The sequence below is a fragment of the Eucyclogobius newberryi genome, unplaced genomic scaffold, assembly GCF_026437365.1.
Source record: "Eucyclogobius newberryi isolate DKJ021-1_F unplaced genomic scaffold, fEucNew1.0.hap1 SCAF_125, whole genome shotgun sequence".
NCBI lineage: Eukaryota > Metazoa > Chordata > Actinopteri > Gobiiformes > Gobiidae > Eucyclogobius > Eucyclogobius newberryi.
The window spans coordinates 516-71,777 of NW_027315752.1; the positions used below are offsets into that span (position 1 = coordinate 516).

At 43.9% G+C, this 71,262-nt stretch overlaps 2 protein-coding genes across 2 annotated transcripts; both read left to right on the forward strand.

Moving 5' to 3' along the window:
- The first annotated feature begins 8,986 nt into the window (after nucleotides 1–8,986).
- Nucleotides 8,987–42,210, forward strand: LOC140357113 (SPARC-like). The gene is made up of 10 exons (XM_072442030.1): nucleotides 8,987–9,013; nucleotides 27,233–27,298; nucleotides 27,535–27,606; nucleotides 31,623–31,719; nucleotides 33,986–34,107; nucleotides 35,693–35,813; nucleotides 38,205–38,338; nucleotides 39,015–39,163; nucleotides 40,355–40,503; nucleotides 41,839–42,210. Exons 2-10 carry the CDS (start codon nucleotides 27,242–27,244, stop codon nucleotides 41,865–41,867), a joined length of 930 nt encoding a protein of 309 aa, XP_072298131.1. The 5' UTR covers nucleotides 8,987–9,013; nucleotides 27,233–27,241; the 3' UTR covers nucleotides 41,868–42,210.
- Nucleotides 42,211–48,724: 6,514 nt separating this feature from the next.
- LOC140357114 (ras GTPase-activating protein-binding protein 1-like) lies at nucleotides 48,725–65,351 on the forward strand. The gene is made up of 12 exons (XM_072442032.1): nucleotides 48,725–48,859; nucleotides 53,132–53,248; nucleotides 54,819–54,900; nucleotides 56,939–57,112; nucleotides 58,215–58,305; nucleotides 59,152–59,248; nucleotides 60,228–60,459; nucleotides 61,109–61,213; nucleotides 61,311–61,425; nucleotides 62,829–62,954; nucleotides 63,026–63,135; nucleotides 63,443–65,351. Exons 2-12 carry the CDS (start codon nucleotides 53,154–53,156, stop codon nucleotides 63,680–63,682), a joined length of 1,467 nt encoding a protein of 488 aa, XP_072298133.1. The 5' UTR covers nucleotides 48,725–48,859; nucleotides 53,132–53,153; the 3' UTR covers nucleotides 63,683–65,351.
- The last annotated feature ends 5,911 nt before the right edge of the window (nucleotides 65,352–71,262 follow it).

Genomic DNA, 71,262 nt, shown 5'->3' on the forward strand with positions numbered 1-71,262 from the left:
ACTGGCTGCAGGAGGAACTTACACCATTTCAAACTAAACGTCTCGAGCAAACCTGCCGACTTCCTGATGAATTATGATTTATGGAGTTAAAAACGGCACAGGAGAAAACTAAACAACGATTACAAAAGGTATAAAACTGTAAAATAAAATGCAATTAAAAGCTTAGATGTATTGAAAGGATAATTTTACTTTGAAAGACTTTTACAGGTATTTTACACATGACGGGTTTATCAAGGCTTATAAATCCCTTTCAAGAGGATTATGTATTTTATATAAATGTATTCATAATTTGGACAGCCACTTTACTAACTACGTTCAAAATAAATGGGAAAAGGAAAGTGATTTTATTTTGACGGACGAAGCGTAGGAAAAAGACCACGAAATCACATGTTTAGGAGTTTTGTGGGAGAATGGGTCACGTTTCTTCATAACATCAGGTCAAAGTTCACAAACTGTTGGAGGAACAGCGCCACCAGGAGGCAAACCACTGTCATCACATGTTCTGAGACTCTAATATTGGACTGAAATCAACAATATACTATGGACTATAGAGCTTTAGAAGTGTGTATTTGGATACTTTTGGAATTTACTTTCGGAACGTACTTTTGGAAATGTACTTTTGAAATGTACTTTTGGAATCTACTTTCGGAACGTACTTTTGAAATGTACTTTTGAAATGTACTTTTGGAATGTACTTTTGGAATGTACTTTTGAAATGTACTTTTGAAATGTACTTTTGGAATGTACTTTTGAAATGTACTTTTGGAACATACTTTTGGAATGTACTTTTGAAATGTACTTTTGAAATGTACTTTTGGAACATACTTTTGGAATGTACTTTTGAAATGTACTTTTGAAATGTACTTTTGAAATGTACTTTTGGAACATACTTTTGAAATGTACTTTTGAAATGTACTTTTGGAACATACTTTTGGAATGTACTTTTGAAATGTACTTTTGAAATGTACTTTTGAAATGTACTTTTGGAATGTACTTTTGGAATGTACTTTTGGAATGTACTTTTGAAATGTACTTTTGAAATGTACTTTTAGAACGTACTTTTGAAATGTACTTTTGGAACATACTTTTGGAACGTACTTTTGGAACGTTCTGTTGGCGACGGGAGAAAAGGACGTCACAAACATCACCGATCACGGACTGGACTGGACTGAGATAAGGACAGACATCAGGCAATTGGAAAAAATGACATTCACATTTATTTTGGAAATTGGCAAATTTGACCGACTTTGGACCGTTTCTTTTGTTGGTTGATTTCTATTTGTAATTTTATTTGTTATTCTTAATTTTGCTTTCTGATCCTGTTCTGGGTCTGTGATGGAAAACTTTGGAAAAATAATAATACAATAAAATAAATAAAATAAATAAAATAAATAAAATAAATAAAATAAATAAAATAAATAAAATAAATAAAATAAATAAAATAAATAAAATAAATAAAATAAAATACAATTGAATAAATAAATTGAAACAAAAAAATAAACAAATATAACAATAAAATATGTGTTACTCCAGTAAATGTAACAAAGTCCTTGGGCTTTTCATCATTAAATGTATTTGTAATAAAGAATAAACCTGTCGTTATCAGTAAAAGCTTTTATTTCATTTGTTTACCTCGCATCTGGGACACAATTTAAAGTGTTAAATGTTAAATGTCATTGGGCAGGACACTCCTCTACAGTCTGCCTCTCCTCACTCGTCCACGTTACATCATCGTTTAATTTGGCCGCGAAACATGGAAAGCGATGCCACGTTTGCACCGAGCGAAAAGAGAGAAAAGAGAGAAAAGAGAGAAAAGAGAGACGTCTGGAGTGAGAGAAGTGACCCCTCCTCTTCTTCCTGACCCCTCCTCTTCTTCCTGACCCCTCCTCTTCTTCCTGACCCCTCCTCTTCTTCCTGACCCCTCCTCTTCTTCCTGACCCCTCCTCTTCTTCCTGACCCCTCCTCTTCTTCCTGACCCCTCCTCTTGTTCCTGCGCTGGAAATAATGCCACGTTTGCACCGCTCCCTCCTCTCTTTCTCTCTGTTCTCTCCTCTCTTTCTCTCCTCTCTTTCTCTCTGTTCTCTCCTCTCTTTCTCTCCTCTCTTTCTCCCTGTTCTTTCCTCTCTTTCTCTCCTCTCTTTCTCCCTGTTCTCTCCTCTCTTTCTCTCTGTTCTCTCCTCTCTTTCTCTCCTCTCTTTCTCTCTGTTCTCTCCTCTCTTTCTCCCTGTTCTCTCCTCTCTTTCTCTCTGTTCTCTCCTCTCTTTCTCCCTGTTCTCTCCTCTCTTTCTCTCTGTTCTCTCCTCTCTTTCTCCCTGTTCCCTCCTCTCTTTCTCTCTGTTCTCTCCTCTCTTTCTCTCCTCTCTTTCTCTCCTCTCTTTCTCCCTGTTCTTTCCTCTCTTTCTCTCCTCTCTTTCTCCCTGTTCTCTCCTCTCTTTCTCCCTGTTCTCTCCTCTCTTTCTCTCTGTTCTCTCCTCTCTTTCTCTCTGTTCTCTCCTCTCTTTCTCTCCTCTCTTTCTCCCTGTTCTCTCCTCTCTTTCTCTCTGTTCTCTCCTCTCTTTCTCCCTGTTCTCTCCTCTCTTTCTCTCTGTTCTCTCCTCTCTTTCTCCCTGTTCCCTCCTCTCTTTCTCTCTGTTCTCTCCTCTCTTTCTCTCCTCTCTTTCTCTCTGTTCTCTCCTCTCTTTCTCTCCTCTCTTTCTCTCTGTTCTCTCCTCTCTTTCTCTCCTCTCTTTCTCTCTGTTCTCTCCTCTCTTTCTCTCCTCTCTTTCTCTCTGTTCTCTCCTCTCTTTCTCTCCTCTCTTTCTCTCTGTTCTCTCCTCTCTTTCTCTCCTCTCTTTCTCTCTGTTCTCTCCTCTCTTTCTCTCCGGGAATCCAGTGCAAAGACGCAAGAATTTAACCAATGAACTCTTTAAAAAAATCATGCTTTTCCCATTTGTTTGTCTGGCGCTCTCAAAGGAACATTAATTACGCAGTGAGATCCTAAATTAACCCCTTAAGAGGTCGAGACGCTGCAGCTGAGCAAGAAAAAACCTTAAATTTAAAGATATCAAAGAATAAGTATCACAGGTTTTTCACCCTGTTGTGTTTTCGGATGGAAATAATGTGTTTTGTGTCTGAAAATGGCCCAAATCGCACACATTTGGAACATTTAAATCTGAAAAATGGACAGAGCCAAGTTTAAATGTATTGGTTCATTTTGTTGACATATTAAGAGGGGATTTTGGATTTCTTATTCAGTTTTTGAGTAAACTAAAAATGAACTGAAAATTTGCCTCAAATTTCAGATTTCGTCTCATTTTTTAGACTTAAATCTTGAATAAATCAGTCTTTGAATTAGATCTGAACAAATCCTTCTGCACGTTCTGTCAGGCTCTTGTTCTGTCACAGATTGTACAGTTTGGTGTGTGTCGGAGCTGCTTTAAGCCTGATCTTTTATGTCTTTGTGGGAGGAAAATGCAGTTTAAGAACAGTTTTTCAAGTTACAATGTCCCAGAGAAATCTATAGTTTAAGTGGATTAAAAAATAAATAAAAATATAGTGGAAGATTGGACAAGTTTGGCCTGAAGCGTCTCGCCTTGAATAAAATAAAATAAATGTTGCTTTTAAACTTTCTGGAAGCTGCAGGGAAATATGATTTTTCATGAGATCATCAACATCCGGATCATTTGTGTCGTTTTATCTCCCAGAGGAATGACGTTCTGTTTTCTTATTTCCATCTGACTTAAAGCGCCCCCTACAGGTCGGACGACTCATTGAACTAAAACGCAGTTAAGATAAATATATTTAGAATTGTGCTAAAAAATATAACAAATGTTATCACAGAATGGCACATTTTTTAGCTTTATAATTTCTATTCCTGTTTGTAATTGATGACATCACAGTAGGAAATTACCCAGCAAACACTGGGACAAAACTCATCTAATGTCACAATTTTTTCCCATTTGACAAATAAAAATATATGAGAGCGACTTTATTTTGTTGAATTAATGTTTAGAGTCAAAAAAGTTCTTTCTTTGTGTAAATTCTGCATAAACTTTGACTGGTATGAGTGTCCCTGGTGTGATGTCACTTCCTGTATGAGTGTCCCTGGTGTGATGTCACTTCCTGTATGAGTGTCCCTGGTGTGATGTCACTTCCTGTATGAGTGTCCCTGGTGTGATGTCACTTCCTGTATGAGTGTCCCTGGTGTGATGTCACTTCCTGTATGAGTGTCCCTGGTGTGATGTCACTTCCTGTATGAGTGTCCCTGGTGTGATGTCACTTCCTGTATGAGTGTCCCTGGTGTGATGTCACTTCCTGTATGAGTGTCCCTGCTGTGATGTCACTTCCTGTATGAGTGTCCCTGGTGTGATGTCACTTCCTGTATGAGTGTCCCTGGTGTGATGTCACTTCCTGTATGAGTGTCCCTGGTGTGATGTCACTTCCTGTATGAGTGTCCCTGGTGTGATGTCACTTCCTGTATGAGTGTCCCTGGTGTGATGTCACTTCCTGTATGAGTGTCCCTGGTGTGATGTCACTTCCTGTATGAGTGTCCCTGGTGTGATGTCACTTCCTGTATGAGTGTCCCTGGTGTGATGTCACTTCCTGTATGAGTGTCCCTGGTGTGATGTCACTTCCTGTATGAGTGTCCCTGGTGTGATGTCACTTCCTGTATGAGTGTCCCTGGTGTGACGTCACTTCCTGTATGAGTGTCCCTGGTGTGACGTCACTTCCTGTATGAGTGTCCCTGGTGTGACGTCACTTCCTGTATGAGTGTCCCTGGTGTGACGTCACTTCCTGTATGAGTGTCCCTGGTGTGACGTCACTTCCTGTGTGAGTGTCCCTGGTGTGATGTCACTTCCTGTATGAGTGTCCCTGGTGTGATGTCACTTCCTGTATGAGTGTCCCTGGTGTGATGTCACTTCCTGTATGAGTGTCCCTGGTGTGATGTCACTTCCTGTATGAGTGTCCCTGGTGTGATGTCACTTCCTGTATGAGTGTCCCAGGTGTGATGTCACTTCCTGTATGAGTGTCCCTGGTGTGATGTCACTTCCTGTATGAGTGTCCCTGGTGTGATGTCACTTCCTGTATGAGTGTCCCTGGTGTGATGTCACTTCCTGTATGAGTGTCCCTGGTGTGATGTCACTTCCTGTCATTTTTAACAGACTTTTCAACGTTTTCTCCACAAATACCTGCTCGATCGGTGTAAAACTATCATTTATATGTACGACAGGTATAAATAAATACACCAAATAAAGTCAACATTAGAACATCATAAAACCTGTCATGGCCCTTTAAGTTCTGTGACTCTCTGTGTTTTGGTAAAGAAGTTAATGCATGTTCTGCCCGTGATGTTTCTCAGAGCTCCACTTCCGCTGCAGCTGTTCGACCGCTGCAGGTGTTTGGACTTCATCGCTGAAATGTTCCAGACGTTTCCACGGCGATTCTCCAGAGACTCGGGGTAAATACTGCTCCAACTCACAAAAAACCTCCAAACCTCAGATCCAAACCTCAGATCAGAACAGACGCGTCCTTTATCGAGCCGTCGCTGAAGGAAAACACCTTTAGTCATAACTTATAGCTCTGAACTGATTTAAAGTCAAGGTTTTAGTTCAATTTCTGCCTTGAAAAGATGATTTAACCCCAGGAGTCCCAAAAATATGTGTAATTCATAATAAGTTATCATAAGAAGGCGATGAGTTCTGAACACAAAGTCGTTAGTTAGTGATTTAGTTGATGTTGAAACGACTCAAACGCAGATCATCAAATGAGAAGTGGAAATAACTCACATTTATGATTTATTTTGACATATTTCAGTGTGTTTTAAATGATAATGTCACTTTTGGAAACATCAAAGACTCTGTAGAACACAGAAGACTTATTTATTATATTATTTACCTTCATAAAACAGTGATTTCAAATGGTTCATAAATGATATCGTTTTATTTCGTTTTATTACAGAAAACAGAACAGAACATATGAATCCTTTATTCTATCATTTATCCTGTTTAAGTAAAATCTTGTGAGATTTTAAGACCTCGTCAATTATAAAGTGCTTCAAATAATGTTTAAAGCCAAATGTAATTCTTTCTAATATTATTTATGAGATTAAAGTGACGTATGACAGGTTTTTATTATGTTCTATGTTTGACTTTATTTAGTGTATTTATACCTGTCGTACATATAAATGATAGTTTTACACTGATCGAGCAGGTATTTGTGGAGAAAACGATGAAAAATCTGTAGAAAATGACAGGAAGTGACGTCACACCAGGGACAGGAAGTGACATCACACCAGGGACAGGAAGTGACGTCACACCAGTGACAGGAAGTGACGTCACACCAGGGACTGGAAGTGACATCACACCAGGGACTGGAAGTGACATCACACCAGGGACACTCATTCAGTTAAAGTTTATGAAGAATTTACACAACGAACAACTTTTTTGACTCTAAACATTAATTCAACAAAATAAAGTCGCTCTCATATATTTTTATTTGTCAAATTAAAAGAATGGTGACGTTAGATGAATTTTGGCCCAGTGTTTGCTGGGTAATTTCCTGGTGTGATGTCATCAATTTCAAACAGGAAGTGACTACAGTGATTATAAAACCTAAAAATGTGCTTTTCTTTGAAGACATTTTTATAATTTTTATTAGCAAAATTCAAAATATATTTATCTTATCTTGACTGTGTTTTAGTTCACCGAGTTGTCAGACCTGTAGGGGGCGCTTTGACGTCAATTTAAGGGTTAGACAGGCTTCAGTTATGGAATAATGTAGAGACTAAAGCGTATTTAACTTGTACTTAAAAAGAAACTGTGATTAAATGTGTTATTAATGCCAATAAAACATGTATAAAACATAAATGCATGTGTAAATAAACTTTATTCTTCAGCCTGTTTGTGGTCACACTTTTGGTCATCTCTGTGTCATGTGACCGACACTAAATTAACTGACCTTTTGTTGCGTTCATTGACTTTTTGCGTTTCTAGAAAGTGAAAGAACAAACAGAAGGAGCTAAAAAACGAGCCGCTCCACGACAAGATTGTGTTTGTAGGAAAAAGCGGGCGGAGTCCCAGTGGAGCAGTGACTAAAGAAGAAAATATCACAAAGGCAGGAAACAGCAAACATGAAGTCACGTTTTAAACACACTCTGGGACCTGTGCTGAGCTCGTTGTGATGCACCCGCTGCGTTGTGTTTCTTTTGTGGTTTTAAAGGCGCAGTATCTGTTTTTTACTGTTTTTAAACTCTTTACAGCTCCATGTGTCGCTCACTTTCTCAAATCATTCTGAGCATCCTAAATGTTCACCACAATGAGGTTTATGAGCACTTTTCACGAGTCTCTGAGCCCAGAATGAGTAACGCTAACAAACATTAGCATGCTAACAGTGCACTTCCTGCTTCTCTGAGATTAATACGTTTTATTTCTAGACGAAGAGAAATCGCATTTTCACCAAAATCAATGTTTTTCCATAAAATCTGTGCCGGGCAAAACTGATTTTATAACATAGAGAAAGTACATGCCCTTTAACTTGAATAACAAAATAATTTCATTTAAAATCTGGGTGTGAAAACTCTACATTTGGGGATTTTTTAAGATGTGTTTTTTCAACATCATTTTATAGCAAAATATCCGGACTAAATGAGACTTTTATTTTACACTTCGTTTGCCTTAACTTTTCTCTGGATGCTTTATTATTATTAAATCATATTTTAAATTCATCCATTTTGTTTTTTGTTTTTGTTGTGAAAAAAAGAAGAAAAACAAGAGCATTCACTTTGAAATATCAAACTTAAGATTTAAGCAATAAAGTGCATAAATTACAAACAGATACTCACGTTTTGTAATTGTACTTTTCTTTTCTTTTTTCTTTCAAACTTGCACTTAATTGAGTTTGGCATGTAATTGTAATTAGTTACTTTTTTTTTTTTTGTACATCCAGTTTTTATCCAGACATTGGACCAATTATCATGAAAAGAAAATACATCACATTGATTATGGACATTTCTGGTTCGGTCAAATAATCAAATCAATTTCATATTCCGTCCCATCGATTGTAACGCCATAAATTGTTTTTGATTGTCTAATAAATTGAGCCAATGGTTTCAATACAAAGCGAACAAAAGGGGGGACCAAGCACAGCCCTGTCTTGGGCCATCGCAAAGAGCCTCAATATTTGTATTATTATTAAATCATATATTTAAAATTGATTTCGCATTTTCAAGTCCAGCCACAGAATCTAAAGCTTCTCCGCGTCTAGACTTATTATTCCATCTCTGTTTAGTTGAGTCTGTATTTGTCTCATTCTGTGTTAAGATGGTCTTATGTCGTCTTGTGTCGTTTGGTAATAAATCCTGTCTGATCTTTATGGATTATTTGGAGGATTTGTTCCATTCTTTTGGACATAATTGCGGTGTTTAAACGATAGTCCACATTCAGAACAGAAATAGTCTCTATGAGGCACAGTCCAGTCGCTCCTTCCCGTCTGAGCTTCCACCACTGTTATTTCATTAAACAAAAACTGTCAATTTGTGAACATATTAAGCCTATTTTTTATTTGTATTCTTATTTTTTATCCCATTGTAGATCTAATTTGTTTCTCTTTTGACTTATTCATCGTTCATTGTTTTATGTTGCACTGAATCATCAAGACAAGTTCCTAAGTTTGTGAATTCGGTTCATTGACAATAAACCTTTATGATTCTGATTCTGAAAAAAAAGAATATCTCAAATCAAATAATCCAGGTCTAAAGAGTAAATATTAGCTTTTTAATTCATGGTAAATTAAACTATTGAATTGAGTTAGTTTTACCATAGATACTGCTCTTTCCAGCGTGTTTTTGCCGCTCCCACAGAGGCTTTGTTCTGCAGGGGGAGGAGACAAAGGAGGAGTGGGAGGAGCAAGTGTCAGATTCCAGTTTGGGACGTCCCGCCGTGGATGTCCTGTGGCTGAAGGAGGCGAGCCTGGCGTCAGACCGAGCTCGACAGCGGCACAGCGCTCTTCCTCTGCTCTCCCGCGCCGACACAAACAGGTACGGGACAAAACACTCGCGCATTGGGCAGACAAACAGCATTCACGCTCACGGCTACGAGAAACGTTTCATCTGTGTTTCAAAGACGAGCTTCTGCGTTGACACTTTCCGACTCAAACTGGGACTGGAACTGGACCGAACCCGAGTCCGGGGCAAGACTCGACCCACATCTGACCAGAGCGAGTCCGAGAAAAGCTCCGGGATTAAACTTTTGACTAAAATAAGAGTGACTTTTGAACAAGTTGTGGGTTTTGTTTGGCATTTTCCATTTTATTTTGCAAAGCGACAGTGAAATACATGTATTTTTTGCAAACTTTCAACCACAAATGTCTTAAAAAGTTGCGTTCGAATGAGTAAAATGCTGTAAATTGCGAGTAAAAGAGTATCTTGCAGTGTAAATATTAAAGTTGATGTTTCTCCGTAAAAGTGTCGCTTTCAATTGCAATTTCGCACGACAAATCGAAATTCAGTTGTGCGAGCGCTCGACCGCCGATCCGATATCCAAAACGAGCTCGCTTTCCACCGCATTTTCACGTCACCGCACGAAACCGAACCCGCTCCTCGCGCTCGCCGAAGCGGACAGAGCTCGAGTTGTTCGAGGACGGCGCCCGGTCGTGCGGCGCTTTGACATCTTCGGCTCCAGCTCGATCCTTCATAAAGTCGTCCGGCCCATTTTACACCTGCACTATTTTGTTTTTGTGGCCTGAATGAGGCGATAGCGACTTCGACTGTTCGGTAGCTCTTCAAACTGTTCGCGCGGACCTGTGAAAACGTCAAGAACTTTAAGCGTTTTGATGAAATTCTGACCACTTTTCAACGACTTTTCCCACATTTTCAAGCTTAACCTTCGTCCCTCACATGTTATTATGTACATTTTTACGTTTGTTCTTCGACTTTGCGCATTGGAGCGGACGTGCGGCCTCAGCGCGCTCGGCCTCAGCGCGCTCGGCCGTGCCCGTTACACGCCGCTCGTTCTGGACATCTGGTGCAGATTTTGCGCCCGCTCTGTCATTACAGGTGAAGCGGCGGTTTTGCAGCGCCGTGTTGTGTCTGTGCCACATCGACAAAAGGGGGAGAGCGGCGCAGACGGGGGGAGGAAAAGAGGGCGGGGTGCGAGTGCCGTGATTGATGGGTGAACGTAGAGTGTGCGGCTGCAACGCGAGGAACAAGAGTCACGCACAGGGCTTTACAGCGCAGGAAAACGGGCGTTAAAACGACTAAACAGACAAATAAAACGGCAAGCAGTCGTTACAACCTTTTCTTTTAAAAGGTCAGAGGGAAAATACTCAGAAAAGTGAGAGTTCTGACGTCAGTTTTCAGAATTTGGATGTTGCAGTTTTGAACAAACCAAACGCATTTCACTGTCAAATGTTTGCTGTTGTTTTGTCTCTTTGAGTCGTTTGTTAAAGTTCTACGCTTTTTTCTTTCACTCTCGATCTCCCTCTCTGTGCTCCCTCTCTCATCCCCCTTGTCCTCGCTCTCCTTCTTTCCTCTTCCTTGTCCTCTCTCCCTCTCTTTCTCTCCCTCTTTCCTCTCTCCTCTCTCTTCCTCCCTCTCTCCTCCCTCTCTCTTCTTCATGACAAACATGTGAAAGAATGTGAGTTCCTGCAGCTGTTCAAATCCCCTCAGACGTCTCGTCTCTTCAAACTCGTCTCAAACCTCGGCTCTGATTAAGCCCTTGTTTTGGTCTTGTTTAGTCTGGATTTAGTCCTGGTTTAGTCCTATATTTTATCTGTTCTAGTTCTTTTTCTACTGATTTGGACCTTTTTTTGGTCTCGATCGAGTCCTGCTTCGGTCTTTGTCCTGGTCTTTATTTAGTCCTGAATCCGTCCTTCTTTGGCCCTCAGTCCTGGTTCAGCTCGGCTTCTTCGCACTCACGTGTTTCTCACACTTTCACTCCGTCCAAACCTTTTCCACGACAGAAAAACACATTTCCAAGTCTCAGTCGCACCTTTCAAACCCTTTTATAACGTCCTCTTTCCATCTTTTAATTTACACCTTCTGAACAGTTCTGTGCATGTTTAGACAACGCATGTGCAGCCTAATCCTTTAATCGAAGGGAGCCGGGAGGAGGAGCAGGGGAGGAGACAGGAGGAGCAAGGGAGGAGACAGGAGGAGCAGGGGAGGAGACAGGAGTAACAGGGGAAGGAGCAGGGGAGGAAACAGGAGGAGCAGGGGAGGAGACAGGAGGAGCAGGGGAGGAGACAGGAGGAGCAGGGGAGGAGACAGGAGGAGCAGGGGAGGAAACAGGAGGAGCAGGGGAGGAGACAGGAGGAGCAGGGGAGGAGACAGGAGGAACAGGGGAAGGAGCAGGGGAGGAGACAGGAGGAGCAGGGGAGGAGACAGGAGGAGCAGGGGAGGAGACAGGAGTAACAGGGGAAGGAGCAGGGGAGGAAACAGGAGGAGCAGGGGAGGAGACAGGAGGAGCAGGGGAGGAGACAGGAGGAGCAGGGGAGGAGACAGGAGGAGCAGGGGAGGAAACAGGAGGAGCAGGGGAGGAGACAGGAGGAGCAGGGGAGGAGACAGGAGGAACAGGGGAAGGAGCAGGGGAGGAGACAGGAGGAGCAGGGGAGGAGACAGGAGGAGCAGGGGAGGAGACAGGAGGAACAGGGGAAGGAGCAGGGGAGGAGACAGGAGGAGCAGGGGAGGAGACAGGAGGAGCAGGGGAGGAGACAGGAGGAGCAGGGGAGGAGACAGGAGTAACAGGGGAAGGAGCAGGGGAGGAAACAGGAGGAGCAGGGGAGGAGACAGGAGGAGCAGGGGAGGAAACAGGAGGAGCAGGGGAGGAGACAGGAGGAGCAGGGGAGGAGACAGGAGGAACAGGGGAAGGAGCAGGGGAGGAGACAGGAGGAGCAGGGGAGGAGACAGGAGGAGCAGGGGAGGAGACAGGAGGAACAGGGGAAGGAGCAGGGGAGGAAACAGGAGGAGCAGGGGAGGAGACAGGAGGAGCAGGGGAGGAGACAGGAGGAGCAGGGGAGGAGACAGGAGGAGCAGGGGAGGAAACAGGAGGAGCAGGGGAGGAGACAGGAGGAGCAGGGGAGGAGACAGGAGGAACAGGGGAAGGAGCAGGGGAGGAGACAGGAGGAGCAGGGGAGGAGACAGGAGGAGCAGGGAGGAGACAGGAGGAGCAGGGGAGGAGACAGGAGGAGCAGGGGAGGAGACAGGAGGAGCAGGGGAGGAGACAGGAGGAACAGGGGAGGAGACAGGAGGAGCAGGGAGGAGACAGGAGGAGCAGGGGAAGGAGCAGGGGAGGAGACAGGAGGAGCAGGGGAAGGAGACAGGAGGAGCAGGGAGGAGACAGGAGGAGCAGGGGAGGAGCAGGGGATTGTGGGAAAGGCCAGGTCAGTGTGAGGAAAGAGAAGGACAAGAGTCTGGACCTGGAGAGGAGGAAACAGAAGAATGCTCCGCCCGGACAGAGCGGTAAACAAGAGGACGTCCTGGACACAAAAGGAACTGTCCTCACCAGAAAAGAGGAACAGTGAGAACCAGAGAACTTAGAACTATCCAACAACGCAGGCAGTTCGAATCCATAATCGTGATCATCAGCTCACAAAGTCATTGAGGGGAGGAGACAGGAGGAGACAGAGACAGGAGGAGACAGGAGGAGACAGGAGGAGCATAGCATCATCGTGACCATTTTATAAGCAAATAGAAGTATTTTTTGTTCAATATTCAGCTCAAAAAATAAACAAACTTGTTTTAATTTGGCCGTTTTTGTCACATTTAATGTTATTTCGCTTTTCAGAGAGTTCAGTTCGGTGAAGTCGCTCACAAACCTGAGGAACGATCCCGTGTCACCGCTGTTCCGTCGCAGTCTCAGTAATAATCATGAATAATCGTTAAATCGTGATGTTTTTTCGCTCAATCGTGACATTAACATTTGATATCGTGACGTTCATAACCGCAACACGTTAAAATCACACACCTTTCTCACACTTTAAGACGTTTCCCGTTGTTTGCAGCACGTGACAATGAAACGCATTGTTCTGTCGATGTTAATGGTTAAAAGGACAATTCAAACACATTTGGGCAGTTGGACAGAAGATGCTCTAATCTTCTTTTAAAGCATCACAAGTGTTGTTCTGTTGTGTTGTTTGTGAATGTTGCCATCGCGACAAATACATTTACCTTTCATTTAATTTATCAATTTATCAATTTATCAATTTATTAATTTTATTAATTTTATTAATTTTATTAATTGTATTATTTTTTATTTATTTTATTTATTTTATTTATTTTATTTATTTTATTTATTTTATTTATTTTATTTATTTTATTTATTATTTTAATTGTTTTTATTTAATTATTTATTTAATTATTTATTTAATTATTTATTTATTTATTCACCCCCTCGTCGGTCTGAGAGGAAACTTGCGTCGCGTCGTTGTTTGTTTCAAAGTGTCCTGAGGGGGGAGGAACAGCCCGGGGGAGGAACAGCCCAGGGGAGGAACAGCCCGGGGGAGGAACAGCCCGGGGGAGGAACAGCCCGGGACGCGGCGGGGGTCGGGGGTCGGGGGTCGTTCCGGAGGGTGAAAGGGTAAAGAGAGGGCTGTGAGAATAGATTAAAGGAGCTCAGGTAACGAGGAACTCAAGTTACACACCTCCCGCTTTGTGATCGCCTCCGAACAGGAACTTAAAGGGCCCGTGTGACGTAAACATAATGATGTATATGACGAGTTAGAATAGACATTTAACACTTATATGTCGGATTTGACTAAAGATTTTGCCCGTTTGTTCCCATTTGTTTAACCGTCTGTGTTAAGTTTATAGTTGTACTTCCTGTTTGGACGTGAGCACAAATATGACATAGAGGTGATTCCACAGCTGTTACCATAGCAACCAGACTGTAAACAAGAGCCAAACTCCACATAAACGACACAACAGTTCTGATCTGACACAATAACACCATAAAACACCTTTATTTAGTCCAACCATGGTTTAAACTGTCTCTGTGTCGCACGCTGATGACATCACAGAGGGATTCAGCTCGTCTTCCTGTCATTTTAAACTCTTATTTTTCAATTTCTTCACAAACTGCGACTTGACGGAAGTAAAACTATGATTTACCATAGGTTCTAAAACATCAAACTCAGTCATAATTAGAGAAACACTAGAAGCTTCATATGGACTTTAAAGGACACCTATTAAACATTATTTTGTATTGTTATTGTTATTTGCCTTTAAACTTGCTTTTGTCTTGACTTAGAATGTAATGTATGTTCTGAAAACCACGTATCAGGATTTGATGTTAGCGCTCCATCTACTGGCAGCAGCAGAGGGAATTACCGTGGGGAAATAAACAAAAGCTAGCTTGCCCCGACATGCTAACGTAAGCACACAGTTGTAATGAAGGTAATTTGAGTCTGGTGATGATTTATGGACTCAAAGACGGCACAGGAGAAGTCCAGATCTCCACCTTTGACGTCATGAATCTGGGAAATTTTGAGACCGAGTGTTTCTGTGAGGCTCAGAGAAGACAAGCTCGTGAACAGGATTCACGGAACGAGCGCGAATGAAGCTAAATATAACTCCAGGTTTGTTTTTGATGGAACAATGTTAGAGCACGCGTCCAAAGTTCAGTTTTGCACATGTCTCCAGATGACTACCCTTTAATCCTTTTCTACAATATGTGTCCTTTAATGTTTTCACGAGCCAACCGGGCGCTTCACTTCTCAGTTTCCTCCATGCGCCCCCTGCTGGTGGTTTGTATACTTCAAAAAGGCAGGAGAATCACGCATTATGACTTGGCTTCTGAGTAAGATCTTGATTTGAACAGTTTCTTTGCGTTCGTGGTAAATTATCCGCTCGTTTTGATGAGAATCGCCTCGTTTTAAGCGTGTTTCCCCGTCGTTTCTCGGGGTTTGCGCAGCCTCGTGTGGGTGCTTGTGGTATTTGCTGCAACTGTTGGCCCTCAGGCTTCCGTTTGTTCTGTTTCTTTGGCGATAAACCAGGAATTCTTCTGTTTCTCTCTCTCCAAACGCCACAAAACTCACAAAAACAACAGAGTTTAGATTCCTAAGTTTTATGCCAAAAAAACGTATCGCAACAGTTTAAAGCGCCCCCTACAGGTCGGACGACTCGTTGAACTAAAATGCAGTTAAGATAAATATATTTAGAATTTTGCTAAAAAATATTAAAATGTTATCCCAGAATAGCAAATTTTTAAAGTCTATAATTCCACTTCCTGTTTGTAATTGATGACATCACAGTAGGAAATCGTTTAATGTCACAAATGTTTTCAAAGTCAAAAAAGTTGTTTCTTTGTGTAAATTCTGCATAAACTTTGACTGGAATGAGTGTCCCTGGTGTGATGTCACTTCCTATATGAGTGTCCCTGGTGTGATGTCACTTCCTGTCATTGATGTAAGAAAAACAGAAGAGAAAAAAGAATCCACGTGTGAAAGTTACATGTGTTTAGTCCTGGTTTAGACCTGGTTTAGACCTGGTTTAGTCCTGGTTTAGACCTGGTTTAGACCTGGTTTAGTCCTGGTTTAGACCTGGTTTAGTCCTGGTTTAGACCTAGTTTAGTCCTGGTTTAGTCCTGGTTTAATCCTGGTTTAGTCCTGGTTTAGTCCTGGTTTAGTCCTGGTTTAGACCTGGTTTAGTCCTGGTTTAGTCCTGGTTTAGTCCTGCTTTAGTCCTGGTTTAGACCTGGTTTAGTCCTGGTTTAGACCTGGTTTAGTCCTGGTTTAGTCCTGCTTTAGTCCTGGTTTAGACCTGGTTTAGTCCTGGTTTAGACCTGGTTTAGTCCTGGTTTAGTCCTGCTTTAGTCCTGGTTTAGACCTGGTTTAGTCCTGGTTTAGACCTGATTTAGTCCTGGTTTAGTCCTGCTTTAGTCCTGGTTTAGACCTGGTTTAGTCCTGGTTTAGTCCTGGTTTAGTCCTGCTTTAGTCCTGGTTTAGACCTGGTTTAGTCCTGGTTTAGACCTGGTTTAGTCCTGGTTTAGTCCTGCTTTAGTCCTGGTTTAGACCTGGTTTAGTCCTGGTTTAGACCTGGTTTAGTCCTGGTTTAGTCCTGCTTTAGTCCTGGTTTAGACCTGGTTTAGTCCTGGTTTAGTCCTGGTTTAATCCTGGTTTAGTCCTGGTTTAGTCCTGGTTTAGACCTGCTTTAGTCCTGGTTTAGACCTGGTTTAGTCCTGGTTTAGTCCTGCTTTAGTCCTGGTTTAGACCTGGTTTAGTCCTGGTTTAGACCTGGTTTAGTCCTGGTTTAGTCCTGCTTTAGTCCTGGTTTAGACCTGGTTTAGTCCTGGTTTAGACCTGGTTTAGTCCTGGTTTAGTCCTGCTTTAGTCCTGGTTTAGACCTGGTTTAGTCCTGGTTTAGACCTGGTTTAGTCCTGGTTTAGTCCTGCTTTAGTCCTGGTTTAGACCTGGTTTAGTCCTGGTTTAGTCCTGGTTTAGTCCTGCTTTAGTCCTGGTTTAGACCTGGTTTAGTCCTGGTTTAGACCTGGTTTAGTCCTGGTTTAGTCCTGCTTTAGTCCTGGTTTAGACCTGGTTTAGTCCTGGTTTAGACCTGGTTTAGTCCTGGTTTAGTCCTGCTTTAGTCCTTGTTTAGACCTGGTTTAGTCCTGGTTTAGACCTGGTTTAGTCCTGGTTTAGTCCTGCTTTAGTCCTGGTTTAGACCTGGTTTAGTCCTGGTTTAGACCTGGTTTAGTCCTGGTTTAGTCCTGCTTTAGTCCTGGTTTAGACCTGGTTTAGTCCTGGTTTAGACCTGGTTTAGTCCTGGTTTAGTCCTGGTTTAGTCCTGGTTTAGACCTGGTTTAGTCCTGGTTTAGTCCTGCTTTAGTCCTGGTTTAGACCTGGTTTAGTCCTGGTTTAGACCTGGTTTAGTCCTGGTTTAGTCCTGCTTTAGTCCTGGTTTAGACCTGGTTTAGTCCTGGTTTAGACCTGGTTTAGTCCTGGTTTAGTCCTGCTTTAGTCCTGGTTTAGACCTGGTTTAGTCCTGGTTTAGTCCTGGTTTAGTCCTGCTTTAGTCCTGGTTTAGACCTGGTTTAGTCCTGGTTTAGACCTGGTTTAGTCCTGGTTTAGTCCTGCTTTAGTCCTGGTTTAGACCTGGTTTAGTCCTGGTTTAGACCTGGTTTAGTCCTGGTTTAGTCCTGCTTTAGTCCTGGTTTAGACCTGGTTTAGTCCTGGTTTAGACCTGGTTTAGTCCTGGTTTAGTCCTGCTTTAGTCCTGGTTTAGACCTGGTTTAGTCCTGGTTTAGACCTGGTTTAGTCCTGGTTTAGTCCTGCTTTAGTCCTGGTTTAGACCTGGTTTAGTCCTGGTTTAGACCTGGTTTAGTCCTGGTTTAGTCCTGCTTTAGTCCTGGTTTAGACCTGGTTTAGTCCTGGTTTAGACCTGGTTTAGTCCTGGTTTAGTCCTGGTTTAGACCTGGTTTAGTCCTGGTTTAGACCTGGTTTAGTCCTGGTTTAGTCCTGGTTTAGACCTGGTTTAGTCCTGGTTTAGACCTGGTTTAGACCTGGTTTAGGCCTGGTTTAGACCTGGTTTAGTCCTGGTTTAGACCTGGTTTAGTCCTGGTTTAGTCCTGCTTTAGTCCTGGTTTAGACCTGGTTTAGTCCTGGTTTAGACCTGGTTTAGTCCTGGTTTAGTCCTGCTTTAGTCCTTGTTTAGACCTGGTTTAGTCCTGGTTTAGACCTGGTTTAGTCCTGGTTTAGTCCTGCTTTAGTCCTGGTTTAGACCTGGTTTAGTCCTGGTTTAGACCTGGTTTAGTCCTGGTTTAGTCCTGCTTTAGTCCTGGTTTAGACCTGGTTTAGTCCTGGTTTAGACCTGGTTTAGTCCTGGTTTAGTCCTGGTTTAGACCTGGTTTAGTCCTGGTTTAGACCCTCATTATTCATTACAGTTTGAACTTGTTTCGTTCCAGATAATTCCCTGTAATCATCACATTTCACACATTTAAACTCGTCTGACAAACATTTTCTGCCGCGACACGACTCGATATTTAATCATCAAAACATAATTAAGTCAAATCCAACGATCTCGTGACTTCGAGCGTCGCGTTCGCTGCACGTTTCAAACTGGAGTGAAAAGCGCTTCTTCATGAGCTGTTTGGTTTCGCTCAGCGTTTTCCAAATAAAACAGTTTGTTTTGCCGTCCGTTTGTCGCTCTTCCTGGGAACGCCGTGTGCCTCCAAATCAAACACTTTTCCGCACATCAAGCTAGTTTTTTTTTAGCGTTTAGCGCTTTAGCTTTCAGAGTGTGTTTTTTTTTCATTTTTTTTCGCCCAGTTTCCCGTCAGAGTTTGTTTTTTAGTCTTTAAAGGGGCAAAGAGGAGCATCGTTGTGCCCGAGCAGCAGGAGTTTAGTCTTGGTTTAGACCTGGTTTAGTCCTGGTTTGGATCTGGTTTAGTCCTGGTTTAGACCTGGTTTACTCCTGGTTTACTCCTAGTTTAGTCCTGGTTTAGTCCTAGTTTAGTCCTGGTTTACTTCTAGTTTAGTCCAGGTTTAGTCCTAGTTTAGTCCTGGTTTAGTCCTAGTTTAGTCCTGGTTAGTCCTGGTTTAGTCCTAGTTTAGTCCTGGTTTACTCCTAGTTTAGTCCTGGTTTAGTCCTGGTTTAGTCCTGGTTTAGTCATAGTTTAGTCCTGGTTTATTCGTAGTTTAGTCCTGGTTTACTCCTAGTTTAGTCCTTGTTTAGTCCTAGTTTAGTCCTGGTTTACTCCTAGTTTAGTCCTGGTTTAGTCCTGGTTTAGTCCTGGTTTATTCGTAGTTTAGTCCTAGTTTAGTCCTGGTTTACTCCTAGTTTAGTTCTAGTTTAGTCCTGGTTTAGCCCTGGTTTAGACCTGGTTTAGACCTGGTTTAGTTCTAGTTTTGTCCTGGTTTAGCTGGTTTAGGTTTGAGTATTTTTTCTCTTCTTTCGTCCCACTTTCCCGTCAGTGGTGAGTGTGTTTCTAGTCTCCACAGTGGCGATGTGCAGCAGGAGCCGGGACCGTCCTGGAACGCCGCCCTAGTTTTCCACTGCCGAGCGCCGGGAGCGTCTGGTGGGCGGAGTCGACAGAGGAGCCCGTTGTCAAGGGCAACGCGTAAACGACAGCGGACACCGGTTTAATTAAAGGTCCTCTTACGTCAAAAAAACCTGCCCAGAACTGCGTCCGCTCCATTCCACCTGGTGATGTCATGAGGTGGAAGTCGCGGATTGTGTTACGTTTCGGAATGGGCCGTTTGTGAGTTTTTGACAGCGTTTCCTCGTCGTTTGGTTTGAGTGGCGTTTTGATCGGTTCGTGCACGTTTTTTGTGCTCGGAACATTTGAAAACGTCTCGGCGAAAACGCGTACGTGAAAAGAACAAAAAATGTTTGTCAGTTTTGTCGTTTTAAATTCATTCTGAGCATCCTAAGTATTCATCGTGATGAGTTTATGAAGACTTTACACGAGTTTCCGAGGCCAAAACGAGTAAAGCTAACAAACAGTAGCATGCTAACAGACAGTAGCATGCTAACAGACAGTAGCATGCTAACAGACAGTAGCATGCTAACGGCGCACTTCCTGCTTCTCGGAGGATAAAACGCTGTATATTTATACGCAGAGCAGGCACTGTGGTCTCATTTTCACACCATGCTAACAAACAGTAGCATGCTAACAAACCGCAGCATGCTAACGGCGCACTTCCTGCTTCTCGGAGGATAAAACGCTGTATATTTAGACGCAGAGCAGGCACTGTGGTCTCATTTTCACCCAAATAGAAGCTATTACAAAGAGTGACACAGTATTTTTCATTTTCACGATGTCTGTGAAGACACTTTTCAAACTCGTCCAGACCTGTTTATGAATGCTGACACGCCCCTTTAGCTCTGACACGCCCCTTTAGCTCTGACACGCCCCTTTAGCTCTGACACGCCCCTTTAGCTCTGACACGCCCCTTTAGCTCTGACACGCCTCATAGCTCTTGTGCAGTGAAAAGACGAGCCTCGAGCCCTCATTTTCTGTGCACAGCAATTCAGAGCTGTCAATCCTTCTCCCTCTCTCTCTCTCTCTCTCTCCTTCTCTCCTCTCTTCTTCTCTCTCCTTCTCTCTCTCCTTCTCTCTCCTTCTCTCCTTCTCCCTCTCTCTCCTTCACTCTTTCTCTCCTTCTCTCCTTCTCTCTCCTTCTCTCTCCTTCTCTCCCTCTCTCTCCTTCACTCTTTCTCTCCTTCTCTCCTTCTCTCTTCTTCTCTCTCCTTCTCTCCTCTCTTCTTCTTTCTCCTTCTCTCTCCTTATGTCTTTCTCTCCTTCTCTCTCCTTCTCTCTCCTCTCTTTCTCGCCCTCTCTCTCCTTCACTCTCTCCATTCTCTCTCTCCTTCTCTCCTCTCTCTCTCTCTCTCTCTCTCTCTCTCTCTCTCTCTCTCTCTCTCTCTCTCTCTCTCCTTCACTCTCTCTCTCCTTCTCTCTCCTTCTCTCTCCTTCTCTCCCTCTCTCTCCTTCACTCTCTCTCTCCTTCTCTCTCTCCTTCTCTCCTCTCTTCTTCTCTCTCCTTCTCTCTCCTTCTCTCCTTCTCTCTCCTTCTCCCTCTCTCTCCTTCACTCTTTCTCTCCTTCTCTTCTTCTCTCTCCTTCTCTCTCCTTATGTCTTTCTCTCCTTCTCTCTCCTTCTCTCTCCTCTCTTTCTCGCCCTCTCTCTCCTTCACTCTCTCCCCTTCTCTCTCTCCTTCTCTCCTCTCTTCTCCTCTCTCCTTCTCTCTTTCTCTCTCCTTCTCTCCTTCACTCTCTCTCTCCTTCTCTCTCTCTCTCTCTCCTTCACTCTCTCTCTCCTTCTCTCTTCTTCTCTCTCCTTCTCTCCTCTCTTCTTCTCTCTCCTTCTCTCTCCTTATGTCTTTCTCTCCTTCTCTCTCCTTCTCTCTCCTCTCTTTCTCGCCCTCTCTCCCCTTCTCTCTCTCCTTCTCTCCTCTCTTCTCCTCTCTCCTTCTCTCTTTCTCTCTCCTTCTCTCCTTCACTCTCTCTCTCCTTCTCTCTCTCTCTCTCTCTCTCCTTCTCTCTCCTTCTCTCTCCTTCTCTCTCCTTCACTCTCTCTCTCCCTCACTCTCTCTCTCCTTCTCTCTCCTTCTCTCTCCTTCTCTCTCCTTCACTCTCTCTCTCCCTCACTCTCTCTCTCCTTCTCTCTCTCCTTCTCTCTCTCCTTCTCTCCTTTTCTGTATTGAATATGAAATCAGCGATAAATGAAGCAATAAAACATATTAAGTTGCATTAATCGTAACAAATCGAGAGAAGGCGTTTTGTCGTGTCAAACTGAGTAAAAATCTGATATTTACAGACATTTGTCAAATCAAAAGAATAATCGCGGCTCTAATTAACTCGCTAAACGCTCGTCAGCCGCTTCACATAGTTCCACACGCGCTCCTGTGTTTCCATGGCGACCGCTGAAGCCTCGAGCCGTCGCCGGAGCTCCAAACTAAACCTGAGGAATGCGGGGAATGTCTCAGCCGGTGTTTGTCAAATCCGATTACGTTTAAAGCACAAACGGCGTCAAAACTTTGCAAAGATTCAAGAAAAACGAAAATAACCGAATCAAACGTTTGGTTTCGTGCAGCGTTTTTTGATAACTTGGAACGTAAACTGCGACGTTACGGTATTTCCATCGTTACCGAGGGAAACGACTGCTACTGTTGACATGTTCTTGCGTGTTTTCGGTTGGGGAAAGCGTGAGTAAACACAGGGAGAACATTCAAACTGAATCCAACTTGTGAGCGCTAAAGACCAGGGGCGTTCCTAGGGCGTGGCCAGGGGTGGCGCGGACCCCGTTCAGGGGGGCTGAGGCGGTACATTGTGATAAATGACTAGCTTTTGTGTAATTTCCTTATGATATTGCACCAATTTATTGCAAAAAAAAGAGGAAATAGACATAGATATTTTTTACATCTTATTATTATAAAAAGTAAAAAACTTCTGGACACGCCCCTTTTACAATGTACATAACAATCTCCAAAAACGGGTAACATTTTCTCACTTAGTTTGATGGGATTTTCGGTGTGGAATGTTTATTGCGGTAATATATAGAGCAAAACTTTCATATAATTCATAATAAAAATGTATTTAATAATCTGCCTAATACTACGACTACAACAATTATGACTTCATTTAAAGGGCCATGACAGGTTTTTACAATGTTCTAATTTTGACTTTATTTGGTGTGTTTATACCTGTTGTACATATGAATAATAGTATTACACCGATCGAGCAGGTATTTGTGGAGAAAACGTTGAAAAATCTGTAGAAAATGACAGGAAGTGACATCACACCAGGGACAAAGTTTATGCAGAATTTACACAAAGAAACAACTTTTTGACAGTCTCTAAAACGGCAAATAAAGTCGCTCTCATTTATTTTTATTCGTCAAACAAATAAACTGTGACATTAGATGAGTTTTGGCCCAGTGTTTGCTGGGTAATTTCCTAGTGGGATGTCATCAATTACAAACAGGAAGTGATTGAAATTTGAGCTATTCTGTGATGACATTTTTATCATTTTTTTGCAAATTTCAAAATATATTTATCTTGACTGCATTAGTTAGTTGAATGAGTCGTTCGGCCTGTAGGGGGCGCTTTAAAGGGCACGTATTATCTCAAATCGTCTTCTGTCAGTTTGACCCTTCGCCGTTTCTTACACTGAGTTGTATTCGAGCGATGCATGTTTGAGTAATCCTGTTCAGAGCTTTAGAAAAAAATCTGATTTCAACTACCCCCTAGCTCCGCCCACATCTCTGTACTAACCATACCTGGCGTTCAGTTTGTAGGCTGCAATTTACAACAAGCAAAATATAAAATAACACTTATGTTTTGGTGTAATACGATACACCGGCACAGTATGTTTTTCTTTACGCCAAAAAGTGTACGTTTTTCTGATTCCGTCTTTTCTGATTCCGTCTTTTCTGATTCCGTCTTTGTTTTGGGGAAGTCCTTGACCTTTGCCCTCGCGCCCCGAGACGTTTGATGTAACGCGGAGATGTCTGAAGTCAACATCAACAGCTCCACTCTGCTGCACACAAAAGGCTTTTATTGTGGCGGGACAAAGGGCGGAGCGGGTGATGGAGAAGGCGGAGTCTAAACGAACACGCAGCAATTCAAGTTTTAAAATGTCGTTTTTGTGAACTTTAGGAGTCTTTAGGAAGTGAACCAGATCTGGCACGGGAACCATTGAAATGTTTATGTGTAATAAGAAGTTTATATATTCTAAAATCTAAATATATCACCAAAAAGTTAATAGTGGCCAAAAATAAAGTAATATTAAAGTTCATCTGGAGTTTTTCCTGTTTTTCTAATTCTGACTTAGTTTGTTATTACAGAACCTGTGGTGAATACTTCTCACAGTTTTACTTCTGTTGCAGTTTGTGAAGACATTTAGAGAAATAAGAGTTTAAAATGACAGGAAGTGGAGCTGAATCCCTCTGTGATGTCATCAGTGTGCGACACAGAGACAGTTTGAACCATGGTTGGACTAAATAAAGGTGTTTTATGGTCTTATTGTGTCAGATCAGAACTGTTGTGTCGTTTATGTGGAGTTTGGCTCTTGTTTACAGTCTGGTTGCTATGGTAACAGCTGTGGAATCACCTCTATGTCATATTTGTGCTCACGTCCAACCAGGAAGTACAATTATAAACTTTACACAAATGGATCAAACTAGGGACAAACGGGCAAAATGTTGAGTCAAATCTGAAATATAATTGTGTTTTAGTGAAATATATGTCTAATAATTCAGACTTTAACAATAACAAACGATACAAACGTTTGTATAAGTCAAAATGTGTCTGAGAAAAGTGACTAAATACTTGAATCCGTAGCGTTTTCCCGCCCGACACAGACGTGGAACAGTTGCAGTTTCATTTATTGAAGATATCATCGCAAATCTGGACTTATTTAAGCCTCATTTCGCTCTCGTCGACTGTAAATGTTTGTGTTGACTCTTTTTTTTTCCTTCTTTTTTAACGGTGGAAAATCTCCCCGTCGAGCGACACGAGGCGTTTAAGTGCTTTTCCTGCGGCTCTGGAAAACACAGCGCCGTTTACTTCAGTCCAAATAAGGAACGAGTCGTTTAGCGCTGTTTGTGGCACGCTAGCTTCTCATCCAGATGCTGTCAATCATGATGCCGTTTATGTACACTTTTTATTTATGCTTTTTTACTTTTGTTTCAGATGTAATTAAACATTTTAGTTTAATTTGACGCTTTTGTGAACTCGTTTTGGTTTATTATTTGTCAGTCTACAATGTTTTTTTTTTTAATTTAGACCTGGTTAAGTCCTTGTTTAGTCCAGGTTTAGTTAAGTCCTTGTTTAGTCCAGGTTTAGTTTAGTCCTTGTTTAGTCCAGGTTTAGTTAAGTCCTTGTTTAGTCCAGGTTTAGTTAAGTCCTTGTTTAGTCCAGGTTTAGTTTAGTCCTTGTTTAGTCCAGGTTTAGTTAAGTCCTTGTTTAGTCCAGGTTTAGTTAAGTCCTTGTTTAGTCCAGGTTTAATTAAGTCCTTGTTTAGTCCAGGTTTAGTTTAGTCCTTGTTTAGTCCTGGTTTAGTTTAGTCCTTGTTTAGTCCAGGTTTAGTTAAGTCCTTGTTTAGTCCTGGTTTAGTTAAGTCCTTGTTTAGTCCAGGTTTAGTTAAGTCCTTGTTTTGTCCAGGTTTAGTTTAGTCCTTGTTTAGTCCAGGTTTAGTTAAGTCCTTGTTTAGTTAAGTCCTTGTTTAGTCCAGGTTTAGTTTAGTCCTTGTTTAGTCCAGGTTTAGTTAAGTCCTTGTTTAGTCCAGGTTTAGTTAAGTCCTTGTTTAGTCCAGGTTTAGTTAAGTCCTTGTTTAGTTAAGTCCTTGTTTAGTCCAGGTTTAGTTTAGTCCTTGTTTAGTCCAGGTTTAGTTAAGTCCTTGTTTAGTCCAGGTTTAGTTAAGTCCTTGTTTAGTCCAGGTTTAGTTAAGTCCTTGTTTAGTCCAGGTTTAGTTTAGTCCTTGTTTAGTCCAGGTTTAGTTAAGTCCTTGTTTTGTCCAGGTTTAGTTAAGTCCTTGTTTAGTTAAGTCCTTGTTTAGTCCAGGTTTAGTTTAGTCCTTGTTTAGTCCAGGTTTAGTTAAGTCCTTGTTTAGTTAAGTCCTTGTTTAGTCCAGGTTTAGTTAAGTCCTTGTTTAGTCCAGGTTTAGTTAAGTCCTTGTTTAGTCCAGGTTTAGTTTAGTCCTTGTTTTGTCCAGGTTTAGTTAAGTCCTTGTTTAGTTAAGTCCTTGTTTAGTCCAGGTTTAGTTAAGTCCTTGTTTAGTCCAGGTTTAGTTAAGTCCTTGTTTAGTTAAGTCCTTGTTTAGTCCAGGTTTAGTTAAGTCCTTGTTTAGTCCAGGTTTAGTTAAGTCCTTGTTTAGTTAAGTCCTTGTTTAGTCCAGGTTTAGTTAAGTTCTTGTTTAGTCCAGGTTTAGTTTAGTCCTTGTTTAGTCCAGGTTTAGTTAAGTCCTTGTTTAGTCCAGGTTTAGTTAAGTCCTTGTTTAGTCTAGCTTTAGTTAAGTCCTTGTTTAGTCCAGGTTTAGTTAAGTCCTTGTTTAGTCCTGGTTTAGTTAAGTCCTTGTTTAGTCCAGGTTTAGTTAAGTCCTTGTTTAGTCAAGGTTTAGTTAAGTCCTTGTTTAGTCCAGGTTTAGTTAAGTCCTTGTTTAGTCCTGGTTTAGTTAAGTCCTTGTTTAGTCCAGGTTTAGTTAAGTCCTTGTTTAGTCCTGGTTTAGTTAAGTCCTTGTTTAGTCCTGGTTTAGTTAAGTCCTTGTTTAGTCCAGGTTTAGTTAAGTCCTTGTTTAGTCCTGGTTTAGTTAAGTCCTTGTTTAGTCCAGGTTTAGTTAAGTCCTTGTTTAGTCCTGGTTTAGTTAAGTCCTTGTTTAGTCCAGGTTTAGTTAAGTCCTTGTTTAGTCCTGGTTTAGTTAAGTCCTTGTTTAGTCCAGGTTTAGTTAAGTCCTTGTTTAGTCCTGGTTTAGTTAAGTCCTTGTTTAGTCCAGGTTTAGTTAAGTCCTTGTTTAGTCCAGGTTTTGGTTTTGTTAAATCTTTAGAAAGTCCTAATTTCTTCTTAGATTTTTCCTGGTTTACTCGCATTTTAGTTTAATTTACTCTCTTTATCTTGCATTTGTTGTTTTTAGTCCTGGGTTCTGCCTTTGATTCTTATCTCTTTATACGAACCAGACTCTGTACCACGTTCAATCATCATAAACATTTCACCAAACGACTGTAAAAAGTGCACTGCGTTGGTGAAGTCGTCTGGTTTCCATGGCGATGGTCAGTGCGTAAATCTGAATCAGCCCCAATAGTTCTGGACAAAGGACACAAAGAGCGGTTTGTTTGAGAAACTGGAGACGGCCCATTTACCGAGAGTGAAGTTACAGCGGCGGGAGAGCGAGGGAGAGAGGCATGAACTTAAAGGGACGGCGCTCTTTCAGTCTTTCGGTTGCCGCGGATACGAGTTTAAACGGAGCCATGACGGACGCTGAATCGTGCTCATATTGCGCTATTTTATCTGCAAAACTGGGTCTGAACCAGGACTAAACCCGACACTGAACGTGGCCCAGCTCCGGATGAAACTAAGGGTCAATATTGCTGGGGAAAATAAGGGTTCTTGATGCTTTCACAGTCTCTCCCTGAAAACTAAAATATTGTTGGGGAAAATAAGGGTTCTTGGCACTTTCACAGTCTCTCCCTGAAAACTACAATCTTGCTGGGGAAAATAAGGGTTCTTGGCACTTTCACAGTCTCTCCCTGAAAACTACAATCTTGCTGGGGAAAATAAGGGTTCTTGGCACTTTCACAGTCTCTCCCTGAAATTTAAAATATTGCTGGGGAAAATAAGGGTTCTTGGCACTTTCACAGTCTCCCCCTGAAATCTAAAATATTGTTGGGGAAAATAAGGGTTCTTGACGCTTTCACAGTCTCCCCCTGAAATCTAAAGTATCGTTGGGTAAAATAAGGGTTCTTGGCACTTTCACAGTCTCTCCCTGAGATCGAAAATATTGTTGGGGAAAATAAGGGTTCTTGGCACTTTCACAGTCTCCCCCTGAAATCTAAAATATCGTTGGGTAAAATAAGGGTTCTTGGCACTTTCACAGTCTCCCCCTGAAATCTAAAGTATCGTTGGGTAAAATAAGGGTTCTTGGCACTTTCACAGTCTCCCCCTGAAATCTAAAGTATTGTTGGGTAAAATAAGGGTTCTTGGCACTTTCACAGTCTCCCCCTGAAATCTAAAGTATCGTTGGGTAAAATAAGGGTGAGCTGTCGCGTCCCCGGGCGACACAGAGAGTTCCTTCATGGATCCGTCTGACCGTCTGTGTGTTTGTCCTCAGACTTTGAAGATGAGGCTGTGGATCGTCCTGGTCCTGGGCTTGGCCTCTCAGGCTCTGGCCGCTCCGGTGAGTTATACAACAAATCCCGCCCACTCTCACTCTCTTTTCTCCCAAATCTCTCCCTCATCTTGGCTCCTCTTCTCTTCCTCCCTTTGTCCTGTCAACATAGGTGCACTTCCTGTGGTTCTTCTGATCTTTCCTCCCGCATGATCTGATTTCCTGATTCCATCATAACCTGTCTGCTGCTGCTGCACCGTTAGACAAAACAAGCATAAAATCCCCTCTTTTCCGCGTGTTTTCAGATGGAGGAGGAGCTGATCGTGGAGGAACCAGCCCCAGAGGAGGTCCTGGTGGAGGAGGAGGTCCTGGTGGAGGTCAGACCTGGTTTTGGATTGGATTTTATAAACTGTGATGTGTGTTGATGTGGCCAGTGCGGTTTACTGTGTCTAACACCCAAACCAGGACTACACCATGACTACACCAGGACTAAACCAGGACTACACCAGGACTACACCAGGACTAAACCAGGACTACACCAGGACTAAACCAGGACTAAACCAGGACTAAACCAGGACTAAACCAGGACTAAACCAGGACTAAACCAGGACTACACCAGGACTAAACCAGGACTACACCAGGACTAAACCAGGACTACACCAGGACTAAACCAGGACTAAACCAGGACTAAACCAGGACTAAACCAGGACTAAACCAGGACTAAACCAGGACTACACCAGGACTAAACCAGGACTACACCAGGACTAAACCAGGACTACACCAGGACTACACCAGGACTAAACCAGGACTACACCAGGACTACACCAGGACTACACCAGGACTACACCAGGACTACACCAGGACTAAACCAGGACTAAACCAGGACTAAACCAGGGCAAAAGGACTACATTAGGAATAAACTCAGACTAGATCAGGCTTAAATCAAAAGTCCTGTGGGACAAAACCAGCTTTAAATAAATCAGGAGCCGGACAAAAAGGAGAAAATAGAAAATGACCAGATTTAACTAAATACTGGACTAAATCCGGACTAAACCAAGATTTATCCAGGATGAAACTAGAACTAATCCAAGACTAAACCAGGACTTATCGATAAATAAACCAGGTCTAAACTACTATTTAACTAGGATTTATCTAGGACTAAAGCAGGAGTAAACATAACAAAACATGACCCAGACAAGACAAAACTGAGTAAAATTGGGCTAACTTGAAACCATGTCAAAACCAGGTCCAAACCAGATCCAAACCAGGTCTAAACCAGGTCCAAACCAGATCCAAACCATGCCAAAACCAGGTCCAAACCAGATCCAAACCAGGTCTAAACCAGGTCCAAACCAGGTCCAAACCAGATCCAAACCAGGTCTAAACCAGGTCCAAACCAGATCCAAACCATGTCAAAACCAGGTCCAAACCAGATCCAAACCAGGTCTAAACCAGGTCCAAAATAGATCCAAACCAGGTCCAAACCAGATCCAAACCAGGTCTAAACCAGGTCCAAACCAGATCCAAACCATGTCAAAACCAGGTCCAAACCAGATCCAAACCAGGTCTAAACCAGGTCCAAACCAGGTCCAAACCAGGTCCAAACCAGGTCTAAACCAGGTCAAAACCAGGTCCAAACCAGATCCAAACCAGGTCTAAATCAGGTCCAAACCAGGTCTAAACCAGGTCCAAACCAGGTCTAAACCAGGTCCAAACCAGGTCTAAACCAGGACTAAACCAGGTCTAAACCAGGTCTAAACCAGGTCTAAACCAGGTCTAAACCAGGACTAAACCAGGTCTAAACCAGGTCTAAACCAGGACTAAACCAGGTCTAAACCAGGTCCAAACCAGGTCTAAACCAGGTCTAAACCAGGTCTAAACCAGGACTAAACCAGGACTAAACCAGGTCTAAACCAGGTCTAAACCAGGTCTAAACCAGGTCTAAACCAGGACTAAACCAGGTCTAAACCAGGTCCAAACCAGGTCCAAACCAGATCCAAACCAGGTCTAAACCAGGTCTAAACCAGGTCTAAACCAGGACTAAACCAGGTCTAAACCAGGTCTAAACCAGGTCTAAACCAGGACTAAACCAGGTCTAAACCAGGTCCAAACCAGGTCTAAACCAGGTCTAAACCAGGTCTAAACCAGGACTAAACCAGGTCTAAACCAGGTCTAAACCAGGTCTAAACCAGGACTAAACCAGGTCTAAACCAGGTCTAAACCAGGACTAAACCAGGTCTAAACCAGGTCTAAACCAGGTCTAAACCAGGTCTAAACCAGGACTAAACCAGGTCTAAACCAGGTCTAAACCAGGACTAAACCAGGTCTAAACCAGGTCTAAACCAGGTCCAAACAGACCCTAACTTTAGAGTCTGTATAAACATCTCTTTGGTGTGATCTAGAGTTTCCTCTGGTCTCTAGAGTCCAGACTCCCTCAGTTGTAATTGGAAGCTGGTTTTGGAGCTGGTGCAGATGTGGACTGAGCTGCGGTCACTCTTATTATTCTTCAGGGAGGAACTGGCCCAGAGCTGACCACTGACCGCAGCGTTTAAGTGGTCTGGAGACGGCAGAAAATAGACCTGAGGGTGGGACACGGGGGGAGGGGCGTAAAGAGTCCAGAAGAAGTGACAGGATTCAGGAGATTCAGAGAGAAAGTCATTCCAAAGTCGTCTGAGGCACGACAATTGAAAGAAAGTCTCAGAAAAGTGACTCTGCTTGAGTTAAACATTCAAATTCAGATTGTTTGCGATATGAGCATAAAATAACACGGACTGACTGAATGTGACTTCATGTTCAAACAAGTCTGTTGGATGAGAACTGTAAGTGTCAAAGCAAAAACAAGTCCAAAAAAGTCTTAAATAAAAAGACGAGGGGCTCAAAGCACATGACACAAGACAGCGTTATACACACAGTACACATGCAGTATGCAGTACTTTACAGGTTTACAGTACACAGATAGTATGCAGTACTTTACAGGTTTACAGTACACATGCAGTATGCAGTACTTTACAGGTTTACAGTACACATGCAGTATGCAGTACTTCACAGGTTTACAGTACACAGATAGTATGCAGTACTTTACAGGTTTACAGTACACATGCAGTATGCAGTACTTTACAGGTTTACAGTACACATGCAGTATGCAGTACTTTACAGGTTTACAGTACACATGCAGTATGCAGTACTTTACAGGTTTACAGTACACATGCAGTATGCAGTACTTTACAGGTTTACAGTACACATGCAGTATGCAGTACTTTACAGGTTTACAGTACACATGCAGTATGCAGTACTTTACAGGTTTACAGTACACATGCAGTATGCAGTACTTTACAGGTTTACAGTACACATGCAGTATGCAGTACTTTACAGGTTTACAGTACACATGCAGTATGCAGTACTTTACAGGTTTACAGTACACATGCAGTATGCAGTACTTTACAGGTTTACAGTACACATGCAGTATGCAGTACTTTACAGGTTTACAGTACACATGCAGTATGCAGTACTTTACAGGTTTACAGTACACATGCAGTATGCAGTACTTTACAGGTTTACAGTACACATGCAGTATGCAGTACTTACACGGTTTACAGTACACATGAAGTATCCAGTACTTACACGGTTTACAGTACACATGAAGTATCCAGTACTTACACGGTTTACAGTACACATGCAGTATGCAGTACTTTACAGGTTTACAGTACACATGCAGTATGCAGTACTTTACAGGTTTACAGTACACATGCAGTATGCAGTACTTTACAGGTTTACAGTACACAGATAGTATGCAGTACTTTACAGGTTTACAGTACACAGATAGTATGCAGTACTTTACAGGTTTACAGTACACATGCAGTATGCAGTACTTTACAGGTTTACAGTACACATGCAGTATGCAGTACTTTACAGGTTTACAGTACACAGATAGTATGCAGTACTTTACAGGTTTACAGTACACAGATAGTATGCAGTACTTTACAGGTTTACAGTACACATGCAGTATGCAGTACTTTACAGGTTTACAGTACACATGCAGTATGCAGTACTTTACAGGTTTACAGTACACATGCAGTATGCAGTACTTTACAGGTTTACAGTACACAGATAGTATGCAGTACTTTACAGGTTTACAGTACACATGCAGTATGCAGTACTTTACAGGTTTACAGTACACATGCAGTATGCAGTACTTTACAGGTTTACAGTACACAGATAGTATGCAGTACTTTACAGGTTTACAGTACACTGACAGGACCAACTCCCATGAATCCCTCCGACAAAATATTAACAACAGCAACATTTCTGCGAGAAAATAGAGAACGAGAGCAATATTTGTAACAAACCACACATGTCATGTAATAAGAGCGTGTTTGTGGTGCTGTGTGCGCAGGAGCCTGAAGTGGGCGCTAACCCGGTGCAGGTGGAGGTGGGAGAGTTCGACGAGGCCATTGACCCGGAGGAGGAGCTGGTGGAGGACACTCTGGACAGTGAGTAAAACAAAACACTGACCGTAAACACAGACTGAGAGATGCCTCAGGAAGTTAGAACTCAGGTCAAATTCCCCATAGCGGCCATTTTAAAAGGGGCACGCGATATATAAAAACCAACACGACTGCGTCCTTTTCTACGGCATAATGACCTACGAATACTTTGATTCTTTAGACGATAACGACAAACTAAGATACACGACAAAGCTCTCATTCCTTGGTCAGTCAACAGAGCGATGTCCTAACAGAACGCAGCAGGTTTTTGGCATTTTGGCCTCATATTTCCTGGATTTCGTATGTAGTAGAAATGCTGTTGTGCCCCTTTCAAAATGGCAGACTCGGTTGCCACAGCACAAGTTCCCGGATGTGCGAACGCATGTATACTTTGGTTCTTATGATTATATTGGGACCGGAATAATCGCGGTGATCCAGTATCGTAACAATCTTGTCGACTCTAGACAAATTTGAACAGATTGGTGATGTTCGAATACAGCGGGCGGCGCTAGCATGTAGCACATAGCACGTAGCACGCAACTACCACGAGTCGTCTGGGATATTTACACACATTTGGGTCATTGGGTCAACTTTACTCGTCATTGGGTCTTCTTCCCGTCTGTCTTTGGTCAGTAGTTATTGATCATGGAGCTCTTCTACATTGAAATGAACGGTTTGCTTCTGTTTATTAGTGTAGCAAGACTCAAAACTGCAAATAACCTTTATCAAACAGCCAGTAAGTATTCATTTTCCGCTGTTTATGTGTCGACAAATGCTCTGAGTCACTGTTTCCACGACTATTGAGGAACATCTTGAGGAAAAGGTGAGACGAGGGAGGAACAAGCGACGTGTTGTAAGCTCACTGGACATTGGCTCACATCTGTCACCGCCTTCTACACTTTACTTTACAATTTTATTTCTCCGTGACTTCAGCGTCAAGGCTCGAGACGATGAATAACGTTCTTATTTGCAAACTCTCCTTTTAGAGCTGTTGTTTTTCCTCGTGAAATACATTTTTTGTTGTTGATTTTAACCAGGTTTAAACGTCTTTATTACCGTATTTTCCAGAGTATAAGTCGCACCAGCCAAAAAATGCACAATAGAGAAGAAAAAAAACATATATAAGTCGCACTGGAGTATAAGTCAAATTTTTGGGGGAAATTTACTTGAATAAATCCAAGACCAAGAGCAGACATTTCATCTGTAAATGCAGTTTAAAATAATAACAGAGAGAACATGGTGAATAGGTGTACGTATGCTAACGCTAACACCTTCAGCTACATGACGTATGCTAACGCTAACACCTTCAGCTACGTGACGTATGCTAACGCTAACACCTTCAGCTACATGACGTATGCTAACGCTAACACCTTCAGCTACATGACGTATGCTAACGCTAACACCTTCAGCTACATGACGTATGCTAACGCTAACACCTTCAGCTACATGACGTATGCTAACGCTAACACCTTCAGCTACATGACGTATGCTAACGCTAACACCTTCAGCTACATGACGTATGCTAACGCTAACACCTTCAGCTACATGACGTATGCTAACGCTAACACCTTCAGCTACATGACGTATGCTAACGCTAACACCTTCAGCTACATGACGTATGCTAACGCTAACACCTTCAGCTACATGACGTATGCTAACGCTAACACCTTCAGCTACATGACGTATGCTAACGCTAACACCTTCAGCTACATGACGTATGCTAACGCTAACACCTTCAGCTACATGACGTATGCTAACGCTAACACCTTCAGCTACATGACGTATGCTAACGCTAACACCTTCAGCTACATGACGTATGCTAACGCTAACACCTTCAGCTACATGACGTATGCTAACGCTAACACCTTCAGCTACATGAGGCACAGACAGAACTGTGGTAAGTGTCTGGTATGTTCACGTAACATATGAACAGTTATTCAGATAACTATAGCATAAAGAACATGCTAACAAGTTTAGCAAAGCATCAGTTTTACCCCAAATCACTAAATCCACTGAATTCTTCTTCCTCTGTGTCACTTCTAAACAACTCCACAAACTCCAGAGGAAGTGCAGATTCTTCTTCTGCGTCGCTTAGAGCCTAAAGCGCCCTCTTGTGGTCGTCAGTGTGAAAATAAGGAATAATATCACATATAAGTCGCTCCTGAGTATAAGTCGCACCCTGGCCAAAACGATGAAAGAAGTATATAGTCCGGACAATACGGTACGTGTAAACTGTGTCTTTCGTGTCATGATGCCGCGTCTCTTTCCACAGACCCGTGCCTGAACCATCACTGTAAGAAGGGAAAGGTGTGCGAGGTGGATGAATCGAACACGCCCATGTGCGTGTGCCAGGACCCCTCCACCTGCCCCGCCCCCGAGGCCGACTTCGAGCACGTGAGTCCCGCCTACACGAGTGCTTTCCCCCCCTCACCCCTTCATCGTCATGCAGGTGGTCCACAAAGCAGCCAAATGCCCCTGTTAGACCAGCGCAACCACCGCAGCAGGAGTCAGTGGTCCATAATGTCCCCCGGGTGGCGCTGTCTTAAAACAAAACAGGATGTAAACTTAAAGGATGTAAACTTAAAGGATGTCAATTAAAGGATGTCAACTTAAAGGACATAAACTTAAAGGACATAAACTTAAAGGACATAAACTTAAAGGACATAAACTTAAAGGATATAAACTTAAAGGATGTCAACTTAAAGGATGTCAACTTAAAGGTTATAAACTTAAAGGATATAAACTTAAAGGATATAAACTTAAAGGATATAAACTTAAAGGATATAAACTTAAAGGACATAAACTTAAAGGATGTAAACTTAAAGGACATAAACTTAAAGGATGTAAACTTAAAGGACATAAACTTAAAGGATATAAACTTAAAGGACATAAACTTAAAGGATGTAAACTTAAAGGATATAAACTTAAAGGACATAAACTTAAAGGACGTAAACTTTAAGGATGTAAACTTAAAGGATGTAAACTTTAAGGATGTAAACTTAAAGGATATAAACTTAAAGGACATAAACTTAAAGGATGTAAACTTAAAGGACATAAACTTAAAGGATGTAAACTTAAAGGACATAAACTTAAAGGATATAAACTTAAAGGATATAAACTTAAAGGACATAAACTTAAAGGATGTAAACTTTAAGGATGTAAACTTAAAGGATGTAAACTTTAAGGATGTAAACTTAAAGGATATAAACTTAAAGGACATAAACTTAAAGGATGTAAACTTAAAGGATATAAACTTAAAGGACATAAACTTAAAGGATGTAAACTTAAAGGACATAAACTTAAAGGACGTAAACTTAAAGGACATAAACTTAAAGGATATAAACTTAAAGGATATAAACTTAAAGGACATAAACTTAAAGGATGTAAACTTTAAGGATGTAAACTTAAAGGATGTAAACTTTAAGGATGTAAACTTAAAGGATATAAACTTAAAGGACATAAACTTAAAGGATGTAAACTTAAAGGACATAAACTTAAAGGATGTAAACTTAAAGGACATAAACTTAAAGGATATAAACTTAAAGGATGTAAACTTAAAGGACATAAACTTAAAGGATGTAAACTTAAAGGACATAAACTTAAAGGATATAAACTTAAAGGATATAAACTTAAAGGACATAAACTTAAAGGACGTAAACTTTAAGGATGTAAACTTAAAGGATGTAAACTTTAAGGATGTAAACTTAAAGGATATAAACTTAAAGGACATAAACTTAAAGGATGTAAACTTAAAGGATATAAACTTAAAGGATATAAACTTAAAGGACAAACTTAAAGGACATAAACTTAAAGGACATAAACTCCTCGGATCATCGTCCCTCTCATTAGGATCGTTATATTTTGTGATTTGTCATTGGAATAATCAGATCATTATGATGTCATCGTGTCCCTGCTGTGAGTGACACAAAGTTTGTTTCATCACTTATTGACTTGAAGGTTTTATTTTTGTTAATTTCAGGTTTGTGGAACTGACAACAAGACCTACGACACGTCCTGCCACTTCTTCGCCACGAAGTGCGCTCTGGAGGGAACCAAGAAGGGACACAAGCTGCACCTGGACTACATCGGACCCTGCAAATGTGAGACGCTGGAAAGAGCGCCCCCTGTGTCTGTGTGAGGACTAAACCAGGACTGAAGACTGAACCAGGTCTAAACCAGGTCTAAACCAGGACCAAACCAGGTCTAAACCAGGACTGAACCAGGACTGAAGACTGAACCAGGTCTAAACCAGGTCTAAACCAGGACCAAACCAGGTCTAAACCAGGACTGAACCAGGACTGAACCAGGACTGAACCAGGACTGAAGACTGAACCAGGTCTAAACCAGGTCTAAACCAGGACTGAACCAGGACTGAACCAGGTCCAAACCAGGTCTAAACCAGGACCAAACCAGGACTGAACCAGGTCCAAACCAGGTCTAAACCAGGACCAAACCAGGACTGAACCAGGACTGAACCAGGTCTAAACCAGGACTAAACCAGGACTAATCCAGGACTAAACCAGGACTAAACCAGGTCTAAACCAGGACTAAACCAGGACTAAACCAGGACTGAACCAGGTCTAAACCAGGTCTAAACCAGGACTGAACCAGGACTGAACCAGGTCCAAACCAGGTCTAAACCAGGACCAAACCAGGACTGAACCAGGACTGAACCAGGTCTAAACCAGGACTGAACCAGGACTAAACCAGGACCAAACCAGGACTGAACCAGGACTGAACCAGGTCTAAACCAGGACTAAACCAGGTCTAAACCAGGACTGAACCAGGACTAAACCAGGACTAAACCAGGACTAATCCAGGACTAAACCAGGACTAAACCAGGTCTAAACCAGGACTAAACCAGGACTGAACCAGGTCTAAACCAGGACTAAACCAGGACTAAACCAGGACTGAACCAGGACTAAACCAGGACTAAACCAGGACTAAACCAGGTCTAAACCAGGACTAAACCAGGACTAAACCAGGACTAAACCAGGACTAAACCAGGACTAAACCAGGTCTAAACCAGGTCTAAACCAGGACTGAACCAGGTCTAAACCAGGACTAAACCAGGACTAAACCAGGACTAAACCGGGACTGAACCAGGGCTAAACCAGGTCTAAACCAGGACTGAACCAGGACTGAACCGGGACTGAACCAGGGCTAAACCAGGACCAAACCAGGACTAAACCAGGTCTAAACCAGGACTGAGCCAGGACTGAAGACTGAACCAGGTCTAAACCAGGTCTAAACCAGGACTGAACCAGGACTAAACCAGGACTGAACCAGGACTAAACCAGGACTAAACCAGGACTAAACCAGGACTAAACCAGGACTAAACCAGGAATAAACCAGGACTAAACCAGGACTAATCCAGGACTAAACCAGGACTGAACCAGGACTGAACCAGGTCTAAACCAGGACTGAAGACTGAACCAGTTCTAAACCAGGTCTAAACCAGGACTGAAGACTGAACCAGGTCTAAACCAGGACTGAACCAGGACTAAACCAGGACTAAACCAGGACTAATCCAGGTCTAAACCAGGTCTAAACTAGGTCTAAACCAGGACTGAAGACTGAACCAGGTCTAAACCAGGTCTAAACCAGGACTGAACCAGGACAAAACCAGGACTAAACCAGGACAAAACCAGGACTAAACCAGGACTGAACCAGGACTAAACCAGGACTAAACCAGGACTAAACCAGGACTAATCCAGGACTAAACCAGGACTGAACCAGAACTAAACCAGGACTAAACCAGGACGTAACCAGGACGTAACCAGGACTAAACCAGGACTAAACCAGGACTGAACCAGGACTGAACCAGGACCAAAACCACGTTTCACTCTCTGCAGTCGCGAGCAGCTGAGAAGAGTTCGCTGCAGACGAGTTCAGACTCGTCGCTCTCATTCTTCTCATCTCAGACTCCTCTTTACACTTTGGGCCTAAAGGGTCAAAGGGAGATCAGGTCACGACAACGCGACTCGGGAGAAACATCTCAGGAATGTCTGGAGGAGGATTAGTTTGAGCTCTGGAAAATCGGATAAAGCGCTGAACACAATCTGAATCAAAGTTCTGGGAGAAGTGAAATTGTATTTATTGACAAACTGGAACATAACAAAGACAACATTTGTATTTCCCTCACAACCAGCGCAATGTCAAACCAGTTAAAGTGTCAATAGATATTTTAGGAAGCGAGACAAAACATTGGCCAAATTATTCTCATTTTTTTGTACTTTTCGCAGTGATTTCCATCCCAGAATTCAGGATCCATATTTGAGAACGATCGCTCCACTGATGACTGTTCTATAACATCTGCATCAACCATAAAACCATCATATTTATCTTCTTTTAGGCAGTATATAATGTCCGATTATTACGACATTATTCCTTACTTACTTTTACTTTGAAACGTCCTCATTTGAATCTTTAAACATCACACGGAGCCTTTTGTCTTTACAGCGATTCATTTTGTATTTTCTGTCCGTCAGACATCGAGCCGTGCGTGGACACTGAGCTCAGCGAGTTTCCCCTGAGGATGAGGGACTGGCTCAAGAACGTCCTGGTGACTCTGTACGAGCGCGACGAGGAGAACAACCTGCTCACCGAGAAACAGAAGCTCAGGGTAAAGCACCACGTGAAGTAGAAGCATGAAATGTACGAGGGGCGAGGGGAGCTGCAGAACATGCAAACAGCTGCGTGTTCTGATGTAAAGTGGAGGTCTTGTTTCAGTTGCCCGGTCAAACGATTATTTCTTTTGTGCATTTGGACTTTTTAAAACATTTGAACAAACTAAAATGCCACTGTCTTTGTTGTAAAAGATCTCTCCGGCTGTGTGTGAGTCAAAGTGATGATTACGATGATCAAAATATGACTAAAAACATTTTTTGTTGTCACCCACAGTAATAACTTGATTAATTGTTGGAGCCATAAAATGTAATCTAAAGAAATGTGATCCTTAAGTGACCATTTACATTTGAAAGAGGGTAAATCATCAGAAATACTTTCATTTTTGTTTCTTTATTTTTTTTTATTTCTTTATTTTATTTATATACATAGATATTTAAAAATGCTACTGTCTTTGTTGTAAAAAATATTTTCATTTTTTATTAAATCAAATTTATTTTATTTATTTTATTTATTTTATTTATTTTATTTATTTTATTTATTTTATTTATTTTATTTATTAATTGTATTTATTTGTTTTAATATTCATCTTATTGATTTTATTGATTGATTTTATTTAATTAATTGTATTATTTTTTTATTTTATTTTACATTTTAAATATTGTTGTGTTCAGGTGAAGAAGATCTTTGAGAGTGAGAAGCGTCTTCAGGCCGGAGAACACACCCTGGACCTGCTCGCTCACGACTTCCAGAAGAACTACAACATGTACATCTTCCCCGTGCACTGGCAGTTCGGCCAGCTCGACCAGCATCCCGCCGACGGGTCAGTCCACGCCAACGTCCCAAAAAGAGTCCAAAAAAGACCCACGCCCACTCTGGACCCAAGTCTCTGTCGCCGTGTTTCCACTGGTTGGATGTGAGATGACGGGACGAGAGAGAGAACGCAGAGTCGGGCCAAAACGAGGCCGCAAAAAAGCAGAGAAACACGAAAGAATCATTTGTCACGGAACAAAAACGTATCAAAAATTAAACAAAAGCAACTAAATAGTGACGTAAAGCGACAAAAACATGACTGAAAGTGACAAAAGGGCAACGGAAAATAGAGAAACGCATCAAAAACTGAACAAAAAGTGGCTAAATAGTAACGTAAAGTGACAAAAAACCTGACTAAAAGCAACAAAAAAGTAATGAAAAACTGACAAACGCATGAAAATGTTTACAAAAAGTGACAAAATAGTGACCTAAAGCGACAAAAACATGACTGAAAGTGGCAAAAAAGCAACGAAAAAATGACAAATGCATTAAAAATCAAACAAAAAGCCACAAAATAGTAACGTAAAGCAACAAAAAAGTAATGAAAAATTTACAAACGCATCAAACATTTTACAAAAAGCGACAAAATAGTGACCAAAGCGACAAAAACATGACTGAAAGTGACAAAACGCAACTGAGACTATTAGCAACCAAAAGTGACAAAAAAGCAACAACTTTAAGCAACAAAAAGTTACAAAAATGTGACTAAAAGTGACAGAAACACTTCGTCTCCTCAAACTCTGACTTGATCTCGAGCTAAAGCGCCGTGTTTCCACTGATGCTAACTTATACGTCGAGCCTTAGCGACACAAAGCTAGCGTAGCGCGTTAGCAACAGCCGTTTCCTGTTTATGGCCGCACGGCACTCGCTTTGTCAAGAGCCACAATCTGATATTTCCAGCTCATAAAGCGTCTGACATTAGCATTAGCATTAGCATGACATAAAGAGAGGCGTAGAGGCTTTGCAGAGAATTCAAAGAAATGAGGCAAAACTGTTCCCGTTCACGCTAGCTTTAGCCACGCCCCCTCACACATAAATGTACTTATTTATTTATGTTATTAATCTTTATTTACCCAGAAAAGTCCGACTGAGATCACTTTTCAAACGACTAAACGTGTTTTCTGTGAATCGCCGAGCTCGTGGAGCGTGGCTGTGGCGTCCGTTGCCCCTGACGACCTCTCTGTTCCCCTCTCGTCCTCAGGTACCTGACCCACACCGAGCTGTCCCCGCTGCGCGCTCCGCTCATTCCCATGGAGCACTGCACCACCAGGTTCTTCGACGAGTGCGACGCCGACCAGGACAAGTACATCGCCCTGGAGGAGTGGGCCGCCTGCTTCGGCATCAAAGACCGTGAGTATCGAGCGCACGCGACGCTAACGCTAACCCACGGGCCGCGCACGCGACCCTGACGCTGACCCACGGGCCGCGCACGCGACCCTGACGCTGACCCACGGGCCGCGCACGCGACCCTGACGCTGACCCACGGGCCGCGCACGCGACCCTGACGCTGACCCACGGGCCGCGCACGCGACCCTGACGCTGACCCACGGGCCGCGCTGCGCTCTGTTTATTATTATTAAACATAAAGTACAAAACTGACTGTATAATCTGTACAAAAACAAACCCTGAAACTATGAAGTTGATCAAACCAGAAACACTATAAAGTCAAAAAGTCAAGATTTAGCCGGAAACATACGTTAGCTCCAATGCGTTTTCAACGGTAGAGTTAGCGTTAGCCTCAGAGTTAGCCTTAGCCTCCAAACGTCACGAGTTAGAAAACATTACATCGTGTGGAAGCGTCTAGTTTACTTTACTGATGTAGCAATCTGTGCCCAAATTAGCATTCGCGCTAACGACCTTGTTATCAATTTAAGCGTTCGACATCGCGCTGAACAAATCCACAACATGTCGATGGTGAAAGTTACGTTTTGTTTCGAGTGTCACGACGACGTTCAGTGACTCTCGATATTCAAACAGGAAATGTAATGTGTTGTGGGGCCTTTCTGCGCGGCGTTTGCATGTTCTCCTGATGCTTTACATTCCTGGATAAACAACGGTCGGTTAAAAAGATTAATATAAAGAAAATAAGTGTTTGCGTCGTCTACAAATGACAAAAATGATTAAAATGAATGCGATAGAGCGTTTACATCAGGTCCAGACTGAGCAGTTGTTCTAAACATAGAGTTATTTAATGTCAAACAGGAAAATTCTTTTTTTTTTAAATGTGACAATTTTAGGATTTAAAAAAACAAATTCTTCAAAAGATGGACCAGTTGAAATACAAAACACATATATAACATATATTTCAAAATAAATGCAATAAATGCAATAAATGCAATAAATGCAATAAATGCAATAAATGCAATAAATGCAATAAATAAAATAAATAAAATAAATAAAATAAATAAAATAAATAAAATAAATAAAATAAATAAAATAAATAAAATAAAATAATATATTATATAATGATATAATCAAAACATAATAATAAAAAATATACAATTATAATAAAATAAATAAATAAATAATATAATAATAATATAGATAAATAAACAACTCTTATATTGTGATCTATTTTACAAAAAAATCAAATAAAAATGCAGATGAGACTTTTTCACTCCACACAGTTTTCATTCATGGTTTCTGCTGGTTTTGACCACTTCTTTGCTTCTCTGTCGTTCACAGAGGACGTGGACAAAGACTTCATCATCTAAAGCGCTCCTCGCAGGACAAAGCGTTCTCAGCCTAAACTCAAGGTGCTACGTGCAAATTCACTTTATATGTCACGTTTGATTTCTTTTCTACCTTATACCACTAAAAAAAACAACAACGGGATTCGACAAACGGAAGAAAAAACCTGCATGAGTTTATTCCCACCAAACGGACACTCAAGACCTCTGATGTAAATGTATTTCTGTGACGTTTTAAACTATTATTGATTATGTAATACGCCGGGAATTCAGGGCTAAACATTCGGGAACAATTTGATATTTTTCTTAAAGAGAGACAAAGTTGTAAAAAATAAAGTTTCTAAATAAACTCTCCCTTGGCTTGCTTTCTAGACGCACGACTTCCTGCGTTTGTCGGTGGCTCGTTCCTTCTTTTATTCACTGCTGTGGGATTTATTTGACGTGTTTTCGGGGGGAAAATCTCGCAGGTTGAGCGTTTTTCTCACAATAACGTGTTTCCACTGACGGAACAGAAGCATTTCTAATAAAATAAAGGTGTGTCAAAGCGCTGGCCTCATGCACGTGTTTCGCTTTTATTTGTGATCAGTATTTGTTGGTTTAGGTCTTTTTTTGTTGTTTTTTTAACTTCTAAATTTGGTCGTTTTTTTTTGATTTTGCTGAATTAATCCTTTTCTCCTGAACTTCCAACGAGAAGTAAAAGTACTGCACTTAAGTACACTTTGTATGTTGAATAATTACTTACATTTTTCTTCTATTCTTTTCTCACTTTTTACCGTATTTTCTGGAGTATAAGTTGCACCAGCAGAAAAAAATGCATAATAGAGAAGAAAAAAACATGTATAAGTCGCACTGGAGTATAAGTATATAAGTATAAATATAAGTATAAGTCGCACCCCGGCCAAAACTATGAAAAAAGGTGCCACTTATAGTCTGGAAAATACGGTATGTCAATCAAGAACATTGACATAAAAACCAGGAGGAGTGGAAAGAACCCAACGCTACAAAAGTATTATAAGGAGTAAAAAACAGGTTAAAACATGAATTTGATGTACTTTTTGATGTCACACACTGTATTTTGTCATTCAGAAAGTTCGATTTCGAGCACTCGAGGAAATCGTGACGCGCGAGACGACGAGAACGAGAGAAAATAAAAGATTTCTCCGTTTTTTTTTTGGCTCAATAATCGAGAATACGACACAGAAAACGACTTTGATTGTTTTTTTGCTCCGATAAAAACGTCACAAACACAAAGACTTTGATAAATTCACTTTTATCATTATCATTTAAATCACAACAATAATCCTAATTCTGTCATTTTATTCATATTTACTGGTAAATTCCTATCCACTGTAAAAGGGTTTAATGCCATTCTGTGGAACCTTTTCGTGTCTCATGTTTACACTCCAAATCCGATCGTTATCTGATTTCTGAAACGCCAAACAGCTGCGTCTGGTGTGAGTAATCTGATTTCCCTCAGATTGTTCACACGCTTTCGCCGAGTTTGACATGAAAAATGACACAAAAAAGGGCAAACTAACGCGACAACGACGGAAGACGGAAAGTTATTTTAAAAATATTTGGTACTTTCTCCAAAAATCGGAGGATTAACCGACACTTTTTGTCTCATTCGCACGTCGAAACGCGCCAAAAACACAATCTAACTATCGGATTATCTGATACTTTGAGTTATTTTGTCATTTCCGGCGGCGTAAATAAACCCGGCGTCTCTCAAACAGAACTCGTGTCACATTTGGATTAGCTTCAGGTTGTAAACAGTCATTATCCGTCTGGTTTTTGGTGTTTAATCTCCCGCCTCGAGGTTTCACAGGAAGGTTAACGTCGCCTCCGCGCCTCGTACAGCGCGGCGCAGTCTAAACGCCGGATTTGGATTCTGGTTTTGGGATCCGGGACTTTATTTATGGCAGAATTACAGGCCTGCCACGCCCCTGTGGTCTGAGGACGGAGAGAACGCCGAGTCCTCAAATGCAGCAGAAGAAAAAGAACACGCGACGGTGAGAAAAACAGAGAATATGACTCAATAACTCAGAGATGTTGAATCGGATGCTGGAGGTAAGACCCAAGGACAGGTCTGTGAATTAAAGGCACCAGCGTTTCAAACTCAAATGATAAAAACACTATTAAGTTCTAAAGTAAAAGTTTCAGTTTTGGCCTGTGAAGCAGCTTCTGAATATGTGTTTTAAAAGATAAATCAATCAAAACACCAAGTTCTTCTTTTGTAGTAATTGGCTTTTGCGTTTAGAGAACAGCATGTTTTGGGTTTTAAATGATAAAAAGTGTTCTGCGGTTGATTAAACGCTGCTCGAGCTTTGATACAACTCTATAATATAATAATAATACATATATAAGCTTGTATCATCGGTGTATAAGTGCGAGTGATCTGTAATATTAATATAAAGTCATTAATGTGATGAGGGTAAAAAGAAGCGGCCCCAGTACTGAGCCTTGTGGGATCCCTGAGGTTGAGTGTGAGCGGACTTATGGTTTAAAGGGCCGAGAGTTGTGTCATGTTCATCACGTCTGGGTGATATGGTACATGTTTATAACTCAAAATGTTCTGTTTCTTATGATTTCATTTCATTTTTTGAGCCTCATTTAGAAGTCTGTGAAGAAAAACAATATAAAATCCAACACAATGTGATTTCACTGGAGAAACTGAGATCAGAATGATACAAAATCAGAAAAATCCACTTGATTTTTCTTATTTTTTCAAAGTAAAAGCACTCATGACGACATCAGAGCCTGGTTAAACTTTTATTTTGTAGTTACTGTTCTTAAAGTGTTTTTTTTTTTAGATTATTACATTGTATTTGCTGTTTTGTTGTTGTGTCTTAGTTACGCACATGAAGGGTAAACGTCCTGAAAGTGCATCACAATGTTCTATAATAGTTCTCCAGATCCGTGTGAATACTTTTACTTCAGCATCTTTGTACGCAAGAGAGAGAGAGAGAGAGGGGGGGAGAGAGAGAGGGGGAGAGAGAGAGGGGGAGAGAGAGAGAAAGGGGGGGAGAGAGAGAGGGAGAGAGAGAGGGGAGAGAGGGAGAGGAGAGGGGGAGAGAGAGAGGGGGAGAGAGGGGGAGAGAGAGAGAAAGGGGGGGAGAGAGAGAGGGGGAGAGAGAGAGGGGAGAGAGAGAGGGGGAGAGAGAGAGAGGGGGAGAGAGAGAGAAAGGGGGGGAGAGAGAGAGGGGGAGAGAGAGAGAGAGAGAGAGAGAGAGGGGAGAGCGGGAGAGGAGAGGGGGAGAGAGAGAGAGGGAGAGAGAGAGGGGAGAGAGGGAGAGGAGAGGGGGAGAGAGAGAGGGGGAGAGAGGGGGAGAGAGAGAGAAAGGGGGGGAGAGAGAGAGGGGGAGAGAGAGAGGGGAGAGAGAGAGGGGGAGAGAGAGAGAGGGGGAGAGAGAGAGAAAGGGGGGGAGAGAGAGAGAGGGGGAGAGAGAGAGGGGAGAGAGAGAGGGGGAGAGAGAGAGAGGGGGAGAGAGAGAGAGGGGGAGAGAGAGAGAAAGGGGGGGAGAGAGAGAGGGGGAGAGAGAGAGAGAGAGAGAGAGGGAGAGAGGGGGAGAGAGAGGGGGGGAGAGAGAGGGAGAGAGAGAGAGAGAGAGAGAGAGAAAGAGAGAGAGGGGGGGAGAGAGAGGGGGGAGAGAGAGAGAGAGAGGGAGAGAGGGGGAGAGAGAGGGGGGGAGAGAGAGGGAGAGAGAGAGAGAGAGAGAGAGAGAAAGAGAGAGAGGGGGGGAGAGAGAGGGGGGAGAGAGAGAGAGAGAGGGGGGAGAGAAAGAGAGAGAGAGAGAAATGCCTGGTCTCCATCTCCACCGGCTCATCCAGACTCTGAAAACAGAAGGACGTCCTCTGCTGAGAAGAATGTGAAACAACAGAGAGAGAAAGAAGAGAGGGAAGGAGGGAGGGAGGGAGGGAGGGAGGGAGGGAGGGAGGGAGAGGTGTGAGAGCAAAGAGGGAAAGGAGAGAAAATGGAAAAAGGTCAAGAAGAGAGAGGGAGGTGGGAAAGAGTGAGGGAAGGAAAAACAGAGACGAAAGAAAGAAAGAAAGAAAGAAAGGAGAGAGGGTGGTAAAGGAGCGAGGGCGAAGAGAGAGAGAGAGGGGAAAAGGGGGAGACCAGAGAGGGAGAACGAGGGAAGGAAAAGGAGAGGGGCGGAGGGAGAGAAGGAGAGGAGGATGTCTTTGAATATGATAAACCAATGATTTTATTGTATTTTATTCCAATATATTTCATTCCAGTTTCTTTATTTCTTCTTCTGCTGCTGAATAAAAGTCATTGTGATGTCACTGTTTGACGTTTCATTTTTACTCCTTTAAGTCATTAAAGCTTCAAACACAAACGGGACGTGCGTGATTTGTCTTTGGTGTTTGTCGCCCCCGCGCGGACGTTCGGCGTTAGCGCACGTTCTGTAGAATGACGCGCTGTGATTGGACAAACGCCGGACTGTGACGTGGGCAGCAGCTGATTGGACAAGCTCACAGTTTCATCCTGATTGGTCGAGGCAGAGGATGTAACAACAGAGGGATCCACGAGTCTGACATGTTTTAAAAGCTTTACAGACGCAGATCTGATGGAACATGTCATAAAACTGGACTTTTCTTTAAATCACAGTTATACTTTGAGCTGCAGTAGAAGTTTGTAACATGAGGAATATCTACAGTCTCAGTCAAGAACCGCCATGGGGCAACAACAACAACAACAACAACAACAACAACAACAACAACAACAACAACAACAACAACAACAACAACAACAACAACAACAACAACAACAACAACAACAACAACAACAACAACAACAACAACAACAACTATTCTAGTCACAAAGACATATCATGACCTCATGGGCTTTGTAACAGCAAAGCAATGGAAGGAGTACTTTTACGGACAACGACAGAGTCTGAGGACTACGACAAAGTCTGAGGAATAAAGTCTGGCGGTAATGCAACACTTGGATGCCAACCGCCATAAAACAACAACAACAACAACAACAACAACAAGATGTATTATTTAAAAGATGTTCAAGAAATAGTCAAATTGATGTATAGTTTATGCCTGAATTTGAAACACATTTGATTTGAATTCACTTTTAATGAGTATTTAGTATAACTCTAAGTGTAAAATCCAAGAGAGAAATCATGACATATTCCTTAGAGTAAAACATGAATTATTGTTGGGCGTTCTCATGGAAACCTTTAATTTTGTTCTTCCTCTTTGGGAAGGGCTAAACCACCATTCTGTTGATGCTTGTTTGTCTTTATTCTAACGCTGCTCTTTTAATGCAACTTTCTGTGTTTTTAACCTTGATTATTAATAATCCCCTTTACATAAGAATGGGTGCACATAGAGACGTTTTAATGGGACATGATATTCGTAATCTAGATCTATTACTGTTTAGAGATTGGTTCATTGACCATATAACGAGTTATTACCACATAACTACCCTGTTTTTTGTTCTTTTTTTGCAAAGTACATGATATGATCTGACTATGTTGATAAATCTCATAAATCGTAATGATTAGAAAATAAAAAGAACCACAAACTGGACTCAGAACACAGACTGTACAGGAAGAGCCAGAGTGGGCTCTACCTCCTGAGGAGACTCAGGTCTTTTGGAGTGACAGGGCCACTCTTCATGTGCAATACTGACTTAACCATGTGCAATACTGACATACCATGTGCAATACTGACTTAACCACGTGCAATACTGACATAATCATGTGCAATACTGACATAATTATTACGCCTTATGACATCACGTCATAAGGCGCTGGTACAGCTGGCAGCCCGGTGTAAACGCTCTCTCTTCTTTCTCACACTTATTGTGCTTTATCTCCTATATTTTGTAAATATAGTTAGTATATTTTTTCTATTTTACTGTACGATAGGGACACGCGCTGGAATAGTTTTTTAATTCAACTGTTTTTGACTTTATTCGGCTGGATTGAGTGTTTTCGTCGTGTCGTTGCGGTGTGTCTTGGCTCTGAGTCCCCCGGCCCCGCCCCCCGGCTCCGGCCCCGCCCCCCGGCTCCGGCCCCGCCCCCCGGCTCCGGCCCCGCCCCCCGGCCGGCGGCGTACCGCGTTTCCACAAAGGAGGAACTCATGAAACTGCGGAGAACAGTCGTCTTACCCAGAGATCGTCACGTTATCCCGTCGCAATACTGACCTAACCTAATACTGATGTGCAATTCTGTCATATGTGCAATTACTGTGAAATTCATGTGCAATTCATGTGCAATTACTGTGAAATTCATGTGCAATCTATGTGCTGTCGTGACACATATTCATGTGCAATTACTGTCGTGATCACATGCAATGGTATTTATTTATTTATTTGTCTATTGGGAGTTTTTATTTATTTATAGGAGATCTTCTACTGAAAGTGTTTTTCAGACTTCCTATAAGTGATCTGTTCTTCTGTATCTACCTCTGTATCTACCTGCGTTGCACCGATGAAATTTCCCCATGTGGGACAATAAAGGAACATCTTATCTTATATCTTATCTTATCTTATCTTATAATCATGTGCAATACTGTGACATAATGTCAATAATCCCTGGTGCAATATTTCCTTCCATATAACAGTGTGTTATTAAGAGTATAAGAATTATTTCTAAGTTATCTGTTTTTATTATTATACTTTTGTACCTAATCTGTGTTGCAACAGTGACATTTCCCCATTGTGGGACAAATAAGTTATTATTATCTTATAACTACGTGTACAGTCACAACATGGCCGCCGCAGTTGCCGCACCATCGCTCCAGTACAACGTCCCTTTAGATGTTTCCCAGCGCAACTCCCTTGAACCGCATCTGATTGGTCGATGTGCCCCCGGTCTTGGCTCTGGATTGGCCTAGCCTCTCGCGTGGGCGGGAGGCAATGGCGGACGTGAATCCCGCACCGGCGCGTCTTCCTCTCCGGCACGTTGTCCTGCCGTTCGTGTCTGAGCCGCGGAGGTTCACGTAGAAATCGCTCCCTTTTTCCATCCGCTTTTTTGATAAATACACCACCGGTAAGTTCCATCGCATCTTCCCGCGTTCATCTTTGAAGCGACCCGGGTTTAATACTGTTAAATGTGGTATTTTTCACCGTAATCGGGTCGGTTTGTCGGGCCTGGCTAAACGCAGTTAGCCGTGGTTAGCATTAGCTTCTACTCATTCTTGATTTTACAGCACAAACCTTAAGGAAAATGTAAAATATGTGCTTGTAACTTAGTGTTTACTTAAATAACTCTTTTTTTATGTTGCTTTAAAGTGAAACGGTCGCAATAAAATGCAAAGTTACAGCTGTTTTACAACTTTGGATCGCGTTACTTAGCATTTTCTCTGTTAGCATCGGGCTCGAAACCTACTTTTGTTGCGTTTAAAAGTTATTTTGGAGGCGTCTATAGTTAAACCTTCACTTTGGTTTGTCTCTGGTTACGACTGCCATTTATAACCACGTCAAACGTGTTTAAAACGTTGCCATTTCATTCATAATCATTGCACGTTTGTAGCACACCGCTGGGACTGACCTGCTTCCAGAGGCTCCACGGGCCCAAACACGTTTATCACGCCAGTTTTACGCATGAAAAGCAGGGAAAAAACACGCACAATTTCTCTACAAAGCCTTAAAAATGTAATTGCACAAAGAGTTAATTGACTGTTCCCGAAATGATCCACAAAAAGCACAATTTAGCTCGTAATATCAACTGTTTAAAACAATATACATCTCATTTATTACTTCAATCTAAGCGTATTATGCTTTTGCTCCACTTTTTGCCATAAATACAGTTGTTAAATTGGTCTATGAAGTAGTGAAATCTGCAAATCATATCCTAGCTTTGCAAAATTAACCTCGGATTTACAGATAATATAGTATTTATTGATTTCTTGCCTGATTGTGATCTGTTATAATTGGACTTTACGCGTTAATTGCCCGCTTTAATGCAGTTTTCCCGGTGCATTCTCGTTGTTTTGGCCCCTTCTCTGCCTGATTTACCCTCTGGAGCCTCCATTTGCTTCACCCACGTTCAGTCGTGACTTTCTCCCTCCCATTTTGACTTTCTTTACCGCTTTTCCCATCGCCATTTTCCCTCTTAAACCGTCACAATCCCGGTCCGGCTCGCGCGTCTCGCTTTCCACGCACGTGTTCTGACCTGGCCTGGGTGTTCAGCGGCGCCGGGGGCCCCGAGGAAACCCGCTCCAGACCCGGGTCCAGACACGTGCGTCAGCCCCGTCCCGAGCCGCTCAAACCCCGGGGTGAATCTGGAGAAGTTCCCCGACAAAACCCGCGCGTGCCTCGGGCGTTTGGAGCTCCAGCAGTGCCGGGAGGAGCGGGGGGACAGGCCGGGTTTGGGCACCACAGTCGCAGAGTGGTCTTTGTCTGCAATGCTGTGCCCCCCTCCCCCGTGCCATGCTGTGTGCCATGCTGTGCCCCCCCGTGCCATGCTGCGCCCCCCTCCCCTGTGCCCCCCCGTGCCATGCTGTGTGCCATGCTGCGCCCACTTGCCCTGTGCTGTGCCCCCCGTGCCATGCTGCGCCCCCTCCCCTGTGCCATGCTGCGCCCCCTATGCTGTGCCCCCCCCGTGCCATGCTGTGTGCCATGCTGTGCCCCCCGTGCCATGCTGTGTGCCATGCTGTGCCCCCCCCGTGCCATGCTGTGTGCCATGCTGTGCCCCCCGTGCCATGCTGTGTGCCATGCTGTGCCCCCCCCCCCCCGTGCCATGCTGCGCCCACCTGCCCTGTGCCGTGCCATGCTGCGCCCCCCTGTGCTGTGCCCCCCAGTGCCATGCTGTGTGCCATGCTGCGCCCCCTCCCCTGTGCTATGCTGTGCCCCCCCGTGCCATGCTGTGTGCCATGCTGTGCCCCCCTCCCCTGTGCCATGCTGCGCCCCCCTCCCCTGTGCCCCCCCGTGCCATGCTGTGTGCCATGCTGCGCCCACTTGCCCTGTGCTGTGCCCCCCGTGCCATGCTGCGCCCCCTCCCCTGTGCCATGCTGCGCCCCCTATGCTGTGCCCCCCCCGTGCCATGCTGTGTGCCATGCTGTGCCCCCCCGTGCCATGCTGTGTGCCATGCTGTGCCCCCCCGTGCCATGCTGTGTGCCATGCTGTGCCCCCCCCGTGCCATGCTGCGCCCACCTGCCCTGTGCCGTGCCATGCTGCGCCCCCCTGTGCTGTGCCCCCCAGTGCCATGCTGTGTGCCATGCTGCGCCCCCTCCCCTGTGCTATGCTGTGCCCCCCCGTGCCATGCTGTGTGCCATGCTGTGCCCCCCTCCCCTGTGCCATGCTGTGCCCCCCCCCCGTGCCATGCTGTGCCCCCCCCATGCTATGTTACTCTCACCTCTGCCACTCGGATGCTCTTATCGAGTTAAAGTTGTTACACATTTATGATGGTTTTATTTGTTTATTGAGGCTCATGATTGCGTAAAATGATCCTCTAAAAGTCAGAAATACCTCCTGGTTCTTGACATGAAACTATTATTTTATATTTTTCTGTCATTTGGATTAGTTTTAATTCAGTTTATTTCGGTTTGTCGACGTCGCTCACACTTCTAACGATGGATTATTGTGAGAACATGAATATTTACAGCACAGATGAGAAACTAAACCACGGAAATCCTTAGTTTACTTTCTAAAACTATATATATATTTATTTAATATATATATATATATATATATATATATATATATATATATATATATATATATATATATATATATTTAATATATATATATATTTAATATATATATATATATATTTATTTAATATATATATATATATATTTAATATATATATATATATATATATATATATATATATATATATATATATATATTTATTTATTTATTTAATATATATATATATTTATTTAATATATATATTAAATATATATATATATATATATATATATTGTAGCTGACAACACTTTGAGAGCAGAGTCTTCTTTCCCTCGTGGGACGTTAGAGCCCGACACGAAACATAATTAGTATTTGCATTAACTTCACAGTGAGAATAAATCATTTGTGAGTCAAATATTTGCACGAGTCACTTCCGTTCATCAGTCGAGCGTTTGTTGTACGTCATGTTTCATATTAAAGCTGGACAATGTGTGTTTTATCTACTTTTGATTGATCCCAATTATAGTTTATTTAGTCTTTTCAAAACAGAATCAAAATGTGTTGATTTCCTGAACTCAAACTCTTTAATTTATTTTGCTTTAAAACATGAATAAAATCTTGAACGTTTAGTGATTTAGACTTAGTTTATATTTGTTCGCTCTGAATAAAGTCTTTAGTTTGTTTGTGCTTTACTACGGCAGGAACAAGTGTAGATATTATTATTATTATTATTATTATTATTATACAGTTATTACAAAGAGTCAGACCTTGAATCAGTTCCGTTTAAGTGACAATTACACGGCCCATGTAAGTTTGAATAAAATGTGAGGTTCTTTGTGGTTCTCTGTGTGGTTCTCTGTGAGGTTCTTTGTGGTTCTGTGTGAGGTTCTTTGTGGTTCTGTGTGAGGTTCTTTGTGGTTCTGTGTGAGGTTCTGTGTGGTTCTCTGTGAGGTTCTTTGTGGTTCTGTGTGAGGTTCTTTGTGGTTCTGTGAGGTTCTTTGTGGTTCTGTGTGCTCGTGGTGTGAGGTTGTGTTGTGGATGGATAAACACGTGTCTAGTTTGTGAAATCAAACTTTCTGAATGCAGAAGTAGTTATTGTTATAAAACAGCCACAATAAACACACTAAACATTAATGTTTACTTTTTTGTAGCGTTGATTGAATAATATTTTACGTCGACGATTAGTTTTTAGATTCTATTGTGATTTTAAATGTTATCAATTAACTGATTAATCTTGACATCCCTAAAAGTCCCATATAAATCCTTGTTAATCTAAATACAATAATTAGACTAAACTACTAAGGATTATTGCTCTGTTCAATTTTAGAAACCTTGTTAAATATCCGGTTTGTACTTGTTCAGGTTAAGTTTGACGGCGTTGTAGTAATTGTTTGAAATACTCGTGATTTCAGTGGTGAGCCGAACGATGGTAGTCATGGAAACGTGTGCGGTTTTGTTGGAGTCCATGAAGCAAAGTCTAATCTGCATTTCCACCGTCTCAAACGGCTCTGGACATTTTTCTGTTTAGAACAAGCTGAAGCATGTGTTTTTATGACTCTAAACTGCAGGAATCCTCCTCCCGCTCCAGCAGATTCCACCAGAACGAGCAGCGGCTAAAGCGGCGCCGTGACGTTCTCAAACCGTTCATGCGCTCGCGTTGATCGCACGTGTTTGTTTTGTTTTCCAGACTTTTTCCGTCGACCAAAGCGATGGTGATGGAGAAGCCAAGTGCCCAGCTGGTCGGGCGAGAGTTTGTCCGACAGTATTACACGCTCCTGAACCAGGCCCCGGACTATCTGCACAGGTAACTCCACGCGCACGCTTTACTGAGCGTTTACTGAGCTTCTGCACAGGTAACTCCACGCGCACGCTTTACTGAGCTTCTGCACAGGTAACGCCACGCGCACGCTTATCTGAGCGTTTACTGAGCTTCTGCACAGGTAACGCCACGCGCACGCTTATCTGAGCTTTTACTGAGCTTCTGCACAGGTAACGCCACGCGCACGCTTATCTGAGCTTTTACTGAGCGTTTACTGAGCTTCTGCACAGGTAACGCCACGCGCACGCTTAACTGAGCGTTTACTGAGCTTCTGCACAGGTAATGCCACGCGCACGCTTATCTGAGCGTTTACTGAGTTTCTACACAGGTAACGCCACACGCACGCTTTGCTGAGCGTTTACTGAGCTTATACTGAGCGTTTACTGAGCTTCTGCACAGGTAACGCCACGCGCACGCTTAACTGAGCGTTTACTGAGCTTCTGCACAGGTAACGCCACGTGCACGCTTTGCTGAGCGTTTACTGAGTTTCTACACAGGTAACGCCACACGCACGCTTTGCTGAGCGTTTACTGAGCTTATACTGAGCATTTACTGAGCTTCTGCACAGGTAACTCCACGCGCACGCTTTACTGAGCGTTTACTGAGCTTCTGCACAGGTAACGCCACGCGCACGCTTATCTGAGCGTTTACTGAGCTTCTGCACAGGTAACGCCACGCGCACGCTTATCTGAGCGTTTACTGAGCTTCTGCACAGGTAACGCCACGCGCATGCTTATCTGAGCGTTTACTGAGCTTCTGCACAGGTAACGCCACGCGCACGCTTATCTGAGCGTTTACTGAGCTTCTGCACTGGTAACGCCACGCGCACGCTTATCTGAGCTTTTACTGAGCTTCTGCACAGGTAACGCCACGCGCACGCTTATCTGAGCTTTTACTGAGCGTTTACTGAGCTTCTGCACAGGTAACGCCACGCGCACGCTTAACTGAGCGTTTACTGAGCTTCTGCACAGGTAACGCCACATGCACGCTTTGCTGAGCATTTACTGAGCTTCTGCACAGGTAACGCCACACGCACGCTTTGCTGAGCGTTTACTGAGCTTATACTGAGCGTTTACTGAGCTTCTGCACAGGTAACGCGCAGGCTTTACTGAGCGTTTACTGAGCATTTACTGAGCGTCTGTACAGAGCGAGTTGTGTGAGAAAATGCTAATACATGATTGTGATTGTCATTTTAAACTTAGAATTTTCAAGTAAAACTGTCTTAATTAGAACAAACATGAGAAACTGTCTTCAGTTCATGTTTTGTGCATTTTTATCTCGTCTTTATAACTTGTTTAAGACTCACAAAGCCTTAGTCTGAGTCATTTAACATGTGACTTATTCTTTTAAAGTCTGATTTCTGCTCCAGACCGCACAATTAAACAGACTGAGGATCGGCAACTTCGATTAACGATCAGACGTGATCTCGCTCGTATTTCCATTAGTTTCCCGACCCTTGGATGATATAAACGGACAAATCAAAAGCCACCGCTGCAGTTTAAAATCGTCTGCAGCCGCTCGCCCGTTGTTTCAGTTCTGTTCTGTTTTCCCGCAGGTTTTACGGAAAGAACTCGTCCTACGTTCACGGAGGCCTCGACGGCAGCGGCAAACCTCAGGAGGCCGTTTACGGACAAGCCGTGAGTGTCGTCCAGAACTTAATCTAGAGTTCAAAGTGCTGTCGTTAATTGACCTTTTCAACCTCAAACATCTACTTTAATGAGCTTTTTCCCCATATCACTGGATTTGGAAAGCACAAAATCAAATATAACGTTTTAAAGGCACATTTCTGACGTATTTATGTGTCAAAATAACATCAAGATCATCAAAAACATTCACATATACATTTCTCTGTAGATTATTTAATGCAAATGTCTGTTTTAGTTTGACTTTAGTGATTTTTCTTTGATATAATTTAAATGCTTTTCGTCAGCGCTGGGCAATAACGTGTTTTTAACGGTCAACGCTGTCGAAAACGGCTGAACTGCCGTAGCTACAGTCGTTGTTTGCGTCGCGTCCGTCCTCCACTCGGCGCACGTTACCGCGGCGACGCTGTCACTCGCAGGCTACACTCTGTGCCAGAAGTCCCCACAAGGACGAGGATCTGGCTCAATTTGAGCTTTGCCAGAGCGAAAAAGTCCAGCTCCGCCCCGACCACGCCCGCCTGGCCCGTGACGGAAGTGAAGGGGCGAACTGGCACAAACGAGCGAAAGACGACTGACGGGCGGAAGACGACTGACGGGCGAAAGACGACTGACGGGGGGAAGACGACTGACGGGCGGAAGACGACTGACGGGCGGAAGACGACTGACGGGCGGAAGACGACTGACGGGCGGAAGACGACTGACGGGCGAAAGACGACTGACGGGCGAAAGACGACTGACGGGGGGAAGACGACTGACGGGCGGAAGACGACTGACGGGCGGAAGACGACTGACGGGCGGAAGACGACTGACGGGCGAAAGACGACTGACGGGCGAAAGACGACTGACGGGCGAACGACGACTGACGGGCGAACGACGACTGACGGGCGAACGACGACTGACGGGCGAACGACGACTGACGGGCGAACGACGACTGACGGGCGAACGACGACTGACGGGCGAACGACGACTGACGGGCGAACGACGACTGACGGGCGAACGACGACTGACGGGCGAACGACGACTGACGGGCGAACGACGACTGACGAGCGGCGACTGACGAGCGAGTCCACGCCGTTTGTGTTTTAATGATGCGACTGTTCAAAGTTCACGTTCGAAAACGCGTCCAGGAGAGAATTGAACCGTCAAACGGACAAACGAGTTGCAAACATTTCGGAGCGAGTTTATTAGTTAAAACGCCGACACTTTTGGACGTGTTAAGTTCATGTAAATGAGCAAAGACGTCACGGTATCAATGATTTAACGGTTCTGTACTTCTGACTTTATTCGGTGTATTTGTACCTGTCGTACATCGAGCAGGTATTTGTGGAGAAAACGTTGTGAAATCTGTTGAAAATGACAGGAAGTGACATCACACCAGTCTCATTCCAGTCAAAGTTCATGCAGAATTTACACAAAATAATCAACTTTTTTGGATCGAAACATAAATTCAATAAAAAAGTCGCTCATGTATTTTTATTTGTCAAATGGAAAAAAATGTGACATTAGAAGAGTTTTGGCCCAGTGTTTGCTGGGTAATTTCCTAGTGTGATTGACATACATTTTTAAAAAATGTGCTTTTCTGTCATAGCCTTTTTATATTTTTTAGCAAACTTCTAAATATTAATCAGAACTGTGTTTTAGTTCGATGAGTCGTCCGACCTGTAGGGGGCGCTTTGAATTCATTCTGTTCTTTTTGTTATTTATTTATTCGGGAAATAGATTTAAATGAACTAAAATAACTAAATTATCTGCAGTTTATAGTATCAGTATTTAATTATGTATTAACGTACAAGCACATGACATACAGTTAAAAGTACACAAAGGATCAAAAAGATGCGCAATATTATGTTTTTTAATTAATTTCAAAAGTGTGAAGAAATCATGTCAAACAGAACTCCGCCCTTTTAACCCTTTTGTACTTCCGATGGTTCTTTTCCCCCGCTTTACTCGCCCAAAGTGGTTTTCACGTTCCCGAGGCAACCGTCTGTCGCGGCCTCGTTAACGCCGGCCTCTTTGGTTTCTGTTTCCGCAGGAGATCCACAAGCGCGTGATGGCCCTGAGCTTCAGGGACTGCCACACCAAGATCCGCCACGTGGACGCGCACGCCACGCTCAACGAGGGCGTGGTCGTGCAGGTCATGGGCGAGCTGTCCAACAACATGCAGCCCATGAGGAAGTTCATGCAGACGTTTGTGCTCGCGCCAGAGGTGGGTTTGTGTCACGCAGGAGGCCGCCGTTTATCTCACGCACTTCTGATGAACGTGGAGCAGTTATGTGTGGTAGAGTCCAGCAGCTCTTTCACATTTTAGTTACCGTATTTTCCCCGAGTATAAGTCGCACCAGCCAAAAACTGCGTAATAGAGAAGAAAAACGGATTTATAAGTCGCACTGGAGTATAAGTCGCATTTTTGGGGGAAATGTATTTAATAAAATCCAAGAACAGACATTTCATCTGTAAATGCAGTTCAAAATAATAACAGTGAGAGAACATGGTGAATAGGTGTACGTATGCTAACGCTAACACCTTCAGCTACATGAGGTATGCTAACGCTAACACCTTCAGCTACATGACGTATGCTAACGCTAACACCTTCAGCTACATGAGGTATGCTAACGCTAACACCTTCACCTACATGAAGTATGCTAACGCTAACACCTTCAGCTACATGACGTATGCTAACGCTAACACCTTCAGCTACATGACGTATGCTAACGCTAACACCTTCAGCTACATGACGTATGCTAACGCTAACACCTTCAGCTACATGACGTATGCTAACGCTAACACCTTCAGCTACATGACGTATGCTAACACCTTCAGCTACATGACGTATGCTAACACCTTCAGCTACATGACGTATGCTAACGCTAACACCTTCAGCTACATGACGTATGCTAACGCTAACACCTTCAGCTACATGACGTATGCTAACGCTAACACCTTCAGCTACATGAGGCACAGACAGAACTGTGGTAAGTGTCTGGTATGTTAACGTAACATATGAACAGTTATTCAGATAACTATAGCATAAAGAACATGCTAACAAGTTTAGCAAAGCATCAGTTTTACCCCAAATCACTAAATCCACTGAATTCTTCTTCTATCACATATAAGAATGTCACTTCTAAACAACTCCACAAACTCCAGAGGAAGTGCAGATTCTTCTTCGTCGCTTAGAGCGCCCGCTTGTGGTTGCCAGGGTGAAAATAACGAATAATATCACATAAGTCGCTCTGGAGTATAAGTCGCACCCCGGCAAAAACTATGAAAAAAGCTTAAATTGCTTAAATCCTCTTTCCGTTTTCCAGGGAACCGTGGCAAACAAGTTCTACGTTCACAACGACGTGTTCCGTTACCAAGACGAAGTGTTCGCCGACTCGGACTCGGACGCCCCGGAAGGTGAGCGCGGCGGGACTCTGAAGTCAACGTGTAGTTAAGACGAATGTATTTCAAGTTTAGCCGAAGATTATACACATTTTATCCCAGAATAGCAATGATTGATGACATCATACTGGGAAAACACACAATGACAGTATTTTAATTTCTTCTGTCAAAATGCTGCTCATCATTAGCTCATCATTAGCAGCTCATCAGCTTATCATTAATACACGTCCAGTAATTTATTTATCATTTATTGTTAATTGATGGAAGTGAAGCTTGTTTTTATCCCTGTTTGAGGAGTGTTGTGAGGCGCTGCAGTGGCTCTGTTTGTGCAGCAGGGGGCAGTAATGTCTGTGTGTTGTGTTTGAGGAGTGTTGTGAAGCGCTGCAGTGGCTCTGTTCGTGCAGCAGGGGGCAGTAATGTCTGTGTTGTGTTTGAGGAGTGTTGTGAAGCGCTGCAGTGGCTCTGTTCGTGCAGCAGGGGGCAGTAATGTCTGTGTTGTGTTTGAGGAGTGTTGTGAAGCGCTGCAGTGGCTCTGTTCGTGCAGCAGGGGGCAGTAATGTCTGTGTTGTGTTTGAGGAGTGTTGTGAAGCGCTGCAGTGGCTCTGTTCGTGCAGCAGGGGGCAGTAATGTCTGTGTTGTGTTTGAGGAGTGTTGTGAAGCGCTGCAGTGGCTCTGTTCGTGCAGCAGGGGGCAGTAATGTCTGTGTTGTGTTTGAGGAGTGTTGTGAAGCGCTGCAGTGGCTCTGTTCGTGCAGCAGGGGGCAGTAATGTCTGTGTTGTGTTTGAGGAGTGTTGTGAAGCGCTGCAGTGGCTCTGTTCGTGCAGCAGGGGGCAGTAATGTCTGTGTTGTTGTGGTGTTTAGAGTCGGAGGACGAGGTGGAGGAGCTGGAGGAGAGGGTCCCGTCTCCGGACGACGCCGCCGTCGACGACTCCGCCCAGTACTACGACCAAAACCCCTGGTACGAACCGCGTCTGTGGAGTAGAGATGATCAGGTCGATCCGTAAGAACCAAAAGATCATCATCGGGACAATATTATAAGCAAAATTAAGACTTTCTATTTCAATTTAACATCCAAAAATGATAACTAAATGTATGTTTAATAATGGCCGTTTTTGTCCAATTTAACATTTGTGAGCGGATTTACACAATCAAACGTTCTGAACAGTCACATATCGGACCACGAGAATGAGAAGATGAAAGATTTCACTGTTGTTCTCTAAAAATATATCATTAAATAAAAGAGCCCTTCAATCAAAACCTGCATCACAAATAATGACAACTCTTTTCTCCAAATCTGCCTCAAATCTCCAATAACTCCTTATAATAACTGCACTTTTACATTAATTAAGCACAAACAAAGTCATTACCGTATTTTCCGCAAATGCAGTGTAAAAAACCCAAAATATTATATAAGTTGCTCCATAGTATAAATATAAGTAAAAACTATGAAAAAAGGTGCGACTTATAGTTTGGAAAATACGTAACTTAATACTCTAACCTCTCAGTTACAAAGCATAAAACATTCTATTGAAGTGTTTTTTAAAGTTGTAGTAATTATAAAGTGTTTCCAGAAGTCAGGCCCAGATTTGGAGAAATTGTTTCGATTTGAACTTTTTGTTAAAATTGTCCCTGAATGTAAAAAAAGATTAAATGCAATTCGACTTAAACGTAATCATTATAATGCGATGTTTTAAAGTTAATCGTAACTGACAGATTATTGAGATAATTGTCGTCTAGCTTTAATTGTTATCTGGATCATAAAGTGACTCCAGAGCGCGTCACGTGTGAGAGAAGACGACTCGCACGGAGCAGGAAACGCATCAAAACGACGTGAACGTTCAGCGTTTATGATCCGAAACCTGCCTCACATTTAGAACAGAACCATCTCTAGACTTCTGACAGTTCTTGACGAGCCGCTTTTGCCCCGTGACCCGCAGCTCCGAGCCGGTGGGGCCCGGGGACGAGGACGAGGGCGTCGCCGTGAGCCCGGAGCCAGAGGCGGAGCTGGAGGAGAAGGAGGAGGAGTCCGGGGAGGTCAAGGCGGAGCTGCTGGAGGCGCAGACGGACGCGCTTTCGGCCGACGAGACGGAGAAGAGCCCGACGCCCACGGCCGCGCCCGCCGAACCCGCCGCCGCCGAGCCCGCCACAGCCGCCCCCGAGGAGAACAGGGTACGGCCCCTTTAAGAGAGTTAACCCGTCACAGACACGCCCCAAGTCGTGTTTACCACGTTCAGACTGAAGATGCAGCAGTTAATCTGTGACTAATTATGATTACCGTATTGTCTGGACTATAAGTCGCACCTTTTTTCATAGTTTTGGCCCGGGTGCGACGTATACTTATACTTTATATACTTATACTCCGGAGCGACTTATGTTTTTTTTCTTCTCTATTATGCATTTTTTGGCTGGTCCGACTTATAGTCTGGAAAATACGGTAATTGACTTATAAAACAATCAGTCTTTTATCATCAAAACTCAAAGACCGTTCATAACAGACGGTGTCAAAAACAATGAACAATTACTTCATCAATGGTATTTCATTTTTATTCCTTTATTCTGTTAAAACTGTTTTTAAAAAATTTAAATTTGCAATAATTTGGTAAATAGAAAAATAATCGCTGACTGGAACTAAATAAAGTGACTAAAATAATCATTAGTTGCAGCTAAAATTCACAATAAACACTGGATCATGTTATGTAAGGGCTGTAACACTGGAAAAGTTCCATAGTGCGCTTTAAATCCTATAAAACCATAAAATATCAGACTTTCATGTTTTTATGACGTGTTAAATTTGACCTTTTGGCTCCTCCCCTTCCAGCCGTTCTCGTGGGCGTCGGTGACCAGTAAAAACCTTCCCCCGAGTGGCGCTGTTCCAGTCTCAGGGTCCCTCCCACATGTCGTCAAAGTCCCGCCCACAACACAGGTACTCCGCCCGTTTTACCCCCGAGCTCAGGCTCCCAGGCTCAGGTCATAGGTCATAAACCCATTTTAAATGACAGAACGTTTCCTTTGTGCCGCAGCCGCGAGCCGAGGTGAAGTCCGAGTCTCAGACCGCGGCGCAGAGACCTCAGAGGGACCAGAGGCCGAGGGAGCAGAGGCCTGGAGGAGCTCCACCTGTGCACAGACCCAGACCGGGTAAGTCAGATGCCCTCCCATCCTCCCTCTTCAGGCAGGATCAAACACTGGTTTAATACTGCAATACTTATTGTCATATGTCAATATACTTTAGTCAGTCATTTCAGTCGCGTCTCTGTAGGTCGGAGGCTCGCGCGTCTCTGTAGGTCGGGGCGTCGCGCGTCTCTGTAGGTCGGGGCGTCGCGCGTCTCTGTAGGTCGGGGCGTCGCGCGTCTCTGTAGGTCGGGGCGTCGCGCGTCTCTGTAGGTCGGGGCGTCGCGCGTCTCTGTAGGTCGGGGCGTCGCGCGTCTCTGTAGGTCGGGGCGTCGCGTCTCTGTAGGTCGGGGCGTCGCGTCTCTGTAGGTCGGGGCGTCGCGTCTCTGTAGGTCGGGGCGTCGCGTCTCTGTAGGTCGGGGCGTCGCGTCTCTGTAGGTCGGGGCGTCGCGTCTCTCTGTAGGTCGGGGCGTCGCGTCTCTGTAGGTCGGGGCGTCGCGTCTCTGTAGGTCGGGGCGTCGCGTCTCTCTGTAGGTCGGGGCGTCGCGTCTCTCAGTAGGTCGGGGGCTCGCGCGTCTCTGTAGGTCGGGGCGTCGCGTCTCTGTAGGTCGGGGCGTCGCGCGTCTCTGTAGGTCGGGGGCTCGCGCGTCTCTGTAGGTCGGGGGCTCGCGCGTCTCTGTAGGTCGGGGGCTCGCGCGTCTCTGTAGGTCGGGGGCTCGCGCGTCTCTGTAGGTCGGGGGCTCGCGCGTCTCTGTAGGTCGGGGGCTCGCGCGTCTCTGTAGGTCGGGGGCTCGCGCGTCTCTGTAGGTCGGGGGCTCGCGCGTCTCTGTAGGTCGGGGGCTCGCGCGTCTCTGTAGGTCGGGGGCTCGCGCGTCTCTGTATGTCGGGGGCTCGCGCGTCTCTGTATGTCGGGGGCTCGCGCGTCTATTTAGGTCGGGGGCTCGCGCGTCTCTGTAGGTCGGGGGCTCGCGCGTCTCTGTAGGTCGGGGGCTCGCGCGTCTCTGTAGGTCGGGGGCTCGCGCGTCTCTGTAGGTCGGGGGCTCGCGTCTGTAGGTCGGGGGCTCGCGTCTCGGGTCCTCGCACGTCTGTAGGTCGGGGCGTGCGTCTCGGGTCCTCGCGCGTCTGTAGGTCGGGGCGTCGCGTCTGTGTAGGTCGGGACGTAGGTCGGGGCGTCGCGTCTCTGTAGGTCGGGGCGTCGCGTCTCTGTAGGTCGGGGCGTCGCGTCTCTGTAGGTCGGGGCGTCGCGTCTCTGTAGGTCGGGGCGTCGCGTCTCTGTAGGTGTCTCTGTAGGTCGGGGCGTCGCGTCTCTGTAGGTGTCTCTGTAGGTCGGGGCGTCGCGTCTCTGTAGGTCGGGGTGTCATGTCTCTGTAGGTCGGGGTGTCATGTCTCTGTAGGTCGGGGTGTCATGTCTTTTGTCGGGCGTGTTGCAGGTCGAGAGGGCGAGCCGGGCGAGGTCGAGGGCAGGAGGCCTACGCGGTACCCAGACGCTCATCAGCTGTTCGTGGGGAACGTGCCTCACGACGTGGAGAAGCAGGAGCTCAAGGAGTTCTTTGAGCGTAAGAACTTTTCATTTAAACCGTTTGATGGAAGGTTCAAAACGATGTTCACCCGTGTTTCGTGTCTGCAGAGTTTGGGACGGTGCTGGAGCTGAGGATCAACAGCGGCGGGAAGCTGCCCAACTTTGGATTTGTGGTGTTTGACGACGCCGAGCCAGTGCAGAAGATCCTCGGCAACAGGGTGAGAACCTTGAACCGGAACCGTGAGCCGCCGCCGCTGAGCTGGCGAGCTGTGGGGAAAACCTCTTGGAAACGTATCACAAAGAGCTGTCTAAATGTCGAGTTTATTCTTCTGTGTGGCTCAAATGTGGACCTCAGGTTTCCAAATGACCATAAGCAGCACCATTTACTGCAGGATCAGAAAGATCTTGACCTCCACCCTGACCTCTCCGTCCTGACCTCTCCGTCCTGACCTCTCCACCCTGACCTCCGTCCTGACCTCTCCACCCTAACCCTCCGTCCTGACCTCTTTGTCCATCTCGTTTCAGCCCATCAAGTTCCGTAACGACGTGCGCCTGAACGTGGAGGAGAAGAAGACTCGCTCGGTGCGGGAGGGCGAGCGGCGCGACCTCCGGCCCAGGGGTCCTGGCGGCCCGGGCGGCCCCCGGATCGGTGGAGGTCCTCGAGGTCCCCCGGGCTCCCGGGGCGGCATGGCCCCCAAACCCAGCTTCGGCGCCGGACGCGGGGCTGGACCCAGCGAAGGCCGGTACTCGGCTCAGCGACAGTGAGCCGCCGGCGCCACCTAGAGTTTTAGTTACTTCACTGCTACGATTGGACTCAAGACTAAAGCCGGGAGCGACAAGGAGGCCCCGGGGCCGGATTCAACCGGACCTCACGGCCCCCCATTTCTCCACAAAGTGTTCTCCAAGTCAAGTCGACCTACGAGTTTAGGTTTGAGCTTAACTTAACCCGACATCTCCTCTACAACCAGATAAAGTGTTAACTGGACTGTCCTTGAGTTCAAGTTTGGTTCAAGCTGATCCAGACCGTTTTATCTTCCCTCGTTTCTTTCTCACGACAAGTTCGGACTCGACCAAACCTCCGCCTTCAAAACCTCCGCCCTCAAAATCTCCGCCTTTTCAGAAGTCGTCGCCGGGATCCAGGAGTCTCGGACCCGACTCCACGACGTCTCCGCTTCCTCAAACTGTTCTTCGACTTTGAGCTCGTCTAAACCCTGCTCCGCCACCGAGCGGGCGTCGACCACCGGAAGAACGAGTTTGGACTGAACCCGATCTTCGACTCAAAACCTCGACTTTCTTCTTGAGCGACGCCCGAACCACATTTCACAACCTGCAGCGTCCTTCCAACCGCTACGATCGGACCCCAACCGAACCCGATGGTCAAGTTTAACTCAACCGACTGACGTTTCCGCTCCGCAACCGAAATGAGTGTTACCGCGACAACTCAAACGCCGCTGCCTCTCAAGTCGGAGTTTGGACCGAACTAACCCGGACGTCACATCCTCGCGCTCGACTCGAGTAAACCCCGCGACACTGTATGAATTCACGAGCCGAGATTTCGTTTTCGACGTTCTGCGCTTCGTCCCGCGTTAACCAGACAAAGAAGTGTTTTATCGGTACTTTTTGGACTTCGACCCGAGCGAAATCTCATTCGTGAGTCTCGAGTTTGGGCTCGACTACACCCGACTTTCCAATCCCGCCCGTTCACGCTTAATTCAACCCGACGTCGCGCTCTGCTTTCTCGTAAACGCGCGGATAGTTGAACCGCGATCTGAACCCTCGAGCCCAAGTTGAAGCTTAACTAAACTCGATAACTCCGCCCCATCCCGACGGCGAGGCTCGACTGAACCTAACGGACAATTGCACTCGAAAGTAGTTCCGAGTTTGGGCTTGATTTGGACTCTGAAGTCTCCCATCGCGCTCGATTCACCCCATACACGTGTTTTTAATTAGCGGTTAGCTTAGCCGCCGCCGTCGTCCAGTCTCAAAGATGGCGGACGTCTCTTTGTTCCTCCCACCTGTTTTTTGAACGTCTTCTTTCCTATCCTATCCGACGCCTGAATTACCTGAACATTTGTGGTCTTTGTTAACCTTTGCTGAACTTGAAAACAAATTTAGAACATAAAGGGTGAATACTACTTGAACCGGGGCTTTAGAAACCCAGAGGATAGTTTTGTTTGTTGTTTTCCGCGTTCTCACTCCTGTTTCTTAAAGGAACGTGTAACTTTACTGCTTGGGCGATCCTGTGTATCGCCGCCGCCCCCTTGTGTCCAGCAGCGGTCGGGTCTTTTTATTCTTCCAGGTCAAACGGCCGAGCTGCTGCGGCGCTTTTATTTGGAGTAAAACAAAATAAACTCGTTTAAACGTTTGACGCGTCTGACCGGGGCGTTTTTTTTTAACTTTTTTTTTTTTTGTCTTTCGGCTTCTTTTACTGACGCACTTCATTTGCCATCACGTTTAAAATGAGCTCGCCTGCTGACGACGGAACTAAATTAAAAGTGATTTACTGTTTTAAAGCGTTGTCTCTTCTCAGTTCTTTGGGGGCGGGGTTTGAAAAGCAACAGTCCTCTGAACGATTAGCTCGGTCGATGTGTCGCGTGTTGTAAACCAGAAAAAAGACAGTTTTTAAATGAAGTGAATGTATAAACCCAGTGTTTATAAAGCGATGTCAGAACTTTAGCTCCGTGTTAGAATCAGAATTTTATTGTCATTTGTCAATGAACAAAATTCACAGTTAACTTGTCCTGGTGATTTTGTGCAGCAAAAACAAGACATTGAACACTGAATATCAAAATAAAAACTACCGGATATTAAGAATAGGTTAATAAATTTGAAAATGGACATATGTAGTGCAATAAAAAGTGACAGTGAGTGAAGCTGCTTAGGCCGTGTTCATGAGTCCAACAGCAGAGGGAAAGAAACTGATCTTAAGGAGGGAGGTTCTGGTCCTGAGGGGAGTGGCCTCCTGCCTGAGGGGAGTGGCCTCCTGCCTGAGGGGAGTGGCTTCCTGCCTGAGGGGAGTGGCCTCCTGCCTGAGGGGAGTGGCCTCCTGCCTGAGGGGAGTGGCCTCCTGCCTGAGGGGAGTGGCCTCCTGCCTGAGGGGAGTGGCCTCCTGCCTGAGGGGAGTGGCTTCCTGCCTGAGGGGAGTGGCTCGTATAGTCCATGTCCAGGGTGAGAAGGGTCAGGATCAGACCTGCTCGTCCCAGAGTCCTGGAGACGTACAGGTCCTGCAGAGATGGAAGTCTGCAGTCTCTGTTTGTCCCTGGCTGTGGCTCCAGAGTACCCCACGGTGATGGAGGAGGTGATGGAGGAGGTGATGGAGGAGGTGATGGAGGTGGTGAGGATGGACTCAATGATGGCCGTGTAGAACTGCACCATCATCTTCGCTGGCAGCTTTGCTTTCTTCAGCTGCTGCAGGAAGTACATCTGGGCCTTCTTGATGAAGGAGCAGATGGTGGCTCCACCTGAGGTGATGGTGGTGGTGCAGACACGGTGGAGATGGAGTCAGAGCTGGTGAGGGGCGATTGTGACTGACTTTCCTGAAGTCCACGATCATCTCCTCTGTCTTCTGGGCGTTGAACTCCAGGTTGTTACCGCTGCACCAGCCGCTCCACCTCCTGTGACGGACTCATCCCCGTCCGAGATGAGCCCGATGAGGGTGGTGGTGTCGTCATGGCGATGAGGGTGGTGGTGTCGTCATGGCGATGAGGGTGGTGGTGTCATGGCGATGAGGGTGGTGGTGTCGTCATGGCGATGAGGGTGGTGGTGTCGTCATGGCGATGAGGGTGGTGGTGTCATGGCGATGAGGGTGGTGGTGTCATGGCGATGAGGGTGGTGGTGTCATGGCGATGAGGGTGGTGGTGTCGTCATGGCGATGAGGGTGGTGGTGTCGTCATGGCGATGAGGGTGGTGGTGTCATGGCGATGAGGGTGGTGGTGTCATGGCGATGAGGGTGGTGGTGTCATGGCGATGAGGGTGGTGGTGTCATGGCGATGAGGGTGGTGTCATGGCGATGAGGGTGGTGGTGTCATGGCGATGAGGGTGGTGGTGTCGTCATGGCGATGAGGGTGGTGGTGTCATGGCGATGAGGGTGGTGTCATGGCGATGAGGGTGGTGGTGTCGTCATGGCGATGAGGGTGGTGGTGTCGTCATGGCGATGAGGGTGGTGGTGTCATGGCGATGAGGGTGGTGTCGTCGTCATGGCGAAGGTGGCGTCGTCCGCAAACTTAATTAGTTTTGCAGCGGCGTGGCCGGAGGTGCAGCAGTTAGCGTTAGCATCAGAGTTTCCAGAGCCTTAACGACAGACTCATCATGGCGGATGTGTTTGTGTAAAATCCCACTGTCACGAAACGAACTGCACAGAGTTATGATCCATTTGTCGTAACTCTTGAGACGTTTCTATGTTCCAGTCGCCAAATCGGGGAAATGGCGAGCAGTGGATTTATTTCTGTACGTTAATCATTCAAAACAAATGAATACAAACCAGGAAAGTGATAAAATCAGACAAAATACAGTGTAAATTAAGTTAATATATAACTCCGGTGTCTGTTTTACATTTGTTGTCCATAAAGCGATGTCCCGGTGAACGTTAGCCTTGTGTTGACGTTAGCATTAGCGTCACAGCGTTTATAAGTCCAGAGGCTCAGCGACGCGAGCAGGTTCGGACAGCAGGGGGCAGGAGGGAGGGGCTAAAGGTAAAACCCTACGGTAAAGTCAAATATATCTATGTAATTATAAGAAGATAAGCCTTTATTTGTCCACACAATGGGGACATTTCGGTGTTGCAACGCAAGTAAATACAGAAGTAGAACAGATAACTTATAGGAAGCTTTAAAAAAAACACTCTTAATAGAAGCGCTCTATAAAAACTTGTATAAAAAACATCTAAATAAAAAGATTAAAAAAATAATAGTAACAAACGTAACTCTTATTTACAGCCGTTATATGGACGTAGAATATGATTGACATGTCAGAGTATTGCACATGAGTGACAGTATTATTAAACTGATCAAATGATAAATCTTTGTCCTGTGTGTTTTTTATGGACTCTGAATCTGTAAAAAATAACAAAATGTGCACTTTATCGAACATATTAGAATTGAACGTAAACTAAACAATACTAAACCAACTAAATCTTGGACAAAATCTTGCCCAATGAACAAATCTCTCCTATAAATCCCCTCTAATATCTTATAGTTCCATAAGCAAGTGATGACTGCTCTGAGGCGCCCCCTGGTGGTGGCTCAGGTGAACGGCGTGTTTGCCCAGAGAGTTTCAAATAAAGTCATTTAAAACAAAAACTGAGTTGAACTGGGATGAAACGGTCTCATATTTGTCCTTCATAATCACATGATACAGAACATTTTTAATATTCAAACAAGGAACATAACATCATTTAATCAAACACATTTGTCCAGCGCATGAATTCCATCTGCTCCGACGTCGAGATCAGATCAGTTAATTAGGCTCCAGTCGTTGGTCGTTGGTGCAGCTTCTTCTCTTTGTTCTCAGTTTCTCCAACACTTCACATTTGACACATAAATGACACTTTGACACGTTATGGAAAAAAACCTGTGACATTTTCCCGACAAAATTCCCTCCAAACATGTGAAGTGTTGACAGAAGTGGAGAACCACTTTTACATATTTAAGGGATTTAAACAGGTGAGTCTTTCTAAAGGACAGCGCGCCAGGAAGGGAGAATTTAACTTTTAATTTGTCTCTAGACATTGGACCAATATTATGAAGGTCATTTTGTGTTTTTATTTTAAAAAAAAGTTTTTTTTTTTACATCGAATTTATCTATTTTTGACATCGAATTTCATATTTTTTGACATTGTATTTTTTTTTTACAATGAATTTTTAAAAAAATGGATCGTATTTATATACAATGAATATTTTTACTAGATTTAATGTCACACAAAAATGTAAAAAAAAAAATATGATTTTTTTTTTTTTTAATGAAAACAAAATAACCTTCATAAATATCATGGAGGAAATGCATATGACCTATGACCTAACGGATATTTATGGTTTGGTCAGTTATAGTAAGACACTGGTTTTGACTTATTTACATACATTATTTCTGATCGTCTGATATATTGGGCCATTGGTTCCCAGTACAAAGTGAACAGCAGTGGGGACCAGTCACAGCCCTGTCTGACCCCTCTGTCCAGAATCTGTGGGTTTCTTCAGTGACAATTGATTTTAATTTTTGATGTTAAACTGTTGTAAAGAGCCCAATATTCGTCTTATCTGAAATTTGTGCAACGCTTTAAAATAATTAATAAAATAAAAATAAAATAATAAAAATGAATCTAAAAAAATGAATTAAAAAATGAATACAAAAATAATAAATTAATAGAATAAATAAAATAAAATAGGTCAGCTAACAGAGTCACACTCCACTGTTTTGTTCTGGCACATTCTCTGCAGGTCTAATGAGTAAAACGTTCAAAGCACCAGAGCACGTGGCACTAACCTGTTTATTCTATGGCCTTCTCTTCTGTGAGCGTGCCGTCTGCCATGAGCGCTGGGCCTTCTGTTTCTGATGAAAGACCTTCTCCTGAAAGACCTTCACCTGTAAGACCTTCACCTGTAAGACCTTCACCTGAAAGACCTTCACCTGAAAGACCTTCACCTGAAAGACCTTCACCTGAAAGACCTTCTCCTGAAAGACCTTCTCCTGAAAGACCTTCTCCTGAAAGACCTTCTCCTGTAAGACCTTCACCTGTAAGACCTTCACCTGAAAGACCTTCACCTGTAAGACCTTCACCTGAAAGACCTTCACCTGAAAGACCTTCACCTGAAAGACCTTCTCCTGAAAGACCTTCACCTGAAAGACCTTCACCTGAAAGACCTTCACCTGTAAGACCTTCACCTGTAAGACCTTCACCTGTAAGACCTTCACCTGAAAGACCTTCACCTGAAAGACCTTCTCCTGAAAGACCTTCACCTGAAAGACCTTCACCTGAAAGACTTTCACCTGAAAGACCTTCTCCTGAAAGACCTTCACCTGAAAGACCTTCACCTGAAAGACCTTCTCCTGAAAGACCTTCACCTGAAAGACCTTCTCCTGAAAGACCTTCACCTGAAAGACCTTCACCTGAAAGACCTTCTCCTGAAAGACCTTCACCTGAAAGACCTTCACCTGAAAGACCTTCTCCTGAAAGACCTTCTCCTGAAAGACCTTCACCTGTAAGATCTTCTCCTGAAAGATCTTCTCCTGAAAGACCTTCACCTGAAAGACCTTCACCTGAAAGGCCTTCACCTGAAAGACCTTCACCTGAAAGACCTTCTCCTGAAAGACCTTCTCCTGAAAGACCTTCACCTGTAAGATCTTCTCCTGAAAGACCTTCACCTGAAAGACCTTCACCTGTAAGACCTTCACCTGAAAGACCTTCACCTGAAAGACCTTCTCCTTAAAGACCTTCACCTGAAAGACCTTCACCTGAAAGACCTTCACCTGAAAGACCTTCACCTGTAAGACCTTCTCCCGAAAGACCTTCACCTGAAAGACCTTCACCTGAAAGACCTTCTCCTGTAAGACCTTCACCTGAAAGACCTTCACCTGAAAGACCTTCTCCTGTAGGACCTTCTCCTGAAAGACCTTCACCTGAAAGACCTTCACCTGTAAGACCTTCACCTGTAAGACCTTCACCTGAAAGACCTTCACATGAAAGACCTTCTCCTGAAAGACCTTCTCCTGAAAGACCTTCACCTGAAAGACCTTCTCCTGAAAGACCTTCACCTGAAAGACCTTCTCCTGAAAGACCTTCTCCTGAAAGACCTTCACCTGTAAGATCTTCTCCTGAAAGACCTTCACCTGAAAGACCTTCACCTGAAAGACCTTCTCCTGAAAGACCTTCACCTGAAAGACCTTCTCCTGAAAGACCTTCTCCTGAAAGACCTTCACCTGTAAGATCTTCTCCTGAAAGATCTTCTCCTGAAAGACCTTCACCTGAAAGACCTTCTCCTGAAAGATCTTCACCTGAAAGACCTTCTCCTGAAAGACCTTCACCTGAAAGACCTTCACCTGAAAGACCTTCTCCTGAAAGACCTTCACCTGAAAGACCTTCTCCTGAAAGACCTTCACCTGAAAGACCTTCACCTGAAAGACCTTCTCCTGTAGGACCTTCACCTGAAAGACCTTCTCCTGAAAGACCTTCACCTGAAAGACCTTCTCCTGAAAGACCTTCACCTGAAAGACCTTCACCTGAAAGACCTTCTCCTGTAAGACCTTCACCTGAAAGACCTTCACCTGAAAGACCTTCTCCTGAAAGACCTTCACCTGAAAGACCTTCACCTGAAAGACCTTCTCCTGTAAGACCTTCACCTGAAAGACCTTCA

Bases quoted from the DNA above. Each gene is read 5' to 3' on its own strand.
- LOC140357113 (XM_072442030.1), top strand. From the start codon at position 27,242: ATGAGGCTGTGGATCGTCCTGGTCCTGGGCTTGGCCTCTCAGGCTCTG. The intron at 34,108-35,692 runs GTGAGTCCCGCC...TGTTAATTTCAG, and splicing joins CCGAGGCCGACTTCGAGCAC to GTTTGTGGAACTGACAACAA. The intron at 38,339-39,014 runs GTAAAGCACCAC...TGTTGTGTTCAG, and splicing joins CCGAGAAACAGAAGCTCAGG to GTGAAGAAGATCTTTGAGAG.
- LOC140357114 (XM_072442032.1), top strand. From the start codon at position 53,154: ATGGTGATGGAGAAGCCAAGTGCCCAGCTGGTCGGGCGAGAGTTTGTC. The intron at 53,249-54,818 runs GTAACTCCACGC...GTTTTCCCGCAG, and splicing joins GCCCCGGACTATCTGCACAG to GTTTTACGGAAAGAACTCGT. The intron at 62,955-63,025 runs GTAAGAACTTTT...TCGTGTCTGCAG, and splicing joins GCTCAAGGAGTTCTTTGAGC to AGTTTGGGACGGTGCTGGAG.